Raw genomic sequence first — 60,948 nt, 5'->3', positions numbered from 1 at the left:
TGATATAAAGAGACAAAACTTGGGGCTTTTAGTTAGTTTACTGTTTTTAGAATAATTTTTTTAGGTTTTTTAGGGAGAGAGGTGTCTCTTGTTATGCTATGGAGACTTTTCTACAAGAATTCATTTTCTTGTGGTTTTAACACCATAGCAAATTAGCTGCTTGGGAAAGGAAAATTTGCTTGCAGTGTGAAAAGTTTTTTTATGCTTTATAGTTTTCTTATAGTTGTTTATATGGCTTATGTTAACTTATGGGGTACTATTTTAAGGATGACCTGTTTTAGCATAAAAGTCCTTTTCATCTCTCTCTGAAAAACAGAGATTTTCTTTTTTTGGGGGGGCAAGGGTGGGTTTTTTTTTTTTGTTTGTTTGTTTTGTTTTTTTTTTTTTTGTTTAAGCTTCTGATTAGATCATCATAATTACTTTAACATGTTTGCTTCAGCACTAGTGCTTTTATTTATAGCTGTAGTTAGAATGTTACATTTCTCTGGTGTGCTTTATGAGTTATAAGAAAAAGAGTTTGATATATCTATTATATTTTTACTATAGTTTTATAAGAGAATTTTAGTTTAAGACTAAGGTGTCTTTTTATTTTCTTTTTATCCGGGATTTTGACTTTTTTTTTGGATGACTTTGGTGTTTTTGTGTTGCTTTCTATGTGTTTTTTATTTTTTTTTTCTTACTTACGTAGTAAGGAAAGTCTCCCAAAATGACTGGGAATATTCCCTAGAGCAACGGAAGTGTTGGAAAATGAATGACGTTTTGCCTTCTGGCCTATTTGCCTATTTTAGTGCTAGATCAAGTAACAATTTCAGCTCTGTCAAGAACATCTGTCTGGGAAGGCTGACAAAATACAACACAAATGCAAAACAGCCACGTGGATGTAAAGGTTCCTACTTGTTCTTTTAGACATGACAGCTTTTGCACATTTTTGCATTCATCTGACTACTCTTCTCATGATGACGCCATGAAGATTTTTCCAAACGGGAGAGCAGGGAACTATCTGGACAGTAAGGACAAGGTATTGCTCCTGTGGGCTTAGCCAGACATCTATGGACTCTTTTGAACAAGTTGGTTCACATGGGTCTGTAAGAGGCAGAGTTTTTGTCTCTGCACCACAAGGAGAAAGTGCACCACAAAGAAATAAGTAATGTTTGAGCCATTTGTACAGGAGAAAGCATTGTTCTCTGTCAGCACTGAGCTGGGACAGCACTGTCAGCCCTGAGCTGGGATTTTCAGTCCTGCCTGAACACTCAGCTTGTAGAGTTACTGAGTTCTTGTAACTCCTGATTTCTGAGAGTCTGTGATGCTTGCTTTGGGAGCTGCTGGACCATGGAAGAATCAGTCCTTTTCTCTCCCATTTGCTATGGACAGGTGTGAACGGCGCTTTCCGCATCAGTGGTTCAACGGCCTGACATAGCTTGGGATGTTCCAAATTAAAGCCCAGCATGGTCTGGCTGCACCAAATGATGGAGCAGAGGGGACAGAGATGGCAAGGCTCTAACATCAAACACTCAGTTAAATAATGGCTGAAGGAGCAGCTCTGCCTTGCCGGAGGTTTGGGATTTGCATTCCCCTTTCAAGCACCAGACATAAGCCTCAACAACAGGGGAGGGATGTAGGGGGCAGAATGGCAAAGACCTCACCTGATGAAAGCTGGGAGGCAAGTCTGTGCACAGCAGAAGCAGTTTTCTCCTTTCCAAGAGCTGGCCTCTTCTTCCTCCTTTACCCCAACACAGGGAATGGGAAAGGAGGAGAGGAAACCGTCTCTGCCAGGGCTTGAGGCCCTGGTGAGAAGGGAATTCCTTGTGGAATATATAACTCAGAGACTTCCAGTACCTTGTTTCAGCAAACAGGTTGTAGTTAAGGACAGTATCCCCATTAACAAAGGCTACCTCAACATGTTACTATGGAATTAAAAATAAAAATTTGTGCCTGAAAAGATACAGACAGAACATAAAAACCACCTTACCTGAAAACTCAAGAGATGCAGTGCAACAAATAAATATATTTATTCTTACTTTTTTTTTTTTTTTTTTTTAACAACAGCAGCAGAATAATTGCAAATAGTTTTTGGTTTTTTTTTTTTTTTTTTTTTGCCAAGTATGTATTTTGCTTATTGATTTTTGTATTGATCTACAGCTACAGCCTAGTTTTGTATTTCTTTTTCAATCCGGTTCCTCCTAGGATAGTTTGACTAAGTATTCAGAGCTACTAAAGACTTATTAGGTGTGTAACACAGTGAACTACTTCACAGTCATAAACATAATCCCTAAAGCAAACACACAGGAAGACTGTTTTGTTCATAGCTGCAGCAGAGAAGAAGCCTTTTTTTTCTTTTCAGCATCTTGCTGTTTCAGTCAAAGTGGATTCTGTTATCCACTGTCACCCTTTCAAAAAAAAAAGCATTTATAAAAATTACTTAATAAAAACATACTCTCATATTTCAACAGTTTTTATGCCAGTTTTTCAATGACTACTCTAGAAAAGTCAGCTTGTTCAACCTAATATAAGAAGAAGGTCAAGTATGGAAAATCAAGAGTAAGAAAACCTCACAGTAGAAATAAGCATGTCTGTAGCATGTAGTGGTTAGTTGTAAAGAAGTGAAGAAAAGAAAAAGCTTCCCTAGAAGTTGTAGAGCTACATAGCTACTATCTTTTTATAGCGGGTGTATTTTCTACCACAGCCTTGGTTTTTATTACTTTATATTTTTTAAATAACTTAAAATAATAATGAGTTTGCCTGCCAGCAGCCAACTCAAAAACACATTGGAAAAAGACAAAAAACCCAGCCACCATTACAGTGGTAGGGAGAAATTCTCCTCAGCAGCCAATTTTTGTGTCCAGTCCTTTCCCTTCTTAGCAATCCCAAAGTTCTGGGATATATATTCAGCTTATTAGGAATGAGACTCTCCAATGCAGACTTGGGTTTCACTGAAAGGAATGGTGAACATTTCCCCTCTGTAACCTCCTGTGAGTCCTTGTAGCAGCAAGCTGCAGCAAAAGGAAAGGAAAGAATATTCCATCCAGGTGTGAAATGATTCATAGGCAGCATCTGAGATCTTCAAAGGATTCTCAATCAATACTTCAGCCTGATTCCCAGATGAGTGGGCTGTGATTTTATCTCATCTGTCAGATGAGAGAAGCTGCCTGTTTGTTCTTGAATTAGCTTCTTTCATCTTTGCTGCCACAATATTGCAACTGACTGCACATCTTTCGTCACTCGGAGCGCCACTCAGTGCACAGAAAAATAAACCAAGCCATGGCCCTTGGCAATCCACGTAACACAGCAACAGCAGACATGGTGTGCTCTAGACTCTGCCCAGAAGTGCTGACCTGAAAGGCAGAGGGAAATGCAAATGGGTAAAGACAATCATTAGAATGATGTGAGTCTTCTCAGAGTGACTACGATACGGAAGCTGCGAAACTGAGATTCCAGTTACTAGAGGTTTTCATCTTGTCACCCTGTGCAACGTGGAACGTCTGTGCCCTGATGTAACTCTCTCCCTGTCTTCTCCTCAAAATGAGTGGAGTCAATCAGATGGAATTGTTACATCCCCTGCCTCAATGGTTCACATATTCTTCCACGATTAGTAAAATCAAAGAGCTGGTGAGGCTGCATTCTAACAGCAGTAGAAGAAAAGCCAAAAATATGACTTTGCTGAATATTTTTCCCCAGCCTGAACTCTAAATTGTTAACTAGTTTCATTAATGCATTTGCCCCAAAGTGATTTTTAGGCAAACCTCAGCCCTGTCTGAAAGGCTGGTGCAGAAAGTGATGCAGAAGCTGTGAAAACATCTGTGTGGAATCCAGAGTGCTCTGTAGAGAACTTGTGAGGAAGTGGGGATTTCTTGGAGTTTAAAAAGTACTTTCTTCCTTCACTGAGTAACACAAGAAATTAAAATACAAAATTACTTATTCTAATTCCCATTTCCTAAGGGAAAGAAGGACCAAGAGGGTTTAAGATAAAGACTGATTATTCTATTTTTTCCAAGAGTCCAAGAGATTGGGAGGGGGTTTGGGATTTACAACCATGCTGTAGCCCATCTGTTGAAACATGTAACACGCCATTTGGTTTTAACTGCTTGATGCTTGCTCTGTATCCCATTCTATTTATTTATTGATCTGGGTAACCTCTGACACAAACCTTAGTGTCTTCCATCTGTCCTTTTCAATGTGGTTCTCAGGACCTTCACTTTCATAGGAAGCCAAGTAAAGTGCTGCAATCAGAAGCAAATACATTATGTTAGGCCCACTGGCATTTTAAAATTTGCTCTCCTTGCAAAGCAGACTGAGTTAAATGAAGCAGGCATGTATTATCCATCCCTCAGTTAAGGGCTTCAGAATCCCATTAGGAAGTATAGCATTGCTTATAACTGCACCCAGACAATGCCAACAAACTGTGCATGAGAACAAAGACTACCCTGGAGGGGGGGAAAAGGCAACCAGCGGAAACTCAAAAGCACGAGGAGAAGAAAGCACTCAAGAGAAAATAAAATGAGCCCAGGGACATGGTGCTTTGTAAGTAGCCAGTGAAGTCCCTATTTTCTTCCTTAAGCAGCACCCTTTAGTGCAAAGCATCCTGAAAGTCCACATAAATACATTTCATGTGACATTTACAGGGACCACATCAATTTCATTCATTCTATTTCAGAACTAGTGTTGATTCTCACAGACTATAAGCACATAAAAGAAAAAATCTTATCTTCTCTGTCATTTGTAAGGGAGGAACATTTTTCACTTGCCAGACAGAGACAGGATAGTCTTTCCTTACTGTGAGGAAGCCATAAATTAACACAGAAAGAGACTGAGCAGTAGCCAGTGACACTATCCCTGCAGAGCTTCTTACCATCATCACTGAAGACTGGGACAGAGAGCAAGTACTGCAGAATCTTCCAATCCTTTTCAAAAGGGCACTCCACTTGCTTCCATGTCATAAATTCACTGACTTGTTTTGCCAATTCCCAAAATTTCTGTCAGAATACAAAGCAGAAGAGGTGCTATATATTGAACATTTTTCAAAAAAGAGGGAGAGATCTTGGTTTGGAGACCAAGGCTTTGATTGTCCTTGGCATTTAAGATAGAATTGAACATGATCTGACTCAACAACTCAGCTCCTAAATTTTGTGTTCCTGTTTCAAGCTATGGTAACTTCTCACTCCTTCACCTTGTTAAAATTGCTGTTGTGAATACAAATATAGTAGATCATTAAGTGCACTTAATATACTTTTTTTTTCAAGAAGCTGGTAACACTCCTTATGCCCAAATTTTAACTTCATTTATGCTTATGCTTTTTGTTTTGCAATTAAATACATAGTGATTTTCACATCAGATGCTTAATAATGACATTTCAAAATCCAGATGTTTCCTGTCAGTTAGCAAATATGAAATGCTCTATTTTCTTGCTGGAAATGTATGCCAAAAATAAACACTCCCCATGTAGAGTGCTGATGCCATTAATTGATAAACTCTTTCAATTAAAGTTTAACATGCCACCAGTGCACATGGATTCCTTGAGCAAAAGGGCATTGCACAGCCTAGTTTTAGAGACTTTAGGCTAATTCATACCTATGACTACAACTGAAATGGACTGCACTTTTGTGTGAATGACCCAGGCTTCTTGAAAACTGAAAGTACCAGGCAACAAATCACCCTGTGCCAGATAACAAGCATGAAATCAGAGGCAGAAAAACTACTGGAAAACAAGAGAATCAAAACTATCTATCACATATTTCTTCACAGACACTCTGGGACTCACATGCATGAAAATGCTGCCTATGTATCTTGATAAAGGAGGAACTTGCTTTTTATGTGAGGAATTAAAAGATAAAACCCTAAAATACTAATTTGAACATTTTGCCATTAATTAGGACAAACCTGTGAATTGAAATGTTGAGATGAATTTGAGCACTGGGAAGAAGTTCTGACCTTTTTTTCTCCCCACTAAAAAAGTGGGAATTATCAAAAGTTTCTACAAACACTCCATCTTCAATAAAAGTGCTCCCAGCTCCCCTGAGCAGTAACAGATACACTCAAATTCCAGTCTGTGTTTGCTCTCCCAGAATCCAGGGGAAATTGGACTGTGATCTGCTTCAGTTTTCTGTTAAAGGGGCTGACCCTGCATTAAAACCCTACTCAGTGCTCTACTTACCTCAAAATTGACGTGGCCATTGGGAAGGCGATTGGCACAGCCCTCATTGAGGAAGTAAATGTCTTTGATCAAGAGGCTGAAGAAAGGTATCACAATCTAGGGAGAGAGCAGCATTATTATCAGTCTGGTCCTGAATCAAGACACAATGGTCTACAGAGAAAAATGAAAGGAAGTCAGGTAATACAAAAGGTAAGCACAATACAGAAGGACTAAGGAATTCTACATCTTTACACAAACACTCTGCATTCACTGCATTTTAAAAAACAAGTTTCTCCACAAAGTCCTCCATTTCTGTGTCATGTCCTTCTTGTTTTCATTTTTTTTCTTCTTCCTTGCAGATTCCAGAATATAACTGGTCAGAGGCACCTACTTCTTACATGTAATTCCTGCAGGGTATCTTGTAGTGTAGCTTTCCCTCTTGGCAGGACTTGCTTGGTAAACAAGGGGAGATGCAAATTGAAGCACGGCAGGGAATATTGGGGTAGCAGCACAAATGGTTTTCAAGCTACAATTCCCTGAGCTCATGCAAGTCATGGAACCTTGGTACTGACTGTCTTAAAATTAAGCATTTCCTGCCAAATGGACAAAGTATCTTCTTTGGAGAATGCTGGAGAATTTTACTTTCTTGAAATGGTTCTATTTTAATTTTCATCCTATGGAAGTTTTCACAACTACACATCCTTGTTACAATTGGGGATTAAACAAATACCACTTATTTCCATGGAACACTTCACTGCACCATATTTCAATATCTCTAAGTTCTTTCTTTGAAATCTTAAAAGTGACTTTTCTCTAAAAAAGAAGCAAGCCTCTTACATTTAAACTTCTGGTACTTTGAATGATATGTGAACAGAGCCTTAGGACTCAGAAAGACATTCAATGTATAACAACGGTATAAATCAGCAGACTGCACGTGGATTTGCTTCATCTGCCTGGCAGTTTATTCCATGAACTCCAAGATCACGTTTATTCAACATAGCATGAAGTCCTAATAAGGAGCTGATGAGCAACTGCTTCCAAGTGGAGAGCAGTTAGGAAGCTATTTGATTCCTTTCCACAAGAACTACCACTGAGATTCTGCATCTAACAGCTATATACAGGAAGGGAACGCCACAGCTCTGTCTAGATTTGAGGTTTAAAATACCTTTTATGAGTAAGTTTTAAAGCTTTTCCACCTTAAGCCATGAATTACTGAAAGTTTAGCAGAGGTAGCAGCTATAAGAACAAATTACTAGCAATCTCATGTCAGTCCTTAACCTTTTTGTTTGTGGTATAGGTTTGTGAGATAGAGGTGTCTGTCGAACAGAAATGAGCTGAGGCAACGTCCTTCTTTTACTTAAATAATCAAAGTGATCATTTAATGTTGGACTTTCAGTCAGCCCCAAACTGATCTGGCAGCTTTTTATAAGCCCACCAGGGGTAGAGTTGCTGAGAATCAGAATTCCAGGATAAAGGTTTACGGTGCAACACAACAAGCACATTTCCCTTTTGCCCACTGTCGTTTGCAAACACACCTTCTCTCTGTTGCTGTGAGCTGTCAGGGACCTCTGAGCGGCTCCACGCAGAGCAGTTCGGTAATTATAAAAATTGCTGGAAGGGTCCATCTGATGCTGCAAGGCATGAAAAGATGCAGATAATGAGGTTGCACACAATCCTTTTTCAACTGAGCAACTCTTAAATAGGAAAAGGTCTTCTGAACAGCCCCACAAATGCAGCTTTGTAGAGGACTGCGGTATCTCTCTGTCTGTTCATTTGATCAGAAGAGAACCTTATTTTTAAAAACGTCCATTCAGCACAACAAGGGAGCCAATATATTCTCTTGGACAAATCACAAACTCATATAGTGCTGCCACCTGCATGACCTTTGACAAAGGTCAGCTGGACAAAATCCATTAAGAGCACAAATATACTAAATGAAATGTCATAATGAAGCCAAACTCACATTTTTGAGCAGTTCAAAGTAACATGCTCCTGTCCATATATTAGCCAAACTTACCTCAAGAATATCAAATTTGGCTGTCTTCACTTTTGCCCAGGTTTTCTTTAATCGAGACACGGGACTCATGTTCATGCCAGCTTGATAGAAAAGAAAGAGATTGTTGGAGTATTTAAAAGAAAAAAAAAGTCTTTCAGGTAGTTTGGACCAGTAAGTATTTAGAAAGCAAAGAATCTATTACCAATAACAAGTGTTTTCAATGAAGCTACTCAAGAAATCAGAGTCATTGTTTTCTTTAAATTCCAAAATAACCTTGGAAACAAAATCTTCATCTCTTACAGAATGAAAGCTCTAAAAAAAAAAAATGCTATAACATTATTTAATGTGGATTTGATAAAACATATATGTACAACAGAAAAGTTCAAATGAGTGTTCTGAACACCATCTCTTACATAATTCATTGAAAACTACACCTAACTATGAAGTTTTCATATTTCAAATGAAAAAAAAAAATCCCAGTATTTTCCTACCAGATATAAAGAGGTATGGAATTTTTAAACCACTAGGATGTGACAGAAATGATGGAAGACGTTTCAATGCTCCATATTACAGGGAAAGTTACTATTCCAATTTAGCATTGAAGATGGTTTAAAAAAGTGGGGATTGAGGTCTCTGAAGAGTTGCAAAGAAAACTTTGGTTTATACCAGCTTTATAGCACACACATAACACTACAACAGTGTTGAGCAACTTCATGCTGCTGACCAAGCTCAGCAGTAGATTTCTGTGTGAAGCACTCTGCTTCCTTTATCCAGATTGAAACAGGAATAAAATAGTATCTCAGTATCTCAATATCTCATACTTACAAATAATAGCCATTAAGGAATTGAAGTTGCCAATGTTAAAACATTCCCGTGCCACATCGATGAAATATTCTATCACTCTTGCTCTGTGCTTCTTCTTCACAGGCTGCAAGAGATGCATTTGTAGGGTTATGCTCAGCAGGAAACAGCACTCAGACACATCCCCAAAGAAATAAGACCCCTGTTAAAAGTCTTTTTCATATGTACCACAGCTTCACACTATCCTTTACATGTAGAAGAAGTTACACTATTGTGTTCAAAAGCATTCAGGACAGCAAGGACAAACCAGATCCCAGGCAGGCAAAGAGCAAGGACAACAGGAAAAGAGGCTCTGCCAAGGAGGAGGATATGAAGAACAGCAGAGCAGAGTAGGGGTTCAGCCAGAGGAGAGAATGTGCCTCAATTCACAAGGGCCTTCCAGAGAAGAGAACAGCAGGCCACACATGCTCGTGTACCAAGAAGGGCTAACCCACAATAAATCATCACTGTCACACGAACAAGGCTGAGGCACCAGTACAATGCTAAAAACACTGATCTTATTTCCTCTTCAGACGTGCTCTGACTGCATCCAAATGTCAACAATTACAGAACCAAGCGAATGAAAACTCCAAGAGGCACCAAACTTGAAAAAGCTTCACAGCTTTAGATAACTAAACAAAACCTTTCAGCACAAAAAGTCCTGGCTCACCATACAGATTTCTGTTGCAACCAAGTAACTGAGCCTGTTAAACCACTCCACATAGGCTTCAAGATTCCGAGTCTTCTTTCGATCTCCGTAGCAGCTCTACAGACAGAAATAAAATAGCAACTTTAGCACAATTTTTATCTTCTCCCTGGGAGATCTTCTGGCTTTCTGCCTTGCCATTCCCAAACATTGTCAAGTAACCAGGAATAATTCAAATTACCCAAAGTGACAAAAAGCTTAGAGGGAAAGCAGCAGTGGTAGTATTCAAGCATGTGTAACTTCCTTCTGAGCTTTCAGCCCAGTAAAGCACTCCAGCAGGCACATGGAATGCTTTAAGTCCTACTGGGAATCTTTAAGGACCTAGGACAGACCTATGCAAACAATCAGGGATAAATATCTGCATAAATCTCTCTTGAATATGCACACTGTTTCAGTCCTTACTCCTGCCCCTCTGCTAGAGTAGATAAAACATTAGGCTCTCTGCAAGTGCAGCAGGAAAATGGAGGTCAGGCACATTATGTTTGGCTATTGGATATACTGCATCCTAAGTTTGGGAGATCAACACTACCATTTTGATGGGATTATCCCTTTCCTGAGCAGTGCTATGCTGTATCATCTTGGAATCATTCCCACACCACATCTCAGGGTTGCCTAAAAAGGGGTAGACAGCAGTTTCAGTGATCTCTATCTGGAAAAACAATTTCAGAGACCATCTGACTGAACATCAAATTGTAAACCTGTGTCATTCTATTCTGTTTGTCAGTTTAAAGTTAATTGAAGTTTTAATAGACTGACTCTGTCACAATTTATTTACAGAGGTTAAGTCATCTTGAAAAACATAAAACATTAAGTCATTTTGAAAACAGCACTCAAAGAGATGACAACTCCATCATGGCTGGTTAAAACCTCACATAGATCCAGAGCCCTCTGCGCTCTTTTTGTTAGGTCTATTTGCTCTACCTGCAAATTCCCCCATGTGCCACTTGGCTGCAAAGAGTTCTGTTTACTAAAAAGGAAGAACAGATGTCGAAAACGAATAATGCAGAAGGCAAAGTTAAACTCAACTTCTTGCAGCTGTAGGCTGCATAAATGGCCTGGGGAAAACATTCACAGCATCAAATTCTCCCTTAGCTTAAGTCAGAAAACCCAGGAAATGTGTTCATTTAAGTCAATTTGTTGGCTGAGTTCTCAAGCTTCAGGAGTTGTACTCCAGAAAGTAAAAAAAAAAAAAAAAACATTAATAAAATGTTTAATGGGAATGTTAAAGCTTGTTTTCTACTGGTCCTCATTTATTGCTGGACCTCACTTCCAGCTTATGGTGCACCTGACGGTAAATGATGCATTTCAGTGCTGCTCCAGATCTGCTCCCATTACCTGGGCATTATTCAGAGGATCCTTCTGCACAAACGCCTGGATAAATTCTTCTGGTCCAATATAATTGAGTCTCTCCTAAATAAAGCACAGAAGCAGCCAAGTCATATCCCCTGTTAACCTTCACTTCAAAAAGAGGGGAAGGATGAAGTCATCCCTGGGAGCGTAACAACTCACAAGCTCTATGTGTGTCAGCTGCTGGGCTAACACATAGGGATCATTGCAGACTGTGATTATGTCCCTCTGGATGGACTGGGGCTTGGTCTTTAGGAGCGTGAGGCGATCTGTGGATGTGGTGGCATCAATTTTTGCAAGCACTTCCTCGTACTGGGTAACCGCGGCCAGCTTCCGAATCAGGTTCTGGAGGAGCTGCTGCACGTTCTTCCGGTACATCTGTTTTAACATCAAACGATCAGAAAACACTTCCAAAATGTGAGAAGACACCATTAAAGTCTGTGTGTCACTGCAACAGATGGATGCTGATACCTGTCAAGATACCCTGTTGTCAAGATAAGCTTTATTATGTGAATTTGTAATATTAGCATTTCATCAGACCAAAAGGAATCCAGCTGAGGGTTTAAGCAGTGATTGTCTCACAGGCTCAATATTGACTCAGTTAGCTCAAATAAAAGATGTGTTCAATCCACTCCCTGAAAAGTACCAACCACCACTGCAGGAAATACAAGAAATGAAAATACTCCATCTTCTCCTGCTTAAGACCACAGGAAAAAAACAAATACGTGGCCATTCTGTAATAAACAAAGGACCTGCTTCTCTCTGCAGCAAATCACAACCAGATTCACCAAAGTGAGAGCTCAAACTTGCAGTGAATCTGAGGAAAAGGAGAAGATAATAAAACCACCTCTCCCTTCTTTTGCCTTTGCAGGCCCTTCCATGTAGTGATTTAAGTTATCAGGAGTGACAATTTGAAGTAGGAGCAGAACTCAACTCTTAAGCAGATAGAACTGTGTAACCAAGGAGGCTGCTCTTCCAGACTCCACATATCATCCTAAAGCCATTAAAGCAAAACTTAAGTGGCTTCAAAAAGGATCATCCAAAAAGTATTGTCTGCACACTACAGTATGATCAGCAGCAATATCCTTTATTCTGACTAATTTGTCCTTTTCTCCAAAGATTTTTCCAAATATGTTGTCTTAAAGGAGCCATATGTTAGTGTGGTGAGAGATTTTGGTTGTACTCTTACTACCAGTTCTTAAAAGAACAGGAGTACAATAATTCAGGAAGTGGAATAAGAAGCTATAAGTAGAAGTGTAGTGAACAGGAGTAGGAAACTGCTTCTTTTGTATCCTTTAAGATAATGACTCACAAAAATCCAAGTGACCTGTAGAAAACCAAGGTCAAGGAAGTTGCCATTTACTGTTCCAAGCAGTTCACAATAAAACAAGTCAATTTACTGTAGTGCTTGCTTTAACTTTGTCTTTCTGAAAGGAACATCAAAGTCAAAAAAACCTCAAAGCTACAGCTAGAAAGGTTTTATAGTTCTCTGAGTAAGATTGGTCCCTTTGCACAGTTCCTAGCAGCTTTGTACATCTGCCTTTCCCTTCAATAGACGATTTCACTCTTTAAACTATCTGCAGACAGAAACTTCATTGCAGACAACCCTTCCCTCTTCTCATTTCGTTCTTCCTTCCACCAACTCAACTTCCTCCAGGCTAAGTAGTTCTTTCTTTTTGTGCCAGTGAGTATTTTTCAAGTGGGTGCGAGCCCTCAATCGCAACTGCTTTGCCTGGAACCGCACTTCAATTTCCTACCTTGCTATGAAGAGTATCTAGAAACAAAGCAACCTGGCACCCCTGAAGTAAGGGCACGCCTCTTGCCTCTTCCCAGTCCAAAGCCCCCTGGAGCTATCTTGCAACCTTCAGCTTGCACATCGAATTGTGTCTCTTTTAAATTTGCATTTCATACCACATTTCACTTTCTTGTCCCATCTTCTTCCGTCTCTCCCCACTTTGACAACATCAAAATGTATTTCAGCTTCCAAGTTCGGTTTAGGTTTGTTCTTTTCCATGCTTGTGTACAGCCTCTCAAGGCCCTTCTGGGCCTCTGGCAGCAGCACTCTCAGCTTCTCTGAGTCCAGCTGTTAATGTGCTGTTTGCTGCCTCATCCATACCATTACTTAAAAGCTTATTTTAGGAACACTGGTCCCTGCTGAGCACTGGAAACACAATGCCATTTAGCAATTGCTATTCATGTTTATAGTTCTTCCAAATGCCACCCCAGTGTCTTTTGCAATAGCAGTATTTTGCCAGCTACACAGGATTTACTTACTGAAACCTTGTTAATTCCCTTCCACGAAGTAAATATAACCCTTGGCTTTTGGCCGAGTTTATTTCAGTACTTAAAAGACAAGCATCAGTTAAGCATCAAAATATTTCACAACACCCATGTGGAACTTCCATCTGAAAAGTGGGATTTTGGATTTTGAGAAAGGTCAGGTGATTTCCTTGTGTGCTCCATCCACAGGAAGGAGTAGGACAGACTTCCTCTGAGTCGATACTTTAAGCTCAAGACAATCCTTCCTGGTCTACTCCTCTTTTGGAAATTTCTCCCCAAACCTGCTGTAACTTTTCCATTGACCTACAGGTCAAAGGCCCAACTCCAACACATCTTACTGAAGAAATTATCAACACTGATAGGGATTTTTCAGCTATTGTCCTAGCCAGCTTCCTCCAAGTAAAATGATAAATACTAACATCCACCAAATTGTGCCTGTCTGCACAAAATGGGTTTATGCTATGGGCTTAGAGCTGGAGAGAACCTTGCCCATGCTTTGGAGAAGATCTGCTTATGATGTGTGGTTTCATCCTAGGCTTAGGTACCAGACAGAACTTTTTGCCTACCCCCACCTTGATAATAAGTTTTCCTAAGCACCCAGAGCCACACCATGTTATTAACAGCAATATCAAAGCAGTAACAGGAACACCATTTTACCCAGTAACCTTGTGTGCAGACAACTTACCTCATCCCCACTGGCTATTCTTTGTGCCAGCTCCTTTAAGTTCCTCATCATTCTTTCATCGCGGAAATCATAAGGAAAAGTCTCTGTCCACTCGGTCAACAACTGTAGGATTTTTGGTGCAATTTTCTGGGTCCAGTTCTATTTGGAAACAGTAGTGAGGAATGTTACATGCAACAGCAGTGCAGGAAATATCTAGCTCAAAGGAAAGAGAATTCTGCTCTGCAGGATACTGTAGACCATAAGGGTATGAATGTCAGGTAAATTTTAATCTTAACTTCATTCAGCATTGGATTATAGGCCTATAGGCCAGAGCCAATGGCCATGGAAGCCAATGAAGAGACTCTCATTGGCTTAGCTGACCTGGAAATTAGGCCTCAGGTGGGTGGAAATGATTCCCCTCATTACCAGGAGTGCCTCAGCACGAGGCATTGATTAGTGTTTCCATAACTTATGACTAACCCTCAACAAAGAAAGCTGTACATTTCAGTTGTGCCACGACCTATGCATGCCCTACACCTTATGGGGAGAAACCTGTAAACAGACAGTGAAGGGCTAGTGAGGAGATGTGGTGGTCAGAGGCTGCCTTGGGCATAGTGACCACAAAATGATTTTTGATTCTCGGTGAAGGAAGGATGAGGATCAACAAAACCTCTGCCTTGGACTTTCAGAGGGCAGATTTGGTCTGTTCAGGACCCTGTTTCACAGATTCTCTTGATAAAACAAACAGTGCAGCAGAAGCAGCAGCCCTCACAGAGGACAGGCTGAGCAGTGTGGGAAATTCCCCATGAATCTCAGTGAATAAAGGGTCAAATTCTAATTGCTTGTTTCAGATTTTCAGTCTATTCTATTGCACTGAGGACCCTCTTGAATAGGAGCATTTTGGTTTGGGCAGGGACCTGGGAAGTCCCTGAGAGTGTGGGATCTTACCTTGTCGAGGCCAGGCTCACTGAGTCTCTGCTGCTCGGTGCACAGGTGGCAGACTTTGGCCATGAGCTCGTACGGGTGCATGAAGAGGCGGGAGCTGAGAAGGAAGGTGAAGATGTACGTCCTCTGTGAACAAGAGGAAGACAGAGAAAGGCATAAATTACCAGCATTTTTTATGTTTTCTCAAAATGCCTTCCTGAAAAATCTGCCCCTCGTTTACTATCTGCAGAAGAAAACTCTACATGTGGCTGTGCCAAAAGCAATTACAAAAGAGGCAAGCATTTAATTTAACACTTATCGCTGCTCCAGAACCAGTACTATAAGTCTGTGCTCGAGCCAAGTTATGCAAGATTAAACCAAAACAAGGCAGGGCAAAGGTGGTTTAGCTCTCCTATTGCACACAGCCTTATTGCAAGCTCATTACCTGAAACTACTCAGAATAAAATTTCAACTCAGCTACTCCTGCTCTACAGTAAACTTTTGTCCCCTGAGTGAAAGTGGAGGGAACTGCATAGCTTAATTTTGCAGAATAAAAATCAGTAACTGATTCTGAGGTTACAAGAAGAGGCTCCTTTGATTTTCCATGCATCGTGATTTGAACTCATTGTGAGATGGATATTCAGAATATCCATTCCACTTTCCACTTTGCCAGTAGTTAAGTATCTATGGCACCCAGCCTACAAAGCCTCTAAAACGTTCTGGCTCTAGAAACTTGGCAGAAATCATCGTGCTTGACCAACCAGTGTCTAAATTGCTACATATTTGAAGTTTACACAAAGCATTAATGGATAAGCACTAGCTTAAGTACAGTTCTGTGCTGCTGGTAATTCTGACCCAAGTTAAAAAAAAAAGATCGTGTCTCAGAAATGTGAAAAGATCTATGACAATAACAGAAACTGAACAGAAGCAGAGTTATGTCTTCAGCAGGAGCATGTCACAAGTAGAGCTGCAGTTTCATCATCCACCAGTTGTCCCCAGCTGCCACTTCTGATACCATTCTTTTTTATCTTCTTTTCTAAGAATTATAGAAAATGTCTCAATGCGTGGATGTGCCTACACAGGTCAAAAATTCTCAGATGAAAAACTCTCCTGTTGTCACATCCAGCCTCTGCTGACCCTAAATATTGTGGTACTAGTTCAACATTTTGGTTGCTTATTGCAAGTACACGTCAACCTCAGATGAACTATGGGAAATATGCATTAAAAACCACTTGGTTTTGCAATAAATACTTTCATTCTGTCACAACAGTGGTCGTGTCTTTCTCTTCAGCTTGCCTGGCAGCATTTTTTGAGGGTCAATGGTACACACGATCCGTCAAGCAATAAGCCAGTCTAGGTGTGTGCTTTATAAATGAGTCACCAGGGCTGCTCACCTTACAACAGGAGTAATAAAGCATTAGACTTCCTAGGCTGGGTGAGTTATTGCAGGATGCACTCAGGTAAAGCACATGTTACCACAGCTGGTTGGCCACCTGACCCCCTCCCTTAGCCATGGATGTGACACGTTCTGCTCTTGCTGCTCATGTTTCCCTTTAGGAGACACATCAGGCCTGGCCACACAGCTAACTTACATCGGGATAGTAATCCACATTGGGTACTAAGTGCTGGATCAGAGCTTCCAGAGACCCCGAGAGGAGATTGTTGTCGTGGTAATAGAGCCCTCCACAGCCGTCTTCTTTTGTCTGATACAGGTTCCTGTTGTAGCTGCTGCTGTCAAACATCGCTGCAAAGGGAGGTGTCTGTGGCATCTTGCCCTGAGGAGACACACAAAAGGGATAAGGGATAATTCAGGGAAGGTACAATGTCAGGGGTTTTCTATCTTCCAGAGATAATACAGCACTAGAAAAAAAAAAAACCTCAGTGTCATGCCATGGGTTACTTGCACACACTTGTACTGTTTTCAAGCTTGTGCAGACTTCTCACGAAAGGTCAAACACAGGCTTTCACCACTGCCTGGTGCTTCTTTTATATCTTGCTGTTTCTTTATTAAATGACAGATAAGATGTCCAGGCTAAGAGTTAGATGGAGGTACAAAAATCCTAACAGGCTTTGGGATCTCAGACTTTCTATAAAGCTTTTGGGGATGTGGCATAATGTTCACTTTAGTCAAATCCTGAAAGAAGCTCCCTAAGAGCAGCACTGTGAAGGGGAAGCATGTTCAGGCTGTCCCAGGCTGACACACCCACCCCGTGCCAGTGCAGAAGGCACTGAAGTGAAGCCCTGAAAAGGTTATGTGAGAGGACAGTCTCCTTTATGCAACACGACAGCCATGTCACTGCAATCCCAAACCTCCCATTTCCTAACTCCACCCTGGTAAATTGGTGCTTGGTTTTCCCAATAACACTGTGACAGGCGTGACCCAGGCTAAAGCCTGATGCTTCAGTGCATCTGCCTCCACCTACTCTCTGAGTGGCTCTAGAGAAATTTGGAAAAACTTGCCTGGGCATAGCTGCTTACCACTGTTGTCCAAGCTCACCAATGATATAAAAGATGAAGCTTGTTAAACCTTCTCCCAAAATTCTGTGAAAATGTGAAGAAATCCAGCCCTGTGCTTCAGGAAAAATAAAGCAATTACTCATCAGTCTACATTTTAGTGCCTGTGGAATCAAAATGTCTTTCCAAGGAAAGATCAGTCAGTGCTGCAAGCTGTTCAGTCACTCAGAGCAGTGGGTGGGCAGCAAGGGGGACATGACCCCTTGAAGAAGAGCTCAGAAGAGCTCTACCAGAAGAGCTCTTCCAGTAATGCAATATCTGAAAAGGCCAAAAGATAAAATCTCTCTGATTGCTTGAGTGTTGAGTTATAAACTCCTTCCTTCTCCCTCCTTCCCTGCTTCCTGGGAGTAGCAGTTCTTGTCAGTTTAAGGAACTTAGGTTTTATAGCCTCGATGGGAAGCTAAATTTGTGCCCAGTTTTAACCCCAAACATGCCGGTGTTAACTCTACTGCAGCAGTTACTGGGCATTCAGGGAGAGACAGATAAACTGCAAAAGAGGATGGCACTTTGTTTCCAATCCTCCCCACAACTTCAAGGCAAGGGAGATCAAACTGAGAGGACAATATCCACGGGCTGCTGCGCTCATGTGACGACATGTGCATGAGAAAAGTATTAATGCCTCTGAGCCATCATTGTAAGAGCAGATGCTGTTTCTTTTCTCTCCATTGTATCAAATCCTATTCGGGAAAAGGCTCTTTAAAGCCACAGACCTCAGTGAACACCAGCCTGCGAAGGCACCCCCGTTTTGAGAACAGCTACTGATGTGACAGCCTGGAGATAAATAGAGTGCTGCCATCTGTGTGCTCCCCAACCCACAATAAAGCACTTTGCAGAGTGAGCTCGGTGGAGATGAGAAGCTATTAAGTTATTAGCCAGATTCCTTAGCTTGGACCTGAAGCACCGCACAGACTTGCTGCTGCTGCTGGCAGTGTGTCCAGACAATGGAGACATTCAAACCAGCACAAGCTGGAGTGGTTCAGTAAATAAATAGTAAGAGACAGCCAAAAACAAAGGCAGAGAAGGACAGTGGGGAGAGCCTCCTGGCCTACACGACCTGTGCTAATTCCACCTTGAGAGGTGCCAAAAGATATCTGCATCAGAATGGGAAAGACTGAAAAGTCTCAGTGTCTGAAAAGTGACATCAGACACTCTATGCAGCTGTTCAACCAGCGTTTCAATTCCATTCAGCCCGATGAACTGGGAGAAGAATAAAGTAAATACACATGCCACAGTGTAAAGTGCAGGACTGAACTTAACCGGGTTCCTGTACAAGGGAATTACAAATTACTGGGCAGGTGAGGTGCAACCCTGCCATGGCCATGCTGTGCAGCAATAAAGCATCCTGATGTAAAAAGACTCCTGGTCTTTCAGGTTCTTTGCAAGGCTAACCCAGTTTAAGGAACAAAACTTAACTGAGGAGCTGACAGGAACCTTCTGCAGCATTTCCTAGGTTTTCATACCGTGCATGTAAAGCCACAGACTTGAACCAACTCCAAAATATTCTTCAGCCCACTGACACTGAAAGACGTCCTGAAAAAATTTAGAATTTTTCAGCTACTGCAGCGCAGTTTGCTCAGTCAAAATGCAAGTGGTAGCAAACAGTGTGTAAACACTGCGACCCACCAGACATTTGTAGCACTGTGGTTCCAAGGTAATAGTCCACAGGGAAGTGAGAAAGGCTAGTCTGCATCTGCAAAACAACTTGACATCAATATTAGCACTCCTAAAAAACCAAGGTGAGTAGTTTTGTTTCAGCTCAGATCTCATGTTAACCAAACCAGCCTAATTCAGGGTAAGACTGGAATCTGCAGGGGATTTAGCCAGACTAGCCAGCAATTAGTTTTCATTTCATACAATCCTCACAACACAAATCAGACAGGTTGGAGCCACAGTCTCCTAGAGCCTCATCAACAGGAAGGAAAAAAAATCATCAGGCCATTAATAGATGTACTGATCTGTAACCGTAAAACAAAATTCTCAAAAGTCTGTCCCGAAGGGTATGTATTGTCTCACTTGTTTGCTATCTATTTCTGGAAGCTGCTTGACAGAGAGGGCTCAGTCCTGCTTCAGTGAGACACCAAGCTGTGGTCATGTTCTGCGTGGTCAGAACTGGGCTTCACTTGGAAGTGAGCAGGACACAGGACACGTTCTCCAAGTGATGAAAAGGGCTGATAGCAAAGTGTGTGACAGAGACAAATATAGCATAGCCAACGGGGTGATTCATACAACACATGTGCTTTTCCAGCATGACTCCTTTATTATCTTGACTTTGACTCCTCTGCTGTATTTTATTTGGAGGTGGAGACATAAAGAAGCATGCTTAATTCTAATTAGAAGCTTCTTTAGCTAAAGCTTCAGCCGAACTCTGCCTTCAGAACAACTTGAGTGGAACTGAAATTTGGTTACAGAGAAGATAATGGTCCACAAATCCATGGAATATAGAGCAGAGGTATCTTGGAACCTAAAAATATTGTTGACAAAGCACAGCAGGGCAAGATCTGACGAGCAGGAACTGGGAAAAAAAGACAAGAAATATTATTCTGGTGAAAAATGTTCTGGGAGTTAAAAACTGGAACTTTTTAACTGGGATTTGGAAACATTTGGCTAGCAATCACATGAAAACCCTTTTATCTCTTCTCTCTTTTTCCAAGAATGAAAAGAGTGGGGATTTTTTTTTAAATTAAAAATCTGACTTGAAGGAAAGAGCGATGAAATAATTTCCTGTCTTTACCAGTGATGCTCTCCTGTAACAGAGAAAAGTCAAAAACTCCGCACTGTGGAAAGAGGAATACAACATTTTTTTCCCCAGCATTTAGTATCATTATGGAGAACATGAGACCTGGGTACTGAGGTCCATATTCTGGCTGTGAGTAGTCTCTGACAAGAAAGAAGCCTCAACCTTCCCAGTAATAGCGCTGTAAATAGGAAGTCAGAGCCAAAGATTACATGCTCAAACCCCCACCATCTCCTGCAGGAGCCAAGTTTCAGTTTGGCAAAACAAAAGGAATCAGACGTTGCTTCCAAGGCTGGAAAGTGTTTTTCCAAACCTTTATTAAAAAAAAAAAAAAAAAAAAAAAATCTGTTTTCTACTACAAACAGTGAAAGGTTGCATCGGTTTGTTTTAATTTATATTAAAAGCTCAGGCTGCACATCAGATTCATAAAACAAACCCAGTAATATGGACAGCTGGCATCCTTCATAGAAGCACCCACTGAGAAGTTCAGTAGTAGCTGTGAAAGGTGCCTTTAAAGCCACTGCCAAACATTTTCAGCTCCTCTGTTAGGAACATTTTTTTCCCCACACTATATCCCTCAGGCAGAGGAATGGTATGAGTCCCAGGGCACATCTCCCCTTAAAAGATGCAAACTTCAGAAATGCAATTACATCCCCTCAGAGCCGCTCCCTATACAATCAGAAAAACCCTTAACCACATTTAACAGGTGATTACCATCCACCATTGTTATGAAGGATGCCATCATAAAACTGAGGTATGGCAAAACAAAAGACTGACTTCCTGCAGGAGCAAGGAAGCTCCAGAGAGGGCTCTCATTATCCCTTCTCCTTCTGTTAGCAAGGTGCCTACAGAAGCCCTTCCTGTTGTCTTTGGCATCTCCGACCAGACTCAATTCTAACTGGCCCTTAGCTTTCTTAACCTCATCCCTAACTTGCTGTACAATTTCCCCAAATTCCTCCAGACCTACACCCCCTGCCTGTCTTCCATGAAAAGCCAGCAGCCTTCCATTCCAATGCTCCAGCCACAGGAGCCATCTCGCCACGTCTCTGTGATGCCAGTGATATCACAACCACGCAGGCATGTGCATGTCTCTAATTCTTCTTGTTTGTTCCCCATACATTATGTGTGTTTGTGTAGAGGTATCTAGAGCCAGGCCCTTGATAAAGCTGACTGGCTGGCTGGAGCAGCTGGAATCCTTCTGCAGTGCTCGGGGCATCCACCCAAGCTGCCCAAAACAAAAGCATACCAGACACAGGGGCCACCCATCGCATTCCACACAGCTCTTCGTGGTGGTGTGTGTGCTTCGCTCACAAAGCTTTTTTTTTTTTTTTTTTCTAGCACTGAAAGGTAAGGGGAAATTTTTACAGCTCAAGCTACTGAGAAGATAAGAAACCTGAAAAACTCCCAGATGGGTGTTGTATGTGTCTAACTTGCAGAAATTAAGTTCACAGAACTATCCCAGCTCAAGCCTTCTTGCTTGATGAATTTGCCATACAATTCTCAGAGCGTGACTTCAGCACCAACTCTGAGTTCTAGTTCCTTCCTAGAATTACTTATTACATGTATCTTTTAAGAGGCAGAATACAGAATATTTTTTCATACTCACATAGGAGACGAAAAGGGGAGTGGTATCAGCTTTTTCCAGACTGAAACCAAGAGGAAGATTAAGAACCTCTCATAAGGAATCCACCCTAGAGGACCAAAACCACCCATGTTGGACAATGTCATAACAGTAGAAAATACATCTTGCACAGCTGCTGGTGGGGCAAGAAAATACCTGAGGTAGATGTAAGAAACCTGACTGAACCTTAAAGTACTCTTTAGTTTTCACTAAAACAGCAGAGGATGAACAATTTTTGTAAAGTTTTCCAAAAATCACCCAGGCAACAATAAGCTGCAAAGGAAAATGAAAAACGCTAGTAAGCAAAGAATAAAACAGGAACAGAATTTCAAGTAGAAGCATTTTCCTCCTGAATGTGCATTTTTCTTGGGTCTATAAATAGACCCAGCTGATGATTTGGGAAGGTCAGATGCAGCACTGCTGACTGATCACTCATGTATGAGAACTTTGGCACAGTAATTAAGTGAATCCTGAATGACTCGAAATTAAAGTCCTTGGATAGTGAACAAAGGTGTGATGGGTATGAATACATTTGTGTGCTTACTTGGGAGCGTTAGGAACATTGTGAGGCATTTAAGAATGGCTTGAATTTCTCCAAATCTGCATAGAAAAAGGGAAGGAGACAAACGAGTTCCTCTTTGTTGCTGATGTGCTGTAAATCCATGTCCCCTGCTTAAGCCCCACAACTCAGCTCCCCTTCTATCCTTTCCCATCCTCTTCTTCTGTAGGGCAGGAAGAGAGAGAGTCTAATGATGCTGAAAGTGGCTGTGACAGCATTGCTGCAGTGCCAGAGAAGCACACGCAGGCAGACTGCATCTGCATCACGGCAAAAATCCCAGCTGCAGGAAAATTACTCAGTCCAGGGTGAGGACAGGACATGTGTTCCTCCCAAACAAAACACACATGATACAATTTGTCCCTGTTGCTGGACACACAAAAGCAACAGCCTCGAAACACATGACACTAAAAGGATACCACACCTATAACATATAATTTCTTAAAGCACTTGTACCATGATCACAATGCTGATGAGATTTCTGTCTGTAGGTTAAAATCCAGGAGACCACACTTATTTAAAAAGATATGAAGCATGCTCCATTAGTGATTGATTCACCTTTTCATTCTTAAGTTATTTTTAATTTTATGGGTAATTTCTTCATCTGGATGGTGTTCTTTTAGTATTTGAATGCAAAATAAGGCTTTTCCCATATAAGTGTGGGATTTTGTACCTTGTACATCTTTTTGCTAATCCCGGTTTCAGAAGTTTAAAACATGAATGAACAGGATAAGTATATATTATAAGTGACATGATGAATTAGCAGAGCAGTAATTAAATGTCAGAAGGCACAAGAGATTCTAGAAAAAGTTCAGTCCATTGCATGCTCCATAGTGACTCTTTAAAACTTAAGGGATTTACAGAATGAATGAAATGGAAAAAGATGCACAAGAGTCTCAGGCCAGACAAAGGATTCAATTAAACACCTCCCATCCTAAAAAAACAGACAACACATAGAGCTAGTCTTTTCTACCAAAATTTCTGAGCAGACAGCTGGACTGAAAGCAAGAATGCTACTAAAGCCTTCCAGTTCTTTACATTACTGAAGCAGGGCGGGGATTTTAGAAGCAAAGCATTCCCCTTATTGGATCCATTGAAGCTCAGAAAAGTTTTGCCATTTGCTCTATTTGTTCTTAAATATTACAGCCTTAAAATACTAAAGTCCCACCTGTCTATTCAGCCAGCTGCAGATTGGTTTGTCAGGGCTGCCATCCACCAGCAAGATGCAGAGCTCCACAGCCTGGAGTTCACCACCCTAGCTCCCACACTGCTGAGGGACAGCTGAGATGCTGCTCCTCACTCAGCTGATGGGTTGCTGCACTTCTGAGGTCAGGAGTTTGAAGGCAAGTGAACAGCAGTGATGTTTTATTCCAAAACATCACACCGTAAAATGAGTGAGTCAGCAGCTGATTCACGGTGGCTGAGATGTCCAGGAATGGGGTGTGGGGTGGGGTGGACAGATGGGGCCTGTGCTGTGCTACCCCCACTAGTGAATCAGAGCTCTGGCATGAGTCCTGTAGCTCTCTATCTACAGACTGCTGCACTCTGCATCATTTCTGTAGCATGCTTTGTGCCTCCTGCATACTTCAAACTGACAGAACTGAAATTTGATGTTTTCAACAGTAATGGGAGCAGTTTCCCCTACACTATCACCAGAAGAGAATCATTGTGTTATTAGACTTTCACTGACCTTGGGGAGCGTGATCCATTCTATGTGACAGGGATGTGAATGCTGGATGTGACAGGGATGTAATCCTAACCCACCCCAGGTGATCCAAGCCAGAAGATCCATGTTCTCTATCTGCATGGGCAGTAGCTAAGCATGGTTCTGGACCATTTCAGAGTTATAACCAGCTTCATCAAGAGCTGTTCACATATCCATCCACAGAAAACAGAATCATTATGGCATTATTTCAGTGCTTAGACCTGGCTCCTGGTAGGTTGGATCTGCTCCTGACTCTGCTACAAGCTCCTCACGTGGCTTTAGTCAAGTCACTCAGTTTCTCATTACTGCATTCCTCTGCTTGACAGTACAAAGAGGGATAAGTATGGGCTTATTTCCTTTCATTAAGCACTAAGATCTTTTTTCAAAAGGTGCACAGAAGGTGTATCTTATATTACTGCCAGGAGCACGGTACTAGCCTTAAGCATGAAGCTCTCTTGACGTGGTTCCTTCTTCAACCTCATCAAAGCAGGATTCCTTCTGAATCCCAAAACTATTGCTCTTTGCAGACACCCATGCGTGGCCTTTTGGTGCAACCTACAGTACACTTCAAAAGGAAACACCTTTCCCTTTTGTAATCATAATAGGCAGCCAAGTTATAATTTACAACTGCAAGCTGTAGTTGTGTTAAATAACAGTACTAAATTTCATTTAACTGTTTCAACCTAAAAACCTCATTGGCAAATGTCTCTGCCATTTAGATGATGCAGGAAAATTGCTGGTTTTAGGGCAAACAATTAATATGATCTTTTTTTTTTCCCAGTCGCTGAGTCCTTATGATTCCATGAAGAGTACAGAATTTTTACTGACACTGAGCAGGTTGAAAGCAGTATATTCATAGATTCTTCAACAGAATTACTTCAGTTAAACCCTCACCACCACCACCACAACAACAACAAAAAAATACACTTTCCAATGTCTAGATTGAAGAAAAAAATGGATGGTTCCACTTTGTCTGCTAAGAGAGGAAGTACAGCTCTGTATCTGCAGCAGTTACACTTGCCTCACACCCATTTATATCTAGGCTGGCTATAAGAAGAAGCCTAGAACAGAGCTGGCTCTGAGGTACAGAGGACTTGTAAAACAATTGTCTGCAATCAGCTTGCCTGACTCCTTGGGAAATCAAAAAGAAGCACATAATAGCCAGAATGACTGAAAAGATCTTTTTCCCAAGTCTAGGCAGGGCCATAGCAGACGGGTTTGTGTCAGCCTTTGAGACCAGCAGCAGTTCCCGTGCCCGACTGAGGGTGGACCCCTGGGCTTTGCAATCCATGGTCGAACGCTCCTTGCCCTGAAACAATTACACCTATTAAGTCACCAGCCAATAGGTATGATATTGAGCAAATGTACGCCACGCTGGGCTGTGAAAAAATCACTACAAACGTGGCCTAATAGTGTCTGAATCCCTGCAGGATGTTTAAGGGAGGATCAACTCTAGTCCTGATGGACAAGTACTGTCAGTTCAGCACGCTACATTCATGCAGAAAGCACCTGGCCTTGGTATCAATGAGAGCAATTACCTCAGAGAATACCCCACTCCCCGGTCTGACTCAAGCTTATTTATCCCCTGTCTTATTCCTCATGAATCTGAAGGTCTCACTGTGCAGGCTCACAGCTCCCAGGCTCCTCTCTGCAGGTGTGCTCCCTGGCATTTCTGGCCCTATTTCCAGATGTCACAAGAAGCAAGCAGAGTACCTGAGCCCATGGGAGGGGTAGGTGACCTGGGGAGCATTTTATTCTGGGGAGAAGATGCATTGTGATGAATCAAACCCAAAATAGTCAGAATGCATGGATCTGAGTCATTCAGTGCTATTCTGGAGCTGCCTAGGGAGAGTGAGCTGGATTGTTGTCATGATCCTGCACATCTTCCATTTAAAAATACAGCCATACTAAATGCCACCCACTTAGGTTCTTCACAGTAGCTATTTAGTTTTTTAATATTACTTCTTACAGCAGCTAGAACAGAGGAGAAATTAGCAACAGCTTTCAGCTGGAGTCTTTGCCTCCTGTTTGTAAATGAATGTATTGTCTTGCTGTGGCTGTAAAATGCTCTCTGGAAGCTTTGTTTACAAGCTTATTTTCTATCCAAGTGTTTATTAGATGATGTGGCTCAGTCCCTCATACCCATGCCAAGCAAAGGGCGCTTCTCGGTGCTTGCAGAGTACACCTGTGTGTTTACTAACATCTGGAAAAAAAAAATGCTTAAGTATGTGCAATCACGGATTGTGCCTCCTCCCCTGAAATGCAGGCAATCTATCCCAAACAGTCCCAGCGTATGTCAGCAGACCCTTACAGTGATGTGCAGCACAGCCTGGCGAATATGATCCACACACAGCTCCTTCCTGTCTTCACCCCAAGAAAACCTCACTTTTTAACTACCCAGTTACAAAAGGAAAGCCCCATATTGTCTTTTTTTTTTTTTTTTTTTTTTTTTTTTAATTATTATTATTCCTTCACGGATCCTGCTGCAGGGCTGAACTGTGCCTGTCGCTTCTGACACAGTGTGACAGCAGCTCACCCCACAGACCAGGGGCAGGCACGGTGACTCTGCACTCCCCTAGGACTGTTTAGATAACCCGCACAACTGGAGCACAGGCAACAACACACAGTGCTGGCCCCTCAAAACCTCAGCAGAAAGAAACCACAAAGAATGCAAACCAGCAGGGATTCAGCACACCATACAAAAATAAGCGTTTTACTCAGTGCGTGGCACAGCTGTGAGCTTAACCCCTGCTAAATCAGTAATTTCTTTCCTCTTTTACAAAGATTTAACAAATCCTACAGTGGCCTGTTTCAGTCCTGCTGTTCAAAGCAGTGATATCCCCACTGCTTATCCAAAATCAGAGCTTGGTCTCAGCTATTAGTTCTCTCCAGAACAGCTCATCAGTTAGCTCCTTGTCTTGAGTATATTTAGCACTGATTTTCCGCTGATTAACAGCTTCTCTCCAAGGCATCTCATTTGGAAGCCGTAAGATAAGCCTGAGGAAGCCGTACTTCAAAAAGCTCTTCTCAGCTTTCAAAATAAAGAGACAGCCTGGAGACGCAGTCCTGCCTGCCCAAGTCCCAGTTCCCCACAGATGGCACAGATGACATCTCAGCCCACCAAGGCGCTAATCTCACTGAAAGCAGCCCCCTCAACATTCCTCGCTTAGACAGAGCCGCCCGAGATACAGAGCACCGCTTTGTTCCCGGCTCTTTGGATTTTTCAGGCCATTCTTGCCCTTTGAGAGGAGTCAGCCCTCCTCCGTTCTGTTCAGGAGAGCTCCTCTGAAAGAGTTCCTCATCCCCCTGTGTTTTATTTAGCTTTACACACGGGCAGATTGGGAGGCACTGCTTGTTAGAGCTGCCTTAGTTTACAGTGTGCACTGACGCACTGGTCTTGGGTCATTTAACATTGATTTGAGGTCATTTAACATTTATTTTACCAGTCCTGACTCTCCTCGTACCCCTGAACTGCTGCCGCCTCACACAGCGCAGGAGCGTCAAGTTTTACCACACTCACACTCAGCAGATGCCCAGCGAAAGACACACACACACACACACATCCCTCCCACACACGCATTTTACTCAGCCCTACGAACACAATCTGGTAAATCAGTGCTTTTTTATCCTTCCCACCCAAGAAAACCAGCAACCAGTTGAACTGACGGGTGTAAAGTAAAGCAGGGAAAGCTTCTCCACGGATTACAGCCACGGGAAAAAAAAAAAAAAAAAAAAAGAAAATCACATCGTGCAGTTGTAGGACCCTGTTCTCTCTTACTACAGGGAAGGGGACAAGGAGAAGGACCCAATAGGATCCAATCACTGCTGGGTTGAAGTCTCTCCTTTCCCCAGTACGCTGATAACGCGCAAAAAAGCAGCTCTGTCCGTACGGAGCTGGGTAGCCAGGAAGGAGATTAAACACCAGGAGGAACGAGACCGTCCTGCCGGAGCTGGCAACGAAGACAGAGACGGATGGATGGATGGATGGATGGATGGATGGATGGATGGATGGATGGATGGATGGATGGATGGATGGATGGATGGATGGATGGATGGATGGATGGACGGACCGACAAGACGCACCGCAGACTCACGGACTGTACCTGGAAGTGGCCGCAGGCGCTCCCGGCCCCAGACGCTGCTTTATGGCTCTCACGCACTCATCACCCACGACACAGCAGAGGACAGCACAGGACAGCACGGCTCGGCTCCCCACGGACTGTGCCGGCGGCGGGCGGAGCGCCGGGAAGCGCCGCTCCCGTCCCGTCCCGTCCCCGCCCGCCGGTGCCGCGGGGAGGCGGAGCGCGGTGCGGCCGGCCCTGCGGAGCCGCGGCGGGCAGCTGGCACCAGAGGGCAGGTGTGGCTGGAGCTGCTGCCAGGCGTGGCCTCAGCTGCTGTGCCGCTGGACTGGTACCATTCCGCTGGCAGCGGTGGGAAGAGAATCGTTCTCGCGGATGGGCAGGAACGGGACGCAGACACACGAACACAGAGAGTGCCTCCTCTGAGTCTCCCAGGTTTTATTTCCAGCACAGAGGGTTTCCTCAGCCCGCTGCTGTTTCTTCTCATCCAGTTCCCCGTGCAGCTCGTGCACAGTAATCTTCCAAAAGGTCCTTGTACAGATCCACTACGACTCCTCACCCAGCGCCCTTTGTTTTCTCTGCAGCTTGGTTCACTAAGCTTGGATCTGGTGCCCCATTGCTCTTGGATGGAGTGACAAACACTTTGCTTCTTTGTGCTCTGGAGAGAGCACTCTGCACTTCTTGCACAGCACTTTTCCAGGGTCGAAAGTCCAGGTTTACCTAGTCACTCTATAAACAAGGTCCAGATCTTGGACAAGCCTTGCTGTCCTCCACCACCGTTTTTGCAGTACCTCTAAACCTTCTGAGATGAGGGAAATGGAGCTGCCTATGCACAGTTCAAGGTGCAATTGAACCTCAGATTTAGGGGAGCAATACTCCGATATTCCCTGCTCTCCACCCCCTAACATTTACTAATCTATGCTCAATTTCCTTTTTTTGACCCCTCAGAACATCCAGCCAAGGTCTTCCTATGGAGTGGCAGCAGCCAGATCAGAACCTGCACTTTACAAGTGAGGCTAACTACATGCATCGGGTCTTTCACTAACTGAAGAAAAATTGTCCCTGGTAGTTAAAAGCTTGAGAGACAGGTGTCTCTAGCTACTATTTCTACATTCAAGAATAGAAGGAGCTTGAATAAACTTCACAGCCTGTGGCCAGGATGATTTTGGAGGCAATCACACAATCCTGCCTACCTGCCTTCCTGTTTCTTTAAATAGAGGATATAGAAATACTTGTAAAAACTAGTTTAAAAGTAATTGTGCTGTCAATGCAACTAATAGTAAAAGGAACCCAAACATAAAGGGCCTCTGTGCATGCAGCTTTCTCTCTCTGGAATTAGGACTTAAACACACACGTGGTTTCACTGTGGATTCTAGAAATTACTTGCAAGTCTTCATGTTAAGGATTCACACAAAAGCCTGCTCTGTCCCTTAGGACAGTGTCACATATAATGTGAAATATAACAAAATAGCAATACTATTTCTGAAGGAAGATGACATGCTGCCAAGTCATGGGTCCCAGCACACATATCCTGGTACTTTTCCCATTTTGGCAAACACGTCAGAGGATGGTGCTATGTATTTTCTTCAGGCTCTGCTTTGTGGTGGTTCTACCTCCAGTTCCTCTCTGTGACAGGTTTCTCAGTGCAGTAGACCACCTGGCTTTCCTGAGTCTTGTTTACCCCTACAATTCCCTTCATCAGACAGCCCTTGTTACTATACATACAAGAAACCTTCTGGAAAAAAGGATTCAAGGGCAAACATTGCTTTTCCCTCCCCTTGTCTCCTGTGTTCTCAGACAACATCTTTGGTTAAAGTGGAAATATTTTACTGAAGTAATTGCGAGTACAGGCACGTTTATTCTGCTGTGTTTTGGTGCAGGCTGACAAGAGTGAAGGCAGCTCGTGGGCTCCCTGGCAGGGAGGAAAATCCCAGGGAAGTGACTCTGTGTGGTGCTGCTGAGGCCTCCTTTGCATAGTGCAGGTGGTTATGAATCACTTGGCAAGAGTTGAGAGGAGATCAAAACTTGGAAAGAGGGAAAGAACTACAGTTATGAGTCAACACCAGAAGCGCAGAACATGCCTGGTTTGTGCTGCTCAGATGTTTTGCTTGTTTATTCTTCCCATTTTGATACGGTGGTCCTCACAACAGCAATGCAGATTAAGGGAATTAAGCACAAATAAAGCCTCCAAAAGTGGCATGGGGAATGATTAAACCAATTAAACCAATTCTTGCCAAACAAGTTCTCCTAAAATCCAGGCCTAGTCCTCATGGATCTGCCAGTATGAAAGCCAGCATCTGGGCTGGGCTTTAACATGAGACCATTCACCATGGCAGAAATACAGGCTGCAGGCTTGGACTGCAAACCAGGACTGCAAACCAAGCATCTGCTTTGTCTGTGTGTTTGGGCTGTGGAAAATGTCATCCACAGCCCCACCTTATCTCTATTATTACTATAAAACATCAGCACGTGAGAAGAGAATGTGTTACTTCAAAACAAAATGGGTTTTAGGAGAGAAGGGTACTTCTCTGTGTCATAGGCATAGAAAATCCCTGGGCAAACAAACTACAATTCTGGCTGATTGTAACCAGGTTCCTGGGTTTTTAGACCTATTCCAGAAAAGGTGAGTTTGACTGCAGTGCCAGTATCAACTGCTGAAGTAGTGAGAGCTTTAAAATTTCAGTACTTTCATAGAATAAAAATGCATTTTTTTCTAGATATTTCTGTTTACTTTTCTGGTGACTAATAAGTGAGTTAATATGCTTCAAATCAGCATATTCAGACTATTCAATTTCTCTTTCAGACACAAGAGTTACAAGTTATAAAGAATGGAGAGTAGGGGGAAAGCAAATTTAATGGTATCAGACAACTTGAGGAAATGCTGCTTTAGAAAACCCACCAGGCCTGGACATAGTGAAAATAGAGTTGCTAACTCTATGCAACTTGTGTTGTGGCCTAACTTCTGTTACGTGGTTGAAAATGTGCCCCAGCCTAATACTGATCATTTCCAAGTGATAAATCAGAAGCCATTTCCCTCAGTTTGTCCAGCAATCATTTGCTGGCCAAGCAAGAATGGTAAAACAGTTAAATGATGGTGAATTTAAACATCAAGAGAGAATGGTCTCTCTTGTTTCAGCAAGTAACTCTCTGGACAGTTCTCCATAAAACAATTGGCCAAACTAGCTGCTGTCTGCCTCCTGTAACAAAAGGTCACCCAAGAGTAATAATTAAGATAAAACAACCAGTACCCATATTTTTGTTTTTTTCATTTTAGGATTTGTTGCTGTGCAAATAAATCAGCCCTTACCCTGTGGTTTGTAGCAGTTCCCTGCATAAAGCAGAAAGACATCAGGTTTCATTTTAGCCCTATGTTTATTCAGCTTGAACTTGAACTAGGATCATATTAAAACCAGATTACAAACCATTTAAGAGCTCTTAATGCTTGCCAAAACTAGCCTGTGGTTTTAAATGAGATGCAAGGCAAAGTAAATGAAAAGTAGTATTGAAGTCACTGTGGAGAAGTCATGTCACCTAAAACATGCACAACTTATTTGGCATTTTAAAAATTACTCAGCAGAACTCCATACACAAAGAGTATTTTGTGCAAATGGATGGAAGAGAAGGACTTAGAATGTCAAGTCAATTGTCTGAAATTCAAAAGTCTGCCAACACTACCACACAGTTTAAACCTGTGCACAGAACTCCTGCTGAAATCATTGGGACACCTGCAGAATTTCACACATCTGTTAAATTTCTTGCAGAACCAGATACCAAAGCTCTTGACCACTCTGAATTTTCAAAAAAACTGCTACAATTCACTCTGTAAACATGCAGAGTAGATGAATCAGTCCAGCAGATCACTTAAACTTTGCCTTGACTTCAAGTTTGAAACGAAGTGCATACTTCAGTGATTTGACAGAGGAATTCAGGCAACATTCTTCAGTGTTCAGATGCAGTGCAGGGGTTGTGTGTGGACATTAGAACACTCAGGGCACTTGAATGGTAGGCATATAGTAATTCCTGTAGCAGATCTGTTGTAATGACACTTTGATTTTAGCTATTTACAACTTTGTCAGAATTTAAGCAATTGGAACTCAAAGTGTTGGTGGCAAGTTCCTGCTTCAGGCTAGGACAAAATTCAGAAAATATTATTTGTGCTCTTCTGAAAAGGTGGTGGACAAAAATCTATTGTTATTGCTCATCTTACTGTATTGACTATAGCCTTCTTATCTCTTCCTGTTATCTACTGAAGGAAAACCTTCTGTGCAAAGCCTTGGACAGGGTCTTGAAAATTGAAAGAATACGCTCCCTCTAATTTTCCTTGAATGTTTTGCCTTTAATGCAAGAACTGCCCAAATTCAGACAAGCTCTGTGCCTGCCCTGCGAGCACATGTGAAAATTTGTCAGCACGATTCTCACAGCCCTTCTCATGATGGGCAAAATCAGTCACAGGTTTTAGGGACTGAGCTGGACTTGCACTACAGTGATTCCCTTCAGTGCAGTGGCCACCAGAGCTGAGGAGATGGAGACACTCTTTTATATTCTCTATTCATGTTAGCACCAAGACAGTGTGAAAAGGAAGGGAAAAGTTGATCCTGACTCGGTATTGGCTTAATCCCAGTTTTTATCGCTAAAAGATGCTGTTTTTTTTAAAATTGCAATCACTTGCATTATCAGTGACCTCTATTTAATTGTCCCAAAGGAATACAGTGGCCAGGATGAAATAATTAAGCCTCCCTTTTACTTCTATAAAGCTTCCCCAAAGTATCTTAATTAATGAGTCTTTGCAAATTTGAAAAATATTCCAGCTTGTCTTACAGACAAAGCAGTGGAGGCATTTTCAGAGGCAGATGAGGCAGCATGTGAACATCTAACACTGAGAACAGAATCCTGATCCCCAGGTCCTCTGTGACTTGGGAGGTCAGAGCCTTATGGACTGGGAAGTGTGCCTAAAAAAAGATTATCTAGAAGAAATAACATATTTTGCACAATCACTGTCTTTAATTATGGATAAACCCACTCGTTTAGGACCTCGCCTCTTTTTATGCACATGATGTACAAATATAGGAGAAATGGGAGTACCAGTAAATATAATCTAATCTTTCCTGATGGACAAGTGGAAATGCTTCCAAACATGTCAATGCCATCCGATGCTTCAGAAGACCTAAACTGCTCCTTTAGTAGCCTTATCCCAAAGCTGGATGTTGGGATCTTTTTTGCTGTTTAAATGTTGATTTACCGTGGCTGTTGCTGGAGGCTTCTCCCTCAGTTCCTCAACATTTACAGTTTCTCCTGCCTCCTCATCCTCTTCTCTTTCAGTCTGACATCCTGTCACATGCTGACAGCAATCTCAGTGTGAATGGCAAGTCATTTGCTTATTGACAGCCTCCCATTTACTGTGACACCTGCCAGCAGTCTCTGACCCCTGAATAAACATTAAGACATTAACGACCTGACACAGGTTCAAGGGTTTGAATAATAATGTCCTGCAGACTCACTACATTCACACAGGCCGGCAAAAAAAAACCAAACCAAAAACAAAACAAAACAAAACAAAACAAAACAAAAAACAAAAACAAAAACAAAAACAAAAAAACCCCAAATAATAATAATAATAATAAAAAAATAAACCCCTTTGCACTAAAGTTTGCCATCCTGGGGGCTGGGAAAGGCTTGCTGGAGGAGTGGCTGCAGCAGCAGAGGACCTGCATGGATGAGCAGCCACACTTTGCTATTCCAGGCAGTGAAGCCTCATCTCTGGCCAGTGAAGCTTTGAACATCTTTGCCTGTGCTGCAATATTGGTATCTGGGCTGTAAGAAACAGGCTCAGTGGTTTAGGAAAACAACAGGAGAGAGTAAAGAGGAGAAAAGGACGTCTGCAGAAAAAAAATCCCTCAAAACAAAACTGAACCAACACCACTATTCCCCATCCCTCAAAAACCAAACCTCACATTAAAACAAATAAACCACCTCCTCCCATAGCCAAAACCAATCCTTCCTCTGAATTTAGGAATGTTCATAAACCCTTGCTGAAGCTGCTCTGGAGCTGAGGGGCTCTGAACTGCTTTTGGAGTGCAGAATCTTGTGCTGCAAGTGTCAGGAGGACATAATAGTGTCCATTTCAATGGATTATCAAACAGAGAAAGTGATCCCACTGTGTTTGTTTTAAGTTTTACTAGTGCTGGGTTTGTTTCTCTTGTGTGTCTGCCTGGCATGTAGCCAGTCTGGGACTCTGCATCTATTAGCTTGAAAGACATTCTCTTCTGTCACTTCCAGCCATCCCAACCATGTCACAGTAGGTCATGGAGGAAATGAATCCTTTCAAATTGTGACAGCCATGGCTCTTAGGAACTGTAATTGCAAACCTCAAAGCCCTGGTTAGCAGTAAGAAGCTTCTGTACCAAATGACTTGCAGGAAACCTGGTCTGCCACCCAGATGTTTAATAAACTTAGCAGTGCCCTCTCAAAATCTTTGGCTAGAGTTCAATCATCTATACCCACAACCACTGCACAAAGGATTCAAAGATTTCATAAACCACAGCTTTTGTTTTGAAGTATGGATAAAGTATGCTCACACATTTCCCTGGGCATGCTGTTTGGTGAGGGGAGCTGGGATGTTTTCCACCCTTATGTGCGACAAAATCGACGCTTACACTACAGCAAAAAAAGATGTTGAAGAAAAACATAGAAAATTAAGACTTTATGACATGCAAGGTGTTAGTTCAGTTGTTGGTCAGTGCAGAAAAAGGAAAATTTATTCCTAATGAAAGCAATTTGACAGTATAAGTGAAAGGAATTTGGTGGGTAACCTCTGTCAAGTGCGGGGAATGGATTAATATTTTCCAAACTCTCACCACAGCATCTAGTAGCTGTGTGGGGAATGGCTTTTGTATTCCCTAAGTATTTGTAAGATGCTGAACATCCCTCCCAAATCACAACATAAGTTTGAAATCACCCCAAAAAAACTAATGTTCACAAGCCAACAATCCTGGACATATTTCAGACTCCAATTTTTATTTATGTAGTTTTTAAATGCGTAAACTTAAAATTAGAGGCTCAGTATTTTTTAAGATATGAAAAAAAAAAAAAAAAAGGTTGGCTTGGAAAAAAATCCCCACTTTTTAATATTCAGAAATGACTAAGTAGAAGAAAAGAAGCTCAAATCTTTTTCAATTCTCTCCATGAAAAAAGGTTATCAACTTGTGTTTGCAATAACGACTTTTTTTTCTTTTTTTTTTTTTTTTTTAAATAACAGTGTTCAGTTTTGCAAATTTGTCTGATCAAGAGGGGGAAAATCTGTCAGTGGAAAATTTCCTACTCTTTCCACTTAATTGAAAGGTTGCCTGCTGTGCCCCCAGCTGTCTGCTTCCAGCTTCCAGTGAAGAGGGGGATTACAAAGCTCTGAAGAATAAAACCTTCCTGGAGCTGCCCCCCCCTGCCCCCAACAGAGCAGCTACTACTCCCAAAGCAAGAAAAATAGCTGGCACTGAGCCTTCCACCCCCTTTATTTAGCGTGGTGTGCATCTCCCAGAAAGCTGGGGACTGCTGTTCCTGAGCTCGCAGACTGCAAGGCAGGACATCAAGGCAGAAAACAAAGCTGAGCAAAACGGAGCCTTCTCCAGCTGCAGGCAGAAGCACTGGCTGTGCATCTGTCTGGGTAGGTGTCTCTTGCAGCACAAATCTGCTCAGATTTTCCTTTCCTAAAACATAAACCCAACAGTGGTGGGGGAGAAGATAGAAACTGTTGTTATTGATGTTTTTTCTCTGCTGTTGCTCTCAGTAAATGCAAAGACTTGTGTTGAGTCAATACTTTTGGTGGGCAGCAGTGGTCTGGGAGGAAACACCAGAGGCTTAACAGCTTCACTGACATAATTTGACTCTTCAATTTTTTATTCTATTAAGCAAGCAACAGTAATTTGAAAACCTTCCACATGTTACTTCATGTAAGAGAAATGGCTTCAAAACAGACATTCTTGAAACAGAATGAATAGTGACTGCTTCAGTTCTTGTCTAAATATGGTTTAGGATGCTTTTACACCCATTATGGGCTGCAGCTCTCTGCTGTCAGTTCACTGCTTTTGCCTGGCAGTTTGCTTTTCCCCCCTCTTCCAGTGTAATAGAAAGGAAAGGCACTCTGCCAGAAACCAAGATTCAGATTCTGCAAACTGTTCTGCACACACTCAACATTAGTAAGAGCTGACCTGAGAGAGGGTCTCACTAAACATTTACCCAGTGCTGGAGCCCATCAATGCAGGTATGTAGGACACAGGCTGAAAAGAAGGATGTTTACACTTAAGACTGCCCTTTCTTCCTCAGATTTACAGTAGTGTTTAAATATTATTGCTTTGTTGTCATCTCTACTTAGCAGAGATGTGCTGCTTAATAAGAGCATAACCTCAGCCAAGTGAGATGTTTCTCATCATCTCTGACTTCATTGTCGGGATAAACATCACTGCACAACAGGCAAATTCATCAGAAGACTAATTTTAAAGCAAGAGAGACTCTGAATCTAATTATTATTATTATTTTTAAATCAATTCCTACCTCTTTTTTGTACTTAAACAGTAATCCAACCATGGTGTCAGAATTCAGAAACACAACAGTAGTTAAATGCAGGAAGCATTCATGAAAACATCTGAAAATAAGTCTCCAGAAATTAGAAGTGCCACATTTTCCAGTTTGCTGGAGTTCTGGGATAACTCTACTCACCTTTCATGATGCAACGAAAGCTAGAATTGTCCCTCCGCTTTTGAGCAATTCAGTGCAATTTTCCAGCCCCAGGGGTTTTAGCAGAAGATTTTTTGCTTCCTTGCATTGAAAAGAAATTTTATTAAGCAAAAAAATCTAACATTTCCTTCATCTGGTTTTAGCTAAGCTTCCTAGTTATAGGACGAAGCCAGTATATATGACCAAAAATATATTTAAAGCTCAAAAAGGCACATAAAAATAACCCTATTTTTGCATCAAGGTGTTCCAGCTCGTTTGTCAATTTTTGGTGAAAATTTGGAGGCAGAGGTTCTAGGTGTTATCCACTTCACCCTCCTCACAACCTTTACAGTAGGCCATGTTTTAGACATAGGAAAGTACAGCTGGCAAAACACATCTATCTGCTCTGTTTTTTTTTTTTTTGGATGGTGTAGGAATTTTTTTTTATTATTTTTCAAAGCAATTTCTATTTCATATTTTAAAGAAAATGAAATATTTTCACAAAACAGTTTCCATTTGATTCCAGCTAGAGAGGTTTAATACAACATTGATTTTTTTTTACCCATTAGTCAAATAACCAATTATATATCAGCATAGCTCTCTATTTATGAAGAATAAGCATTACTTATCACGTTGATCTAGAGCCTGGTCTGTACCTTCACTTTTCCAGCATAGAGGAGAAATAAGAAGTTAAAAAAAATGTACAGATTGCTGAGGACAATCTCTGTAAGAGAGCATTTCCTCCTTCAAAATTACTAACCACTCTTTGAGGATAGGATTAATTTAAGAGTAGGCTTAGATGCAATTCATAATGCTAAATGAGCAGGTGGCATTATAAATAGTCACGCAGAAGTTTCTCCCTCTTTTGGCAAGCACAAATGTTTGATGTGAACAAAGCCAAAAGGGTTTTACTATTTGCTGAACACTTGAGTCTGGCTCCTATTTCCAAGGTTTCCTTCCCTTGGGACATATGGGCCTTGAGTTACTCACTCACACAGATTAGAGGTTATCCTTAAAAGTGTTCTGACTAAGGCAGCACAAGGCTCTAAGGAGATTTCCACTTAAGAAATGCCCTCAAATATTATGCTTCCAAAAAGGGCAGGAGGGAGGGCATTTGGATAAACAGGAGGGACTGGCTAAAAGAGAAGTCCAACCACAAAAGTAACAACCAAACTCCAGGATGCAGAAAATAATTAAGGAGGATTGTCGTTTCCAAGAGGAAATCAGAGATCACTATGTACAACTTTCACTAAACCGTTTTATTGCAGTTTAAGCTCTTTGAAGCTGTGCTGTAATCAAGCAGGAGGAGCACCAGCAAGGAACAGTGTGAAATCCACATGAAAATCTGCTAAAACTCTTTGGTTCACCCACATGGAAAAGGACCAAGCCCATACGGAGCAGCTTCAGAAGCACAAGCAGGTAGATGGTAACATGCTGTTTTCCCAGGAGTATATTACAGATTGGTGGATTTCAGTTTTTTCCACAAGCTTTGTTCACTCTGCAGAAGATATCAAAACAGAACTGCAGAAAACCACAAGCACATGGTGTGTGTCTGTCAGGAAACATGGTCAAAGGAAGGGATGTTTCACCAAACCTTGGGGACGGTGTTGCCAACGTGTCTGATGAACCAGAGCAACAATGTTTTCTATGTTCATATTTCTAGTATGCTCATTGTTTCCTTTCTATGCCCATTTCCCTTTCAGTGAACCCAGAATTCCTATTTCAATGAACATTGTGGAGAAGAATTACTATCATAAAACAAACTTCCTGACTTGATTTCTCTGGCATTTCTTTTCGGAAGTGTTTACCAACAGGTCTCTCCTGCACTCCACAGGATAGATTCTGTTCTCTGCACATGTCACCTGCACATGTCCTCTGCTGCAACACTGACAGTTTTTCCATCCTCAGTCTTGAAATCTTGCAGATGATGCATATAAAGGGAAACAGAGCTTGTTCTTCTAGTATTGCTGAATGACATAATATGGGCTAATTTGGACTGAGATATCAGTCATTGAAGGGTGAAGTCTTGTCTTATGTTGAAGAAGCCACAGGTATGAAGAATTCCAATATCTTATGAGCTGGAACCAGTAGTAAGATGCAAAGAGGTTCAACTGGTGTTAAAACTGATAAAACAACTGGGTCTGGGAGTTGAAGGAATATTCTTTCCTCTTCTCCCTACCATAGTTCTAGTACTACCATTGCCCTGAGTGGAAGAGAAACTGCAAACTTGAAAACATCGTCAAGTAGAAGTCTTTTGTTGTAGGAGCTCATAACTGCAACAAAAGTGCAGTTATGAGTTAACTGTCTGCCAGTGCTGCAACAAATCACCCATCTGCAGTGCTGATGATATAAAAATTAGTTCAGAGAGCCAACATGTCGGCTGAAGGCATTATTTAATGTGGTTGCCAGAAATCCCTTCATAAAAATTCATTGCTCCAGCAGCTGGTCCTAGTTGCCATGAAACTTCTTGTGTGTTCTTCCTCGGAAGGCAGAGAAACCAAAACCGTTCTCCATGTCTCCACAAAGATCTGTGCCTGATTTTAACTAAACTGAACAAGGAAAGGCTCCCATCACCACCCATTACAGAGATGGCTTTTCCATCACCTTACAGCTCAGAGCATCTTTCCAGTCTGCCCTACTCTTCATTGGATCAGGCAGCAATGAGCTTTGAACGTAATGATCAGACCCAGCAGAAATAACCCAAAAAGGTTTAGAGGTTTTGCTGTATTCATCCAAAGGGGCACTGCTGTTCGTATTCACATCTTAACAAAGCACAAATCTTTGCCAGGAAATATAAAAATCATGTCCTGTAGTGGCATGCAAATAGTTCCCTTCTGGTCAAGGCCTTACAAACATTTATTTTTGTACCCCTCTGAAGCTGCCAAACTGATCTGTTTTAAAGGAGAGATATTGCAGCTGGTGTGAAGCAGAGGGACATAATTTCTCAAATTGTCCTACTCAAACAATGAGAAATAGACTAAATGTATTTAGTCTAATCCAGTACGTTGATTAGACCTCATCTCCAAACACTCTTTAGAGATTACAGCTCACTGTTAACAGTCAGAAACTAATAATCTGTGGGGGAACGAAGCCTGTGGCTTCCACATCTTTCTGGCTTGTGTCCATACGAGAGTTCACCACACTGCCTGGGATAACAGGATTCTCTACATACACTTCCCTGTCCCTCCTTCCTTCACCACTATGTGTTAGTACTGAAGAGTTCTGGAATTGCTCAGCTACTGTTTCAGAAACAGGAGAAATCTCATTATTCCGCAGAAAATGCACAGAGCGATAATGTGGTGGAGTTCCTATGGAGTTATTAACTGAAACACAATAGCTCAGTCAAAATCAACTTTTTTAAAAATTGCTTTTAAAAAATTACCTGCTGGCTCAGATTTGTCAAAGGTTTCTTTAACTGTCTGCACCTATGAACACTTTCATTTGCAGTAGTTTTTCTCGGTGAAAACGGTATTAAGGACAATGAAATTTCAAGTTACATAGATGTTTCTGAGTTCAAAATTGTGCAGCACTAAAAGGAATTATGCTCTTCTGATTGCTCAAGAATAACAGAAGCAACTTTGAAAACTGCAGTCTTTTCCTTTGTGGTACTTTTCCGTAGCTCTAAATGGAGCTAACTGGCTTCCTGTAGTATATGCAGTGAGGCAAAGAGATGTGCTTTGTAAAACAAAGTATTCTTTGTGATGTATTTTTTTATTAATATAACCTAATATGGTGAAGTTTGGCCACTGATCCACCAAGTATCAACAAAGTGAGTTAGGCAACATTTTCTGAGAAAGCTCTGCAGGGAGAGCAAAGTGTCAGCCCTTTTCTGCCTCATGCCTTGCTAGGCTGTTACTGCTTTTGCAGAGCAGACAAACAAACCATCCCTTAAGCACCAAAAAACAGGGATGAATGTTCTGAAGCCTCCTCAAGAAGTTAGGTCATCTTATAAAACTATAAGGTAGTCTGCCACAGGACACTGAGTCCTTCACATAAAGCTGTACCCAGTGTGCAAGGAGGGAACTCTGGAATTTCTGCCTACAATTGAAGCACAGAACAGAAAAGGTGATTTCTCTGCTTCTAACAGGATCATGCCCTCCAGCCATTTCCTAAGACCACGTGTAGCCCTCTAAAAGTAACCAGAGGGGGAAAAAACAAGGAGAAACAACCATAGGAAGTAGCTGAATCCTGACTAGAAGTGAGGCCACATTCTGTGATCAATTATCTTTCCCCAGCTAAAGTGGCCTTTAGGCTACAGAACACACTGGGGGAGGCTTCTGGCTAAGGGGTTATATGAAGGCTTCAGAGCACTTAGAGTGAGCTCCTAGAGAGATGGAGCTGAATTCCTGCTTCGGGGGCTGAGGATCTGTGTGCTGGATCTCCCTAATGCTCTATCTGCCCACATTTAAGGAGATTTCTTTCTATTGCTCTTTGTTGTGACATGTGGATCCAATAAATGTCCTCTTCCCTTCTGGATATCACATACTTGCTTTGCTTGAATTTTACCACCCCACCCCAGACTTCCTTTGAAAGCCTGCCTCCCTCTCCATCGCTCACTTCCGTCAGTTTAACAGCTCCCAAACTTCATCTGTGTTCTGGGCACAAAGGTCACTCCTGCAACGCCACTCTGGACTGAACAGCGCTCTCTCTTTGCCACAGCGATGCTGCAACTTCGGTTGGCTCTGAGGATGTGAGACAGGGTGAGGCTTCATGGCTCTAAGTCAATTAATGCTTTCCAGACTTTACGCTCAACCTTAGCACTGTCGCTAAAGGCTGGTTTATTCTGTAGTGCCAAAGGGCTGGTCTGGACGGGCAGGAAGAGGAGCAACATCTGGGAGAAGAACCTGCTGTTGTAGTCATGGCCAGAGCCGTGAGCTCGGCTGTGTTCTGCTCAGTCCTTACACCTCCCAGCCCTGCCTGGGGCTGGCCATGGCAAGCTGCTTTCGTAGTGACAGTGCACATATGTCAGCAGCCAGACGAGCTGTACTTTCCCCTGAAGGTACTGACTCAGTTTCTTTTCAGTCTTCCATCGGGGGCTGCCTCCCAATAACCCCTGTAAGTCCCATGCCAGCTGCCTTCAGCACAAGTGACTGCTGCTGCTGCTGCTGTGCACAGCAGAAAGAGGAAGCTGTGAAATGGTACACTGATTACAAAATGCGTTTACTCCATAGAAAACAATGGGAAAATTTACTAGACAGAAAAAAGGCAACTTTCAACAATTTACTGAGCAAAGAGTCTCCCCAGTCCCAACAACCTCATTTCCCCCCGTGAACTTAAAGCTGCATCTGCCAACGTATGGGCTGGGTACAGATTGTCATGTGTAGGCTTAAGGTGTTTTAGCAAGTTCTCCAGCAAGGAGCAGGTGCATCTTTCTAATGCCCTTTCAAGTAACATATGGACTTCAGAGAAAATCCAGCAGGGTTTTCAGATCTCACTCTCCTAGCTCTGTCTGGTCCGACTCTGTAGGGAAACCCATCTGTGCCAGCTCTCAAGTTCCCTCTGTTTTGTGCTGCCACTCCTGTTATGGCAATAACTACCACAGTGCAGATTAGAGCTCCTATTTTGATGTTTATGTAGGCTCATCTATGTCTGAGACTCTTATTACACAGAGGGTAAATTCAGGAGTTAACTGCTTTGCATACACCCAAAACTTTCCAGTCCTGTTAGGGATTGAAGTACAACAGCAAGTTACCACACCCTTTACTCCTCACCTGGTTTTTCAGAGTTCAGCTCTGACAGCTAATTGGATTTAGCATAAGCATCTAAATCTGGTGTGAGCTGATGTCACTTGGATTATGGATTCTCACCTTCTGAGGAAGAATTTCAAACTGGGAGAGAGAGCAACCTGATGAATGAAACTCAGGCCTGCAGACTATCTGGTGCTGGTAGATCCATCTAGCTTGCAGGCATGCAAATCCAGGGATAAAATTAAGAATACAGAGCCTAGAGAGATTTTACTTTGGTTCTCATTCCTACTATACACCTGCCTGTGGTTCCCAGACTCTCTTTCCTAGCACATCTGCTGGGAAGGTATGCTGTTTCATCTGTATGTTATTCCAAAGGCAGGGACCACTTTTCCTGCCTTTGAAAGGAAAGATTATGTGAGGCTTGTTTTTCTTGCCTCCAAGGAGAGACCAGTAAATTGATTGCAAATAATGCAAAATTTATAAGAAATTTAGCCACAGGCATATTTTTGTCTTTTTCTTCTGCCTTACATGCTGACATTCTTTCCATTACCCCTGTCATCAGAGAGCTTCTCTATATATTCAGTCCCTTGCTGTCCATATTTTTCCTTCTTGAGTAGATCCATGTCAGAACAGTGATCAGAAAGTTCGTCAGAGTGAGTTCACTCCAATAATTTCAGGGGTAAAAGTCCTGTCTGTCGTCTGCTGTACATTGAACAACCACATAAATGAGAGCACTGAAAGAACTTGAACTCTGTGGCTCATGTCACCACTTACAGCTTGGAATGAAAACATCTTACTCATAAGTGGAAAAGAGTCAAAGAAGAATCTCCCAAGAAGACAACTGCTGGCAAACAGAGTCACTGTAAGCCTTGTGTTCACATGTCACAGGTGGCAGGAGAAGCCCCTCCTTGCCTTCCCTCACCTTCCTCAATTCCTCTGTACAGCAGGAATGAGGCTTTGCACGTGGAAGGATGTGGAGGATGGTCCAGAGGTGTTGTGAAGGCCAGAATGGCCTGCCCTCTCTATCAAGATCACCTCCACGAGGAAGGAAGGGTGGGTTATAGTTGTAGGTGATTCCCTTCTGAGTGGAACAGAGGGTCCTACATGCCACACAGTGTTTATCTTCCATATGGGTGGTAATAAAGCTGTGAGGAGTAGTCCAAGGACAACTAAACAATACTTCATGGCCCTGGGATGGTTGGTAAGCAAATCTGGAGCAGAGGTAATTTTTTATTTTTCTTCTTTCTGGACAAACCCTGACACCTTTATGTCTTTCTTGTGTTGTGGTGCCCCGAACTGCACACACTGCTTGAGGTGAGGCTGTACCAGTGCAAAGTAGAGCAGGACAGTCACCTCCTCCAGCCAGCTGGTGGAGGATGTTGTGCTTGATGCACCCCAAGACACAAGTTGGCACAAGCTCAGTCAGTGACATTGCTTTGGAAATGTCAGACTTGCAATGAATTTCACAGCCTAGTTCTTGCAATGTGTGCCCCACTTGTCTGCTGAACTGTGAGTCACAACTTGAACATGGGAAAGGAAAAAATGTTGCTCTTACTTTTGCTGCAAGTAGGTGCAGAGACAGAATAATGAACTACTATCATTCCAACTCTGCTTTCAGTTCTGTCACTGAAAATCAGGAGAGATAAAATTTAGAATGGTATTAATTGAAAGCCATTTTTTGCCATTTTGATTCTTTTGCGTAAACACGGAGTTGATCAATCAGTCAGTCAGTCTGGGGGTAGATGAGACTCACAAATTCTGTTTCAAGGGTGTCCCTGAAAAAGACTGCCACATGGAAGAGGGTGATGTTCTCTGCTTCCAGTCAAGCCTGGTGTTCAGATTTTGCTAAGGTCTTGTAAGTCACCTCACTTCATAACCACTGGACCTGATGCTGATGGTGGGGAAACCTCAGAGCAGAACATTTGAGAATCAAGGCACTGGAAATCTTTTGTCAGTTATTCACATTTCTGATACTTTTAAATGGAAAAAGAATTCACCCTCCTGGTTTAATAGTATAGCCTTTCTCTTTCAGTGCACCACCACAGGTACAACTCTTCACATGACTGTTGGAATATCTATTACTGAATTTCTTGATAAGATTTTATTAATTATACTCTGGGAGGATAGAATTTAGCAGGCCCTTTGCCATGGCTGAAATGAAGGAGACAATTCCAAAGGCAACATTATTCCCACATGAATTTGCCCCCAAGCAGCTAAAACCACTGTTGCCAACTCTTAGCAACAGGGCCATGGTATGTTTTTTTTTGCTTCAAAGAGATGCTGAATGTTTACCAAAAGGTTCAAATGTGTTTTGAATGTGATAACATCTAGAACTGTAATGCAAGAGATAAAGAACCTCTATCAAGCAATCTTCAGATTGCTCAGAGCAACATCCTTGGAGTACACACACTCATGCATGCTTGAGGGGAACTGAGTTAAACAGCCTGAAGAGTTCTCCAGTTGCTCCACAATATTGCTTGTTGACAAAAAACAAGCAGCTTTGCAACAGACCACATGCTTGGGAGGTTTTGGAGACCAGAATTTCGGAATAGGAGCGCTTGCACAAAACCCCTCAGGTTTGGAAAAATCCTTGGGGGATCAAAAGCTAAAGTTAGCTCAATAATACTGATCATGAGTAGGTCTTGCTGCTCAAATCCTGAATCTGAGAGGCACTCATTTTTTTATTGCCACAACTGATATTGCTAATGCATTTTCCTCACTAAACTTATGGAGGTTTTTCTGATGGCAGGATGACTGAAATATAAATATGGGAAGGCCTGGCAGATTGACTCTGTCACACTCCCACAAACTCCCAGGGTCTTTTTTCCCCTCAGGTAGGTAAGGCAGAGGAATTTCTGTATTATATAATGAAAATATAATTACTTCCAATATGAAAAGCAATAATGATAAACCATTGTAATTATTTGCTCCTAAATAGGCAAAAAATAATTTTCATTGAAGAAAACTGACTTGGTACCATTCTGTTTCTCCAGGTCAGTGTCCAGCCCACCTCCATCTCTTTCCTTCTGCCTTTATTAACACAGAGACAGGTTCTTTCCTGAGCTTTAATTCAGACATGGAAAAAGCTCCTTTGGAACTAATATATTCCTCTTCTTTAAACACACCTCAAAACTCTTTTTTGTAGTGATGAGTAGAGGAAATTCCAAAGTGAACAGGCCACTGATGTGCCCTGACGTGCCCAGACTCTTGCAGCTGGCACTGAATGATATTGGTTGTTCCAAATCCTGATATTTCCTTTTCTGGGCATATCAGATTACCCTTCATCCATCCAGATAACAAGTTCCCTTATGATACAAGAATTTTGTTGTTGTTTTATGCTCATGTGGTGCTAAGTGCCATCATGACATTAACTGTGATACGCAGAAATGTAAAAAAATAAGGTTAAAAACAATAGCAACAGCTTTACCTAAAGAAATCTGAAGCAATACAAGAAATGAGAAGAAATGAAGGCTTATGTGTGGCTGGAAATGAAGACTTGCATGGGCTGCCCAGCAGCTAAAAATTTCTAAAACTGCATATCCCTCATGTCATAGGCAATTCTGTCATGTAGCAAAGACAAATTTAAATGATTTCTGACATATTGCTCCAACCATCAAACTTCTCTTTGCTGATTTGCTCTGTATTTTTACTACAACAACTTTCCAAACCCCCAAGCAGCACTAATTTTTCATTTTTATAAGACAATAAAGTTATGATTTTGCCCTATGTTAGGCAAAATATTAATAAAAGGTTCTTGAACTACTGCTGAAATAGTTGATTGGATCTTGAGTGCTGTGCTCGTTCCACTGAAGAGCTGCTGCCATGACATGGGGTACTTGTGTGTTTTCTAATGGGAAGAAAACCCTTCCTTGTCTTATTGATTCTGTCATCAAGTATTAAAAAAAAATCCCTCTGGTTAGGTCACACTGATGACAGCCTTTGCAACAGGTTGCTGATGGTCTTTAATTTCTGCAGATGGCTCCCATGTTAGCAGCAGAACATTCTAGAGGACTTTTCCCTGCTGAGCAACCGCCCTGGATAAAGCCTGAGATATACTGAGTATATTGGGAATACTCACTACAACAGAGTCACTGCCTTCTCCAGGCAATCTCCAGGTTGCTTTACCTTCTGCTCTAAATCCAAAGCTTGAGGATTGGAATGCATTATCCCTTTCCCCCTAATCCAGCAGGCTCCACTGGGGACAGCACACGCAAGCGTGCAAGTCCCAGGATGCTGAGGTCATCTGCTATCCTAAGAAAAGTGCAATTGCAAAATGTCATGATAGCACTTGCACTTTCAGAATTTTTAACCAAATAAGATGCCATGAATTTCATACACAACTGGACCAGAAAGGTTTTCAGGAGCATGATGTCTGTCCCAAAACATGTCTCCCTCAACTGTGGTAATCTGAGCACTGAACTTCGTGTCTGGTGTAACTTAAATGAAAGATTTTTGAGAACTCGTAGTCAAAGCAAACAAACAAGCAAACTCTCCAAACAATAAACAATAACACAAAGCCCTCTAACAGCTAATGCAAATAGCTCATGCAACAGGTGAATATACAAGAGTTTATTTGCAGCAGCTAAATAAGCTCAATTTCACTTTCTAGCCATTGAACCATGTCTTCAGCAGGTTTAAATTCACAGAAATTTGTCAGAGTTCTAATTACTATCCCATGTATACGATTTACCAAAAATGCTGAGGATTTAGAAGATTATTCATAAATCAAAACATGACTGCCTACACCCCTGCCCTGCATCTCAGCTTCCCAGTCGCCTTCTTCTGGCCACAAAAACATGCCTGGACCTCAGCATCTCCTATCGAAGAACTCATAATCCTGCATGCCTCAAAATATTTTTTGGGAGAGAGGTCTTTCAGCTGATTTCCTAACTATTTTTCAAACAGCTAAGACTCTGTTCTGATGAATCCCCAGTGAGTTAAAACAAAACTGAAAAGAAAAGCAGATTCTGGAAAGTGAAAAAGCATCACGGGTTGAAACCCATGATAAACTGTTTGTAAAACAGCAATGCCAACTGCTTTAGAGAAAGAGAGCTAAAAACAGACTAAATGATCCTCAATACAAGAAAGCTAGAACTAAAACAACATTTCTACCTTTAACAAATCAAAAATAATACTGAAGATTCCCAAGATGCAGAAGTTAGAACCTGACTGGAGGAAAAAAAAGTCTTATTTCTTTTACTTACTAATCACTTTTTAAAAAATGTATCTAGTAATCTTTGTGGTTTTGAGGTTTTCTAGCTCATAGTTTGGAGACTTTGAAAGTCTTTCCTGCTTCAGAAAAACAAAAGCAGCATGTAAAGTAAATTCAAATTGAAGTCAAGAGAACCTGCATTGCCTTAACATCAAGGCAAAGAACTGCAGCCAGGAGCTGTGCACTGTGTAAGTGGAATCTCAGAGGATCAAAATCTGATTCTCTCCCTTATGTCCCCAGTTATTTGACAAAGAAGCTCTTGCCTTCAGCTGCCTTGAGTGAAAATACATTTTGCTTATCTTGCAAGCCCTACAGAGGAACCTTCTCCAGACACGGGGGCAGAGCTGAGCTCTGAGACCTGTGCTCTGTGTGTGAACAGCTCCGTCTGACACAGCCCCAGGTGACCCTGTCCCCTTAAACTCTGGGGCCTTAGTGTGAATCAGTTCAGACTCTATTAATCTGCCAATTTTCAGAAAGCATGTTGGGAAAACTATTGAAGTTTTTCTGCTTTTCCCAGAAAAAAATAACGTAAACACGTGTGCTTATTAATAGAGTGGGGAAAAAAATGCACATCTCTGCTATCATTGCTTGGTTATTTTCACCAATAAAATTTCTTTTTTCCTTTTTGGCAGACATGCTATTTTTATGTTGGGAAGTTTATCTGTATTTCAAAGGGAAAGTATTTCTTTGACCACATAAAAGAGAAGCAAACAAAATGGCAGAGAAAACACGAGGGTCACCAGGATGAATGTTGACATAAGCCTTCAAATAAACTTTGTCCCAGGTTTGTTTTATTGTTTCTACAAGAAATTTAGTTCTATTTTTCAAAATGTGCCTTTGGGCAACTACACAAATCCTGTTCCATTAGTGTAATTGTACTAATTTTAATCACAAGCAGCTTGTAATCACTGAAATACCTTCTGACTAAAACTATTAAAGCATTTGACAGTGATGCTTGCAAAACAGCATCCTGTGATTAGGTTGTATCATTAGTGGGAGATGTTTCAGCTCATATGATTAAATCTTCTTGACATTTGGTATTACATTTGCAATGGCTGTTTGATCATGCACTCACACACATGACAACAAAGCTGTGCTCATTCAGACAAGGTCAGCACAGAAATGCTGTAAACAGTATAACAAGCAGCCTTGCATTTGCCCACATGGAACAGAAGGAAATAACCCGTCTTGAAATTCTTGAAATATCCCAACCCTGTGCTGCTGTGGTCAATTTTCTCAGTGCAAGCACTGGCTTAAAGAAATTTTTCCCCTAACAGCTCATTGCCAGCTCATCCTTGGCCTGCAGTTGTACCAGCACAGCTTGGACATGGAAAAGAACTGACAGGAAAACTTCTGTGTCAGTCTCCCAGTGCATTTCACACTTTTATCTCACTAACTACTGTCACAACTGAAGATGAAAATCTAGCCTGATGTTAAAGAAAGTTTCCTGTCTGACCACTCTGGCAGTCACACTGCCACCCCCCAGACACTCACTGTTGGGACTGAAGCCCCTTGGCAGTGGTGGAGGGGGGTTTCCAGTGACCCAGTGGGTGCTCCACCTGACTCCCCACACACCCCACATTCTCACAGTCAGACAAGTTTCCCTCACTGGTTGGAGCCCAGATTTCCCATAGCAGAGTCCCAGATGTCAGCATCCTTCCCACTATTTACTTGTGCTGCAGTACCAGCTGAACAGAAACAGATCCCACTGGTACCTCTGAGGAGGGACACAGGAAAAAAGGAACCCCTGGGCTTTTGCCCCCTCACAGTCTAAGTGAGCCACAGTCTGGGGTCTTCCTGATGAACCACTAGGTCCTGTTGTGCCTGAGTGCCTGGTCACCTGGCTGGAGCTGCAGGTCCCTGGTGCCACCTCACGGCCCCTCACCTGGGGCTCCAGCCTTTACCCTGTCCAGGATCAACCTGCAGCTCCCACTGCAGCTGCTCCCTGAGCCACTGGCACTGTGTGTGTTCCTCAAGCCTGAAGTCACTTCGGCTGGCAGAGCCCCTGGGAGCTCCAGATCTGCATTCCTTTTGGCAGCACTGTGTACAGCCACACTCATTTAAGGTAGCTGCCTAAGAGTGTGTTTAAAATTAAAGCATTGGGTTCTCCTTCAAATAATGCCATGGATGTGGGGACAAACTGTTCTGAGTGTGTTCTCTTTGATACCCCACGAGCTGCAAACTGCTGTTTCCATCTCCCTAATGTCTGGCCAGCATCCTGGGACAGATGGCTGTTGTACATGTCTCTGCCAGGACAGCCAAACTGCCGAGGCTCTGTGGTGCTGATCTCCTCATTTAGCCAGGGAGAAACCTTTATTTAGGCACACTTACACTGGCAGAAGATGAGTTTTGGCAGCACAGACTGCACTGGCACAGGATGAAGTGAAGAGAATTTGTTCAAAGCACAGATTTGCTCTCCGTGAACGCACCAGTCTTATCAAAGCACTTTTGTTCAATTCCCACAGCATGCAGGACCAGGATTTTCCTCTCAAAACCATAAGCTGTGTCATGAGGAGCTGCTAAGTTCATTCCCACTGGGAGACAACTGTGATTTGAGAAACCTTTCAAATCATCAATTTATTTTGAGGGCGTAATAGAGACAAAAAGTCTCTACAGGCAGCTCCGCTGCACATGGTGGCCCAAGATAGAAAAGCTGTAATTTTGGAGGATGCAAAGCTGTTATGAAGAGGTAGATCTGTTTATTTGCACCCAGAGGAAACTTTCACCAGTATGTAACATCCCAGAAACTTTCCCTTTTTCCTCGATTTTTTTTTTTTCCCCCCAGAAGTAGTTCCTTACCAGAATCGTGCAACTGACAATGAACCAAAGGCACATTTTGGTCTTCGGGGTCTGATTAGAAGTGAAAAGTAACATGACCACTGCAAGCATTCCTGAATTAGAGGTAATCAAGATCCTGAGAAGATCACTAGAGGCGGGTCAGTCTTTTTAAACCCTTTGTCATCTTAAAGCAATCAGCTCCAATTTCATTTGCTTTCAGTCAAGAGACAGCCTTCAGCTAAAAGCATTTATTCAATGAAGATATTTACACTGAGTCTGTTAAAGTCCAGGCTGACAGTGTTTACTTACCCAGAAATTTCTACCTCGTTTTCACTCTCTGGCACTACTCTGTTCATTTTTTTTTTTTTTTAAGGAAAGCAAAGAGCCCAAAGAGGGTGAATCAGCTCATTAAAGGATTGGATGAGCACCAGAGCCAAAGCCATGGAATCAGGCAGAGAAGTTGCCTGTTTAAACTGAGGTGGCCTTTGTCACTACTCAGAGAGAAGGAATACTTGTGGAACAAGATTTTGGTTTGCCCTTTCCTTCTTTTTATCAAAGGGGTGATAGAAGATGGTACCAAAATTGTATTTCATTATTATTTCCAAGCAGAATATTCCAGTTGAATTGTCAAATTAAATGCCCAGGAAGGAGCCAGGGAACTTAACAAAAAAAACAGGTGTTTTCTGCTACACACTGTAGTTCTGCTGTAACCTCAAAATTCAGTACAGATTCAATAAGATCACCTCAGAATCCAACCCCAGTTACAAGTGAACTTTTACAGAGTTTCAGATGAACCTTAGATCAATGTTTTTGGCCAGAAACCGTGGGAAATATGTTAACTTCATATGATCAAACCACAAAAAGGATGAAAATCAGCAATTTAAACTGAGCTTTGTTTTGAAAGGTTTTGCAAAATGAAGCCCAGTTACTGGGAATTCACATGATGCAAACTCAGAAATAAAAACCTCCACAAAGTCCCTGAGAAATGAAGCAGGAGTATTTTGGCACTGTGCTCCTACTTCCCTTTAAGTGTTCTAAGTGGCAATTCTTGCTACTCTGTTTTCTATGCTGCTTTTTCCAAGGTTGTCCATGAAAACTCAGGTCTACCTCAAACATCAACCCTTCCACTGAGGGATTACGTTGAAGGAACATAGCTTTGGGTTTGTATATTTTCGCTTATGTGTCTTGTTTGGGTATTTTAATGTGAAAAAGAAACCCCTACAGATGTCTGGTTTGCAATTGAGTTTGGGTTTTGGCAAATACAAATTTGAAATTGAAAACGGGGACTCAACAAACAATGTTATCACAGTCAATATTCCTGATCCTAAGTAAAGGCAGAAAACACTTTTGAGTTTGATTTGTGTCAGTTTGAATTGAGATCATTGCAGGGTTACTGCTGACATCAAAGCAGCACTCGAGGGTAAGGCTCTGGATTCAATCTGTGTGTTAGGCTGCCTGAAAGCTCCCAAAATGCTGCATTTCAGAACAGTTAGGGAAGAGCTGGGCATCGTGGCAACAGCACAGCCCTGCTGGGTAACTAGTACTGCTGGAGACATATGAAAAATGCTTCCACAGAGGCCAGGCAACCAGGTCTTCAGAGATGAGCTGAAATCCTGAGGCCCAAAGGAATTTTTGGCAATATACAATCTGCTGGATGCTATTTCCCTTAGGAGCTAAGCATCCCCTTGGCTGCTATTCCAGCACAAGCTGGGCTGCCCCTGCCTGTTTGCAGCATTTCACATATTTCCTCAGCATCATGTCCATAGCAGGGACCACTTTAAAATTTGGATGCCATGCACTCCTTGAGGCACTTAGAAGTTCTTACAGAGATCCAGGCTGAGACCCAGAGGTCCCCTGGGACCTGTTTCTGTGGCAGAACAAACTGGCAAATACTCAAATCCTCATCTCCTCCTCCTCCTCAAACACCACCACTGCCCTTTGTGCATCTTAATGTCATTTCAGTGAGCTGAGTGAAGGTGCTCTAAAATCCTGTTACAACAGGATTTGTTCAGTGAAAAAGCACATTGCAAGTGCACTTCCATTAGGAGTTCTGGGCAATGCCTCCTTTTGCAATGTATTTACATGGCTCTGTAAATATCCAGGGCAAAGAATAACCCTTGGCTAATAATACAACTCACTGATAGAGTCAGTACACTTAAGTTTACTGACAAGAGGCTGGAACAATCTGATGCTGTGGAAGAACAGAAACCAGGCACCAGCTATGCCAGTATTCAGAGCTGCTGGCTGTACACAGTATTTTTCATTTAGCAGGCACCAGGAATTGCTATAAAAATATTTATCAGGAAGACCCCATGCTCCTTTAATCCCTAAAGGAATTATTTAGATACACATTAGGCTTCAGCTCTTCAAGTCAAAATTTGCAGAGACCTTTCAGAGAGAATGACATATGCTGGAAGTCAATTTAAATGGTATTACCAAGATCTGAGGAGTTAAAAGCACATCCTGACATTGAATAATTTTTTTAAGCACTCAGGAGATTTTGCAGCTTCTTCTACCTGTGTCATTAAATACCATCATTTCTGGGCAAGCAAAGGATTCAGGGAACTCCTTCAGAGTCGTGCTCAATTTGGTGTTAATTTACTGCAAGGCAGCTCTTAGGAGGAGGTTCCATGCCAGGTTAATAAACCCACAGTAACAACTGCAAGGTTATAAAGGGCTAAACCATTCTCCTGGAGGATCTTGCTTCAAACATAAGCTGGGTTGCCCTCCAGGGCTGGGAGGATCCTACCAGGCCATCCAGGCACATCCCAAGGGTGGCTCAGAAGGGGATATTTTCTCCAGTATTGAGCAGGCTGGAGCTTTGCTGGTCACTTCCATTAGCCAGACCAGGTTGTTTGGAAATTCCCTGAACAGCAGAGTAATAAGCTTTTAAAAATTATGGGAGGGGGATTTTCTCAGAAGAAATGAGATTATTATCCTATCTGCAGAAAGACCTACAAACAGAGAAAAGGGAAAAAAAAAAAAGAAGAAGAAGAAAATCCAGAAATTTCATTCTTCTCCAAGACATGCTGTAAATACACTGTACCCCACCAGCTCAATCAGCTGAGTAGCTGTGCCACCCTTAACTCAGAAAAAAATTCACCCAACCAAAATTAACCCTTCTGGGCTGGAGGGGATTCACATTTCTGGTGTCAGGGGAATTTTGATGTGGTCCTATCTTTACTTAAAGGCACACAGAGAGACACTAGGAGCCTGTGTAATCAGTCTGAAAGCTTACCTAATCAGCTGAGAATTATTATTTTTTTTCTTATTTTATTCCTACACTGTGGCTGTGTTTTGATATCTGCCAGTGCTCAACAGGTCAAGGGTTGCCCATTAGCAATAATCAGTAATGCAAAAGACATTTTCCCAGCAGCACCATCAGAGTGCAGGATTTGCCAGCTGTGCCATGTAAATGCCAAATCCATGCTTTGGACAATCCTGGGAGAAGAAAGAGCAGCCCTTTAGGCCAGTGGGGCTGATGTGGCTTTTTCCAGGTGGCTGCTCTGGAGCTCTTGAGTCTATTTCAGAAGCAGCTCCTCTGTTCATGTGATACCATCAAGGCACTGGGGAGATGCTTTGATTTCAGACTTTATGCCTAGCATAGAACAACAAGATGATAAAGAGGACAGAAGAGTTAATACTCAAGGACAGCACCACCAACAGATACTTTTGCTCTCAGAAAACATGAAGTTCTTCTACTGAGAATTTAGAAAAAAATTCATCTAAGTGGAGCCAAATGGGTGCACTTCACTGAAGCTGCTGTTAGGGAGCAAATTCAAAATAAAGAAATTGGAGGTCAAAATGAAATTAGTGCTAAAAGTCCCATTTGGGCTGCATCTAGAGAGGCTTTGCATGGTATTTTTTCACATTTTGTTTTTCAGGTTAAATTTTTTTTTTTTCTGAGGCAGCTAATCTTGTGATATTGTGTCATGCTAGTCACCCCTCCTAGTGAGTGACAGAGCTTCCTGCCTGTGAGTTGGAATGAAGAGACTTCTTGAAAAGGTCTAATAATTTTGGGGGCTTTTTTTTTTTTTCCCTAAAGTAGATCTGAGGGGATGTTAGGAGGGATGGTCCTGCAGTCACTGACCTGCTTGTGAAATGAGAGAACATGCAGAGAATTCTCAGCAAATTTAACCCCACTGACATAACTCCTGACCAGCAAAACAGGAAGAATAATGCACAGATTTGTCATCCTTTGCCTCATATACCAAAAATACTTTTTTTGTTGAAGCACACCATCTTCTCAGTCTTTAAAGAGCATGGTGTGGGTGCCTGGTACCAGATGCTTCACAACAGAAATTCTGAACAATGCCACCTCCCCCACCAAGCCTGAAGGACACAAGCCTGAAGTGAAGAAAGAGAAAAAGCATCTCTAGAAAGGTCTAAGGCTGATGCTACTGGGGATAATGACACACAGGAGCCACACAAAACCGAGAAAAGGAAATGGAATCTCTGAAAATTACTAATAACTAACTAAATTCCTTTTGGGGCTGAGCCATGGGAAGCAATCATCTTACAGGACAATGGGGCTGGACAATCCCCTAGCAAGAAGAAAGCCACCCTGTTTTCGTAAATAGGCATTTTTCTATCTCAGTCCCTAGTATGACATAGTTTTCTCCACAATTTCCCCCCATTATTTCTTCATTTTCCAGTGGATGGAGACAAATTTAGTCTCGTTCTTTCTAGCTGTGTGACTTTCTACTGCATGCAGATGCCCTTTCTATGGAAAAACAAAGAATAGATAGCTCTCCATGTGCCTTTTTGGTTTTTTTTTTCCCTGCTGAATGGCCTTTCTATTCACCAGTTCATCTCTGCAATCATATGAGGAACATGGGAGTTTTTCTGATAATTTACTTTTTTTTTTTTTATCCACAGTTGGGCAAGGCTTCAGTTCTAGCCTATGAGAACTTCCCATAATACTCTCTAAATCAGCAGTGCTTTCAGGCTGCAAGCTCTCAAGGGGACCACCACATTTGCATTGGTGACAGCCAACTACTGCTCCAGGGTCACTCCAGTCACATTTCTTTTGCATCAAGTTGACACTCAGGGTCAAGTGACATGTTGGCTTTGACACTGCAGTGGTGTTTGACTTCATCAGCCTCTCAAGGTCAGGCTGTTCTTGGCTGAGCAGCACAGGCAGAGGAGCCTGCTTGCCTCCCTCTGCTTGGGTTGTGAAATGATGGAGCAGTTACTTCTACAGGAGGATAAATGGTAGGCAGAAGAGAAATGCTGTCTAAGAGCCAAGTTCATTTTTTGCCCTGCTATTGCTGTAGCAGCATGACAAAATAATTCACACCTTCCTTGCTAAGGTAGGAAAACTGAATGCTCACCAGTCTGTCCAGTTTATCATTAGGCTATGCTAGTACCCTCCTGTATTACAGATTATTACCTCCTTTTAGGATATATGCTATTAAATTCTCAGGACAGGGATAGAGTTCCCTCGTGCCCTTAGAATCAAAATCTGTGTTATTTCCTCCACTGGTCGCATGCAAACCAGCGAGTTACATTCACTTCATCTGTTCACCTGATCAATTTGTGTCCCACATCAGTTCAGAGAAATCAAAAGCACTAACCCTCTAACATAAAAGCTGAGTTTTAATTGCTTGATAAGAAGAAACAAACTGCCTTTACAGCTCCTGACAATCAAGCAGATTCTTAAATGGGCAGTGTCAGCCAGGGGGGTCTGTGAGGCACCTGTGCACTTCGACAGCTCTACACACACATGATGGAGAACCTCTGTTTACTTCTGCAACATGGGGGATCTGGAAAGCATCCTGGAAACAGACATGTGTTTTAAAATCCAGAACCAAAACAGGAAAGGAAGAATTTTCACCTTATTGAAGATACTGTGATTTGAACAAGCGAGATCCTTCCCACCCTATAAAACTACTGCAAGGATTAACCAGCACTTGGATATTTATGTCTGACAACAGCCCTAAAAATGAGTTGCACTGCATGCAGACTGGAAAACAGACAAAGTGACACATTCAGCTTGCATAACACCATAAAAAAAAAAAAAAAAAAACCAACAAAAACTTGCTACAATTCAAAACTAAAAGAAAAAAATTGATCAGGACATAGATGTCTTCTGGCTACTATGCAAACAGCCACCTCAGCATCTTCTGCAGTTTAATTGCATTTTGGTTCAAAACCTTCAGTATAACTCAGTAAATATAAATAAATAATAGCAGATGAACACATCTATCCCTTTGTAAGCACAGGAGAAAATCATCTATACAACACTTCATCTATTACTTCAATAAAATCTTTTGAAACACAATATGTGAAGAAATGTTATATAAGAAACAAAGTCAAACCATGGTATTTGAAAACGGAACACACTTCTGTTTGGCCAAAGTAATTTCTCTTTTTACCATGTATGAAAAAATCGTTCTGCAATTTGAAAACATCTCCATTGAATTTTTTTTCCAATACCATTCTAGTTGCTTCTTCCTTATCATCTGGGCCTCCTTTTATTTGGTCCACCATACCAAAATAAACTTATGTAAGCCAGAATTCTCTGTTTTGATGCCACTAGTTTGTTCTTCTTTCCCTCACTAAAGAATCTCCAGATCCAGCTTACTTCTTTTCATTTTATATCTTGAAAGTCTTTTCTCTTTCAGTAGTCTAACCCAACATGCTGTTTTTAATGGGATTTGGCACTGAGTTCTCTTGCACTAAGATAACATAAACCTCTTTTCTTCCACTCCAAATGATAGAACAGAAAAGTAGTAAGCGACAAAACTTGATGATTAAAACCACTTGAAAGTAGTACAAAACAGCTTCTCAAATTCTACTATCACATGCAATATTCCTCCTATCCTCTTTTCTACTCAGAATCTTCTGGCATAGCTGTTGATACCTGGGCAAGGAGAGTGTGAAATGTATTTGGAAATACTTTGCACAGAGGAAATCCTCCTTCTTCCTTCTTGTGTGTTTGGCAGTTTCTCCTCAAATACTTGTGCCTTCCCCTGCCTGAGTTGCAGCAGTGGAATGGGAGTTTCTAAAAAAAAAAAACTATTCCTAGTCTTTATCACATTCTTTTTCTCCATCTTCTACTTCAGAAAGTAGACCTGACTGTGAGGAAGAACTTTCCTGTGAGGGTGACTAAGCACTGGAACAGGCTGCCCACGGAGGTTGTGAAGTCTCCTTTCCTGAAAATATTCAAAACCTTTCTGGACACAATCCCAAGTCACATTCTCTAGGGGACCCTGCTGGAGCAGGGACATTGGACTTGATGTCTTCCAGTGTTCCTTTGCAATTTTACCCATCTGTGATTCTGTGACCTTCATCTCATCTTCTATGGATTTCCTGCTGTTGGATATAACCTGCTAAGGTAATGCAGAATAAACATTTCAAATGCATTGAGCTGACACAGAACCCTCTGATCACTTTGTCCTACAAGAGATTTCAGTAAGCAACAGAATAAGAGCTGCATATTTTATATCTCCTGGCACTGGAGAAATACGGGGTTTGCTGACCTTTCCTCCAAACTTCCAGAAATCATCTTGAATGAAATCTAACAGAAAGACATGGAAAAAGATTAAATAATTTCTCTCAGGATGATGAGGCTGAACCAGTTGCAGAGTAAACACAGAGGTTTTGGGATGACTCTGATCTCTAGCAATTGTGTCTCCTGTTCCCTTGTGGCAGCCACGTTATATCCTACCACAGAAGGGGGCAACTCCATTTACAACAACTCCTCCTCTTAGGATTTCAGTGATGGCATCAGATCAGTATTCAATATAACCTAAGCCTGACAGTGACCCTGCTCCCCGTGTACTCTGTAAAAACAGACTTCTAACTCCATAATGCAGGAAAAGGCTCATTCCTAATCATCAGCAGGAGATGAGAGTCTGTTTAGAATCCTCTTGCAAACAAAAACCACAGATGGGGAGAATTATTTCCTTGCAGAAGAGGCTGCCCACACATTTTGTGCTCTCAGAATGGTTCAATTTATATCAGCTCCAGATGATCTGCTTATCACCACCACTCTAGGCAAATACTGCAAAGTGCAGGCACTCACTACAGGGAGTGCAAAAAACAGTGCAAAGGCAACTTTGCCATTACACATTAAAAAATAGCTCTTTGAGCATTAATCATACAGGTCTGGAGGAAGACACAGGTCTTGGCAAGGTTGCAGAAAAAGTAGAAGCTGTTCTGGCTTTGAGCCTTTCCTGGGATTTCAGGATTCTCAGAATTAATATTTAAATCCTTGGTCAGATACTTGCTCAAAAAGAGCAATTATGGCAGTTCAAAATAGACCAAATCAATTAATCAACAATTAATCAATTAATGTACTAATAGCACCAGCAAGGCATTCTTCTTTGGATCTAAATAGGTGATAAAAACCTAGTAAGACAGTTATGAGTGAGATTAAAATGGGGTTACAGCTTCAGACTCCCCAGGACCCTGGGACCCCACAGTATTGACCTAATAATGCTCAAAAGCTCCATCTTTCTCACAAAGTACCTAAGGCCATCCCTAAATGACAGTGACACCCTGAAATATCACACTTTGGTTTGTGCTAGCTTATTTCTTTCTTATTTGTCTCTTCAAAGCAGCTAAACCTTCCTTGAAATGAGAGCCTAAAACAGACACGTGAAAGAAGTGTTTAATTCACCTTTGAAAGAGAAAAGGTCTCTCTTGCTGTGTCCATCCCATCAGAGAAGAAGAAAGGCAGCTGTACTGGGTACTTTATTCCTTGTGTGTATTTTCCAGAGCCCTGTTTTTTGCAATCAGGGTGAATACTGGAAGAGCTGAACTTTAGGGATGGCTCTGGGAGGAGAAGAAAGATAAACAAACTCCTCCTGATTTTCCTTGAAGATCATCTTTTTATAGGATGATGCATTGCAGCATATTTGTTTTAAACTAAATATACTTGAAGTTCTTGGGTGTATTAAAACTAACTAACTAAGGTACCCATTTAAGAATGTTTGTTTATTTGGTTCAAACTGTTTACAATCAGCGAAAAGAATTTCCTCTATCTGTTGATTAAACAGATTCGGAGAGGGTGAAACTGGGCACACAAACAAATATTCAAAGCTACTCCTTAAAATAGGAAAGCCTCAGCTTTACCCAAGGCATTCTGGGCATTTTAGCAAGCAGCAACAAGAAATTACTATAACTAACAGTCATAAACCTGCAAAAAGTCTTGAGAGACAAGAGACTAAAGGTATTCATGTGAGAAACCAACACAACAGGAGCAATCGTACCATCTTATCAGAAATCTAAAGAAAATTCATGTCTCGAGCTGTTTCTGGAAAGATGCCACAAGGCCACTGTGGTCTGGATTAAAAATCATGAAGCGTTGTCATGAAACTAATTGTTTCTGATATGAATATGTTAAGCAAGAATGTAATTAAAAGTGTTCTGCTTTATTTCCCCTCAATATGTTGAGCACAGCTAGCTCTCAGTAGACAGTCTGGAAAACCATAAAAGCTTAGGACCACTGTGAAGTCAGACTTTTTTTTTTTTTTTTTTTTGGTGTCACTTTACTCCAGCTTTTATCATCCAATTATGTGTAATTATTGTAACCACATGTTTAGTTGGAATTCATACCTGCAGAAGATTGTAACATTTCCATTCTATAAGCATCTTGATGCTTGACACGTGCTCTGAAACACTCTCCATGAAGTGAAACATGAAGCAGATGACAAGAGGGTAACTTTGGACCCACATGACTTCTTGAGACCAGACTACATTTCCAACTGCATTTTGAGGGGGATATAATTTTTAAATCCATAGCAAGGCTCCCACTGAATGAAATAATTGTCCCTTCAAACTGGAGGGTAGGAGACAACACCTAGAGAGAGCATTGCAGAAGCTAAAAGCACCCTGCTGAAGGTACAGGTAAAAATGGGATGATTGTCTTGTAGAATGAATGTAGCACCTAAAACAAAGGTGGAACACCTGAAACAAAGGGCATCTGAAGGCAGCTGAATGTGCAGGAGCCTCAGACATCACACTCTGAAGGAATTCGAGACATTCTAAGTGAGGTGATTGCTCAGGCTGATTTCCCACATCCCAAGCCTCAGCCTGCTTATCTCACAGCAGACATTCCTTGGAAAAACACGAGTCCATCACTGCCTTCAACCCACAAACTGTTTCACGCAGCCTCAGAGTGCCAAGAGGCTGCTTTGGGCCAGATGCTTCGCAGTGTCATTGCCCTGTTTCTTGCAGCCTCCTGTAAGCGTGGCCACAACCACTGCCAGAAAGCACAGAAGGGTCACTCTGCACTCACACTGCAGGGACAGCCACGTGCACTTGTTATTTTGGAATAATTCTGTTTATGAAGAAACAAAGTAAAGTCTACGGGCTATGGTGGCTGATGAAAAGCCATGTGTCGGATGTTTTAAGGAATATGGCAAGTTCTCCTAAGGGAAGAGACTTGCCACAAGTTGGTCACCAAGCACAATACACATTTTTATGGTTAAGATTTTAACTTGGCAATACTGAGTGGGAATTCG

General features: G+C 41.9%; 1 protein-coding gene across 2 annotated transcripts; it reads right to left on the bottom strand.

Moving 5' to 3' along the window:
• Nucleotides 1-1,463: 1,463 nt before the first annotated feature.
• Nucleotides 1,464-28,231, bottom strand: RASGEF1B (RasGEF domain family member 1B). Of its 2 annotated transcripts, none has more exons than XM_053941439.1 (14): nucleotides 28,118-28,231; nucleotides 16,477-16,659; nucleotides 14,909-15,031; nucleotides 13,982-14,119; nucleotides 11,179-11,394; nucleotides 11,005-11,079; nucleotides 9,634-9,729; nucleotides 8,949-9,051; nucleotides 8,145-8,224; nucleotides 7,663-7,758; nucleotides 6,149-6,244; nucleotides 4,847-4,970; nucleotides 4,145-4,217; nucleotides 1,464-3,332 (listed from the first exon to the last, which is right to left on the bottom strand). In XM_053941439.1, exons 2-14 carry the CDS (start codon nucleotides 16,651-16,653, stop codon nucleotides 3,308-3,310), a joined length of 1,422 nt encoding a protein of 473 aa, XP_053797414.1. In that variant the 5' UTR covers nucleotides 16,654-16,659; nucleotides 28,118-28,231; the 3' UTR covers nucleotides 1,464-3,307. The 2 variants fall into 2 exon arrangements, with proteins under 2 accessions (XP_053797414.1, XP_053797415.1); XM_053941440.1 differs by lacking the exon at nucleotides 28,118-28,231 and adding an exon at nucleotides 18,859-18,890.
• Nucleotides 28,232-60,948: the final 32,717 nt, after the last annotated feature.

This window comes from Vidua chalybeata, chromosome 4 (assembly GCF_026979565.1).
Source record: "Vidua chalybeata isolate OUT-0048 chromosome 4, bVidCha1 merged haplotype, whole genome shotgun sequence".
Classification (NCBI taxonomy): domain Eukaryota; kingdom Metazoa; phylum Chordata; class Aves; order Passeriformes; family Viduidae; genus Vidua; species Vidua chalybeata.
This window is presented reverse-complemented; position numbering and strand designations above follow the sequence as displayed.

What these genes read in the sequence shown, in the direction of transcription:
- RASGEF1B (XM_053941439.1), bottom strand. Translation starts at nt 16,653, where the DNA reads ATGCCACAGACACCTCCCTTTGCAGCGATGTTTGACAGCAGCAGCTAC. An exon ending in ATGTGGATTACTATCCCGAT is followed by an intron (nt 15,032 to 16,476) that starts GTAAGTTAGCTG and finishes TCTTGTTCACAG; the next exon opens with AGGACGTACATCTTCACCTT. An exon ending in CCCAGTCTTCAGTGATGATG is followed by an intron (nt 4,218 to 4,846) that starts GTAAGAAGCTCT and finishes TTCTGATTGCAG; the next exon opens with CACTTTACTTGGCTTCCTAT.